Genomic DNA, 71867 nt, shown 5'->3' with positions numbered 1-71867 from the left:
CTTTACAGTATGTTTTTGTGTGATTCTGCCTTGCCATGTGACATTATCCAAGTTTTATGATCTGATCCATTTTACATCTGTTTATGCCTAACACAAATCCTGCAAAAATAATTTCACTTTTTTCTTCCAGTTGTAGTTTTAGGAACATTTATAATTATCTGTCAATAATGCTGTATTTTTCAGCAATATCAATTTAAATGTGCTGAGTTATCTTTCCATTGTAAATTCTCTACTGCTACTTCTATTACAGTAATTTCAGGGACTAGAGCCTTGTAGAGATATAATTTGGAATCTATGTAAAATTCATTACATGTTCCTATCAAGTCATAGGCTGTAGCACTGCTTGTGGTATATGCTACAATGTATACTGATAAATGTATATTTTACATTTATCATCATAGCTTTATTTCTGCTATTATTAAAATTATATAAACTTCTGTATATTCTACAAAAAATCTATTTATATAGATGGAATTCTCAATTATTTCACTAGTTATGTGCCTTTTCTTTTTTGGCTCACAAAGCTAATGCAAGTGAACCATAAGAATTTGTAGAAATTATTAAGTATTTTCTTCATGCTATTCAAGTGCTATTCAGTTGATACTCTATCCATTCTCAGACAGCACTGTAAAAATTATTATAGCAACTCTTACCAGGCTAATTTCCCAGTCATTTAGACCATTGTGACAAACACACAAACAACAAACAGAACCAAAACAAAATCCAGCTAAGCTATTACAGCAAGGTGAAATACTTTTTTGTGCCTGCACACAATATTGCCAGAATTGAAGTGTTGCTTACCCGGTTTATTTTTAACATTCAGCCAAAAGATAGAAGAACAGAACATGCTTTTATTCTCTCTCTGAATAAAGTTACTACTATGCAAAGGAACCATTCATCCCCTCAGCTTTATAGCCTTTCTAGAAAAATGTACCATTATTTTATCCAACATTGCCTAACACAGCTTTTACAATTCTGACAATTCGTTCCTTATTTTTGTGACTTACACTCATGTAATTTCTTGAAATCATAAAATAACTAAATCTTGAAATTATCAACTTAAAATTGTTGATACATGGAATACAGGTATTAGACAATTAGACACTGTTCAATTAGAAGCCCTTAGAGATCATAATTTCCAACTCCTTTTACAAAATATACCTACATTAATTCAAGACAATGCTTATCTAATCTTTTCCTAAAAGATTTCCAGTGACCATTTAATTGGGAACATAGGCCAAAAGTCACTCTTACCTTTAGTACTATTGTCAGTCTATAAATTCTATGCTACTGAAAAATTATGGACCCTGAAGATTAAGCCTCATTTTCTTTATGGTGATGATATTTATATTATGATGTTGCTTCCCAAATCTGTCAAAAAGGATAGGCCTATAAGTTAAGTTAAGCAAAAATATATATTCGATAGTTGCAGCTGAACTTCTACATTAAAAAAAATCAGGAAAATGGAACTAAGTTAATACTTAAGTATCTTCACCTGAAATAAATTATTCAATGTCCCAGTCTAAAACCCTTTTAAAGGCAATGGAAAAACTGTTGAAACTTGAAATGTTATCAAGCACTGGAGTGCAGGGAAACTTAATTTATTAGAGTTATTTTATGTTTAGATGTAAGCACCCAAAATATATGGTTGTGAAGACCAAATTACAAATAGACAATCAAAAATGTTCCAAACCAGTAAATAGCAGAATCACACAGGTAAGTGTAAACTGAGCAATCCAGGGAAAAAAGGAACAAATAAGACAAACTGCTGTGAATCAAATTCTTTTAACCTCTGCACAGCATTACATTAGAAAAACAAAAATGTATGTATGTTACACAGTAGTAAAGTATTACATTAAAAAAAATAAATAGTGTGTACAGGGTTAACCTCCAGGGATATTATGAAAAAACTATTATGTTCACTGACTTATCTAATAATTTAATTCATGTTTTACTTGATTTTTTTCTTTTCATTCAGGTAATTTTTTTTTTCTCTGGGAATAATTTTTTGTGATTTTTTTTTTTTTTGTCATGGAATGAAAATGTGAAGGAGTCATCAGGTGTAATTTCCTCCCTCAGTATGGCAAGTTTTGAGATCTGGAGGACATACACTTCTCTACTGAGTAGAATGAGTGCAAGCATTCAATTTTACAATTGTAAAGTTATATGCACTCCCACTATTGAGAAGTCATGCAAAAAATCTAAGACCTAACACTCCCAAACATATTAATAGCTTTTCTTCCACATGAATTATCCTGTTCACTTCACTAGGACTGCTTACATTTTTCAGGCTCAGCAAGATGAGGAGTGTTGACTTCACTGGTTAAAGAATCACTTGATAAGATAAAACCAAGGCAGAAATTTCTTACTATTTAAAAATACAGAAACTTGTTAAATTATCCCTAGAATACAATAAGGTGAAAACTCACTGCAAATAAAGCAGATATAAATAAGCAGGTCTCATGTAAAATCAGACATTTTAAGTGGCCGCTTTTTCAGCTTTAGCTTGACCAGATAAGTCAACATTATCCAGTGTATCTTTTGTTGTCAAAGTACGATTCTTCTTAACATCCTTCAGCCTGAGGACTTGATGTCATCTTCATGTCATCTTCATCCTTCATACCATAGAATCATTGAATCATATAATAGTTAGGAATGGAAAGGACCTTAAGATCATCTAGTTCCAACCCCCCTGCCATTACCAGGGACACTTCACACTAAACCATATCACCCAAGGCTCTGTCCAGCCTGGCCTTGAACACTACCAGGGATGGAGCATTCACTACCTCCCCAAGCAACCCATTCCAGTGCCTCACCACCCTCACAGGAAAGAATTTCTTCCTTATATCCAATCTAAACCTCCCCTGTTTAAGCTTTAACCCATTACCCCTTGTCTTGTCACTACAGTCCCAAATGAATAGTCCCTCACCAGCATCCCTGTAGGCCCCCTTCAGATACTGGAAGGCTGCTATGAGGTCTCCATGCAGCCTTCTCTTCTCCAGGCTGAACAGCCCCAGCTTTCTCAGCCTGTCTTCATATGGGAGATGCTCCAGTCCCCTGATCATCCTCGTGGTCCTCCTCTAGACTTGTTCCAACAGTTCCATATCCTTTTTATGTTGAGGACACCAGAACTGCACACAATACTCCAAGTGAGGTCTCACAAGAGCAGACTAGAGGGGCAGGATCACCTCCTTCGACCTGCTGGTCACGCTCCTTTTGATGCAGCCCAGGATACGGTTGGCTTTCTGGGCTGTGTGTGCACACTGCTGGCTCATGTTCATTTTCTCATTGACTAACACCCCCAAGTCCTTCTCCACAGGACTACCATGAATTTCCTTTTTGCCCAACCTGTAGCTGTGCCTGGGATTGCTCCGACCCAGGTGTAGTACCTTGCACTTGGCATGGTTAAACTTCATGAGGTTGGCATCAGCCCACCTCACAAGTGTGTCAAGGTCCCTCCGGCTGGCATTCCTTCCCTCCGGCGTATCAATAGAACCACACAGCTTGGTGTCATCAGCAAACTTGCTGAGGGCACACTCAATCCCACTGTCCATGTCAGTGACAAAGATGTTAATCAAGACCAGTCCCAACACCAATCCCTGAGGGACACCACTTGTTACTGATCTCCAGCTGGACACTGAGCCATTAACCACAACTCTTTGAGTGCGACCATCCAGCCAGCTCTTTATCCACCGAGTGGTCCACCTATCAAACTGATGTCTCTCCAATTTAGAGACAAGGATGTCATGCGGGACAGTGTCAAACACTTTGCACAAGTCCAGGTAGATGACATCAGCTGCTCCAACCCTGTCCATCAGTTCCGTAGCCCTGTCATAGAAGGCCACCAAATTGGTCAGGCAGGATTTTCCCCTAGTGAAGCCATGCTGGCTGTCACCAAGCACCTTGTTGTTTTTCATGTGCCCTAGCATGCCCTCCAGGAGAATCTGCTCCCACATTTTGCCAGGCACAGAGGTGAGACTGACTGGTCTGTAATTCCCCGGGTCATCCATTTTCCCCTTCTTGAAAATGGGCGTTATATTTCCCTTTTTCCAGTCATCAGGAACTTCACCTGTCTGCCATGATTTTTCAAATATGATGGCCAGTGGCTTTGCAACTTCATTCACCTGCTTCTTCAGGACCCGCGGGTGGATTTCATCAGGTCCCATGGACTTGTGTACATTCAGGTTCTTAAGATGGTCTCGAACCAGATCCTCTCATACAGTGGGCCCAAGGTCTAGGTTTTCACAGTCCCTGCGTCCGCCTTCCAAGACTTGGGTGCTGCGGTCAGAGCCTTTGCCAGTGAAGACCGTGGCAAAGAAGTCATTCAGAACCTCAGCCTTCTCCAAGTCCTGTGTAGCCAGTTCTCCCGATAGCTTCTGGAGGGGGCCTACATTCTCCTTAGTCTGTTTTTTAGCCGCTACATACCTTGCATAGCACCTCAGGTGGAGTCCACCACCCATCAGTGCCAACAGAAATTGTGCCCTTGATTTCAGTCCCAGAAATTCCTATTTGGACCCTGGTTACATGCACATAATAGGTAAATCATTCTATTCTAGACATCCATTCTTAATGTGACATGATTTCACATTTTGAAACAGATAAAGCAACAGTACATGATCCTCATACTCTATAAAGATGCTTGCTTTTACTGATAATACACAGCACCAGCAAGACATTTTTTATGACATTATTTGGGTGAATAAACTTGGAAAAAACAAATAAATCTGCAAAATTCTTGCATTTAAAAAAATATTTCTAGCACCGTTTCAATATTTTCAGTGGATTGCTATAACTCTAAAACTGCAAACTGGGAAGAAAAAAAAAGAATTAAAGAACCTCTAGAAAATTATCCGCTTCTATGATTTAACACTTTTTCAGCAATACAAGTAGTGTTTTCAGTCCCTTTGGAACATGCTTTTAGTATGTTCCAAATAGTATTTTAATTTACACTGCTGTATCATTCACTTAGCATTTTACCATTAAAGTCTTATCCAAGAAAATGACAAGTACCAGAATATCCCAGAAATACTTTCTGAATTAGCAATGAATAGAAGCTTCTAGAATTTAAAGTAAATATATTAAACCCTTAGATAAATTCCTTTTTTTTTTTCAGACACTGGGGTCTTACTGATTTATTGCAGAGAAATTTTTGGAGGTTGGAATTATTAACATACAGCAGAAGGGTTATTTGCAAGTATTAACTTGCAAATTCATACAGTATATTTATTCACCCCAGAGGATAATGATATGGAAGTAATATTTTTACCACTTTGCATTTTACTAAAAATGTATGTCTTGAGAGCAGCTACCTTTGCAATCTAGTTATTCTGGTTGCATTCCAGTATAACTGACTTTTTTTTTCAGGGTTATTCAGATGATGCAAAATTAAAAATACAGGCACTGCTAAATTTTGCTTAACTGGCACTGTAAGAGAACATTACTGATCTTTGCACACACTTTTAAAGCCTAATAGCATTCAGACTGAAGGCAGTTGCAAAACTAAGATTTCTTATGTCAGTAGTGTAGTAAACAGGTAGGGAAAAAGGTAAAACATCCCAAATAAATTATATCTTGTTTAGTCTTTGGATACTGCCCAGTTCAAGAAATTATTTAAGACTTCAAAAATGTTTCTTTGACACTGCTATGCAAAGAAGTTCAGAATGGAAGAATCTAGGCTTGGTCACTTTAAAACCATTAGAAGGCACAAGCAAGACAAGTTTTCAAGTATAAATTCTTTGAAGTGGGAAAAATATGCAGCATACAGGACATTCAGTAATATCATATTCTATAACACAAATGTAGGCACTGTCATTTGTATTAAGTAGTCTCCGGCACTTATCCGGCACTTTGTCAGAAATGTGCTATGCCTGCAAGAAAATTGATAATTGATTTAACTTTGGTAGTGAAGAAGCAAACAAGAGACTTTTTTTTTTTTCTTTAATACATGTCAGCATTTTGTACAAAAAAGCCTTGATCCTTATTTGGAGCATCTAGGAATAAATACCAAAAAAAAAAAAACCCAGCTATGGTTGATTTATAATAGCTCTGTGAGTAGCTCTGAGTCTGTGCATTCTCATGCTGTTCGGCACTGTAAATATTTAAATAGTCAATATCCATGGCCATTTTATCATGAAAAATAATTACAATGGCCATATTTTATACTTGCATGAAGAACACTGAAAATAAAGAGCTATGTGTTTACATTATTTTGTTTCAGTTTTCCTTTAATATTTCTTGAAAAGTGAATGGATTATGAGATTCTAATAACTAATACCAGAAATAATACTAAAAATAAGGTAAAAAAGTAAACATAAGCACCTTTGTTTAGCTCTGAGAAGTACTGTAATCCACTGTCAGAAATCCTAGGGACAGCTGAAAAGCTTTGCACAGAGAAGACTACTGAGCATAACTCCAAAAGCATCAAAGCAGGTAGCACAGTTGTCTAAGCCAAACTTATAGCTCCTAGCCCACAAGGGACAGCTATGATTTTTTCTCACTTTTTTTCACCCTTGTGAAAAATCATAGAATCACAGAATGGTTAGGGTTTGAAAGGACCTCAAGATCATCTAGAAATCAACTGAGATATTTACTTTTTTTTTAACAAGACTAGGAAACAAAATCAGTAATTGTGTCCACATCTTGTCCTGTCTGCAGTTCTTTTTGTTAACCATTTTAAATATGGGCAGCACCTCTGGCACTGTCAGGCTGGTAAACTTTCCAGCATAAAAGGAATATATGCTTGCATCCAATGTAGAAGCTAATTTTCAATCAGCTTTGGGTACTTGACAAAAAGCTGATCATGTGATGCAGCAAATAATTTGGCCTTTTCTGCATTTCATTTTTACACACTGCACAAAAGTGATTCAGCTTCTTGAAAAGAAGATAGTTGTTTCACTCCTGTATATTGTTGCCTTTTGACTCTTCTTCCAATCCACATCAATATTGTAAGGAGCCTTTGAGAAATGTCAAAGTAAGCAACTGAGTCAAGCTTCTGGTTTCTCTGTCCTTACAGACTGCTTTCATTGAGCACAAATATGTTGGATTCCAAAGGCAAGGTCAGGAACAAAACCAATCTTTTCCTTCTTTCCTTCCTTCCTCCCTCCCTCCCTCCCTTTTTTCTTTCCTCCTTTCCTCCCTCCCTCCCTTTCTCCCTTCCCTCCTCCATTCCTCCCTTTCTCTCTTCCTCCCTTCCCTCCATGTCCCTCAGTACAGTGAAAGTCTTTGATTCTGCCATACTGGTGAGGAAGGATGTGCCACATAGAACTGTTTTAAGCCTCAGGCATGATCATATTTCCATATTTTTTAACATGTCAGAAAAAGATACAAATACAAAATTATATATCAATGGTTATTCATTATGTAGTATTCTTTACCCTCTGAATCAGTTACAACTATTGCTGTAATGCAACACCATACATGGGTGATAGTAGGAACAATTCCTACAAATTTAGCTAAAGTTGGACTATAATTTTAGAAACCTTCTCTCAAGACTACTGGGAAGAAATCCTTCCAGCCATATCACAGGTGTATTGTAAGACAGCATAATACAGAATATGAAAATGAGAAATCCAAGAAGGCATTAGGAACAACTACAATACCAAAAAAGTGAAAAATCTCCTAGTAAATTTATGCACAATTGCCTGTACAATGTGAATAATTACCTAACTTTGTTTCCTTTTTAAAGATGAGGCAATTCAGGCATGTATTTTCAAAAGTTTTTGGGTTGTGGGTAGTTGAACAGTATCAACTGAAATCAGTGATAGTTGTAAGCTTGCAATACTACTGAAAATCATGAATAATTTATTTTAAATTAGATATCCATAGAGCAAAATGCACTAAACATGCTATTTCCAAAAAAGTGTCCATATATAACACAAGCTGTGCTCCCAAAGGTTTAACCTTAAAGCTGGAGCTAAAAACTATTTTCAACTTAATACACTACAGTCTGTAGTGATGGCATTAATAGAAATAAGTACTGGGTTCCTGCAGTTTTGTCTCACAGACACTGAATTACTATGAAACTATGGTACCATTTACATTTCTTGTGGGCTATTTTTCTATGTTTTCAATATTCTAAAACATTGTAAAAGTACACAGCAATTTCTCCATTACTTCTCAAATGATGAGAAAATCCTTATTCTTCTGTAATATGGTGCTGTGGTGGGTTAAACTTGGTTGGCTGCCAGAAGTCCACCCAGCTTCTCTCTCACTCCCCCTCCTCACCAGCCCAGGGAGAAAAAGACAGAAAAGCTCGTAAGTTGAGATAAAGACAGGTCAATAATTTATCAATTACCATCATGGCAAAAACAGACTTGAATTAGGGAAAATAGAACAGATCCTCCTGGATCTCTTTGTCAAGGCATATGGATGACAGGGAGGTGATGACAGAGAGCTAGGATGGCTTCACCAAGAGCAAATTATGCCTAATAATCTAGTGGCCTTCTATGATGGAGCAATTGCACTGGTGGATAACAGAAGAGCAACTGATGCCATCTGCCTTGACTTCTGTGAGGCCTTTGACACAGTCCTATAAAACACCTTTGTCACTAATTTGGTGACACACATTTTTGATAAATGGACTATGTAATGGATAAGGTGCCATCTTTTGCAGGGGGGAAAGCGCTAAATACTATGTGACTGTTTTCAGGCGCTTCTGTGGTTCCTAACACTTCAACAACCCTTGGCATCTTTGCAGCTGTATGAAGTTCCACTGACATGGTTAGTATAGGGGCATTGCAAATGTGCTTCTGTTTCCTCGCACACCATGGAGGAGACCAAAGCACCCCCCTCCCTCCAACGCCAGTGCGTTGCCCATAGACCTATCTCCAGTGAACCACGTTTTATTCCTTTCTCCCTTGTGGAACTCTGTACTAAGCGGAGGAGGTCCTCTATCCGAGGCTCACCTCATACATATGTGCTCACTGTTGCCATCGGTCCTGGCACAAGAACAGGTCACAGCCTGCAGCCTGGCATCCAGGTAGGCATGTGCACACGATGAAAAACAACTAGGCAAGATTATGAAAACATAGTAAAAAAACCCCAGTATTTGGTAGTGATAGGAGGATTTAAAAAAGTCTTTACTGGAAAAGGTTAATGGTGATGAGATTCTTGGCACAGTTAATACCTGTAACATGAAGGTGAAAGTCAGGCTAAGGCCAGGAGAGAATGTCTGAAAAATAAAGATTCATGAGTTAGGTGGCCTCATTTAATGACTTGCTGAAGCCAAAAGAGGAGATCCCACATGCCATCTGCAGACACAAACAGCCATCAACCAGTGTGGTTAGCCATCTGCTCTTTTCCTTTTGTCCTGGCTCTGGCATTTGTCTGAACCTGTGCTGAACCAGGTCAGCTTGCTAAGTGGGCAAAAACAAGATCCAGGAGCAGTTAGAAGAACCAATTGGTTTTCCATCTGTAGATCACAGGAAGAAAGAAGAGAACATGGAGGAAAGCATGCAGTAATTCTGTTGTAGAGAACACTAAGGTGACCTTGCCTGATGTAATCTATCCACCTACAGGCACATTAAGAAAGATGAGGGCTAATTAAGAGCCCAAAGAAGGGCAAAAGGAAATAAAATCTAGAAAATGGAAGGAACTCTGGGACCTGAGATTATTTATTTCAAAAAAGACTGATGATAAAAATACAAGTCTTTATTCAGGTAAGCACTACCTAAAGATTTGAAAAGGAAAGAAGCTGACCGTGAAGATTTTCCCTAGAGGAAGATTACATCCTGGGTCATTGGTCTGCAGAGTAGGTAAGAATGAAAGTGGAAAAAAAATATTTAACGGATTTGGAAGTTTAGCAAGACAAAATATGGGAAAACAAGAAGTGAAGAAAGACCAGAAAATAGAAGGGAATAAGAAGTAATGAAATATAGCTGACTGTTGTGAGGAAAAGGAGAGGCCTACTGAGAGATATTTTTCAACTATTTTTTTCATCTGGAAATCACTATTGGCTTTTATTTCTGGAATAAGCAATTTAATTGTTTATATTTTTATTTACTGATACAGTAGTTTATTCTGGTTACAAACTGCAGCACTCTGATATGGAATCAACTCATGTAAGTCACCACAAAACAGTATTTTGAGGAATTTCACTGAGAAATAAATTTTCAAATATAAAAGGTTTCCAGGTAAATTGTACATTTTTGTCATCTGTGATCATGTCCCCTTCCTAGCCAAAATGACTCATTTTTCAGAGGCCTGTCTCCAAGTCTTCTTTTAAAAGTGTCTTCTTTTAAAAGTAACTACAGCTGGGTTTGTAGAAGTTGACAGTTACAAACAGTTGAAGATGCCACAGCAGGAAGCAGCAGCTAGGACTGAACTCAGGCAGACTCAACTCAGAAATGAGAAAATTCATTTAACAGTGTATTGGAATCAGAATGAAATCCTCCAAAAGGAAAGGGGCTCTACCTCTCCTGACGTCTGCAAATCACAACTCAGTATCTTCCTGGAAGATGTGCATTACTAACAGAGAAGAGGTTTATGTCAGTGCCGAGTTTTTGCCAGGCTATCTAATAAACTAGAAACTAGGACTTGGACTTGGAACTAGACAGCAAGCCTTCCAGTACCTAAAGGGGTCTCCACGAAACCTGGAGAGGCACTTTTTACAAGCGCCTGTAGTGACAGGACAAGGGAGAATGGCTTTAAACTGACAGAGGGTAGATTTAGACTGGATATTGGGAAGATATTCCTCACTGTAAGGGTCATATTACACTGGCACAGGTTGCCCTGAGAAGCAATGCCTGCCCCATCCCTGGTAATGTTGAAGGCCAGACGGGACAGGGCTTGGAGCAACCCGGTCTAGTGGAAGGTGTCCCTGCCTGTGGCAAGTAATTGAAGCTGGATGACATTAAGGTCCTTTCTAACCCAACCCATTCTGTAATTCTATGAAACAGAAAATTGTAAACATAAAAATGGTTTCTTATGCCACACAGTCACAGCATACATGTAATCTAGGATGTCAGGGGACACTGATACCTGGTATTATTGCTTAACTAGGTGTTACTTCATCGGAAAATAGAGTATCTTCAGAAATGATCTGAGCACTACAAAGCTGCATTTCTCAGGAGCCAGGTGCAGTATCCTCCCCTGAACACATCACAGCGAGAGAAACATAAGGAAACTTCGCTGTTTTAATACACAGGATGCCTTGCCCGAATCGTCCCATTGCTAACCCAGAAAACAGACCGACGGGTCAACACAACCAGAAAAAGCCAACGAGAGAAGTGCGAAAGACATCAGCTGAGGCGCCAGACACCAGCGTCCCGCCGGGCGAAGCCAGGGCGCCGAGAGGCGGAGCCAGGGCGCCGAGGGGCGGAGCCAGGGCGCCAGGGACGCCCCTGTAGCGCCTCGCCGGAAGCGCCGTGCCGTGCGACAGGCGGTGCCTCAGTTGCAAGGCGGAAGTACAGCGGCCGGTGGCAGTTGGCGTTTAAAGGTTCCGAGGCGGTGAAAGGGAGACGAGTGGCGGCAGGGCTGGTGTAGCTCTCGTTGTGGTCTCGGCTCTGCCTCGCGAGCGGCCGCGCTTCCCTGCCTCCGCAGCAGCCCTCGGGCGGAACGGGGAGATGGTTTCCAGGGCCGTGGATCGGCTGCTGATTGTCGTCTCCGTGCTGGAAGGTAACCGGAGGAGTTCGCGGGCTCCCAGCTGCTTGTCGGTGCTTCCGTCCTGGACGGAAAACTGAGGGGGCGGCTCAGTGCACGAGGATGCGTTTTATGTTATGGAATGAGCGGGCTGAGGCTCGCTGCATTCAGTGAATTGCTCAATTAATAACGTGGTGGATGTGCATGTCTTGAAGTAGGATAGACCTCCCCTGGTTTGTTTCTGGGATACTTGCCCAAAACATTATTTAAAATTATATGTAAAATAATATTTAAAATAAGTGGAGTGGCTAGCAGGACTAGGACAGTGATAATCCCCCTGTACTGCACTGGTGAGCCCGCACCTCGAGTCCTCTGTTTAGCTCTGGACCCCTCACTACAACAGAGACATTGAGGTTCTGAAGGGGGTCCAAAGAAGGGCAACAGAGCTCGTGCAGGGCCTGGAGCATAAATGTGATGGGGAACGGCTGAGGGACCTGGGGGGGGTTATTCTAGAGAAGAGAGGCTTGGGGGACTTTATCGCTCTCTACAACTGCCTGAAAAGAGGTTTTAGTGAGGTGGGTGTTGGTCTCTTATCCCAAGTAACAAGTGATAGGACAAGAGCTAATGGTCTCAAGCTGCACCAGGAGAGGCTTGGACTGGGTATTAGGAAAAATTTCTTCACTGAAAGGATAATCCAATATTGGAACAGGCTGCCCAGGGTGGAGTCACTGTTCCTGGAAGTGTTCACAAACCATGTAGATGAGGCCCTTAGTAACATGGTTTAGTGGTGATCTTGGTAGTTGCTGGGGTAATGGTGGGACTTGATGATCTGAAGTGACTTTTCCAACCTAGCTGATTCTGTGATTCTATGAAAGCTTCCTCCTTTTTCTGTACTACGAAACTCACTTGGCCCATGTTGCCCTTTGATCTGGTGGATGCGGGCAGTTGCTCCCACCATTCCTTTGGGATCGAGCCCAAGTGCAGGCAAAGACACCTACACTGTACCGGCCCTCTGGCCCCAACTTCAAGCAACAGCACTACGGCCTTGGTGCTCCCTGGCTGGCCAGACGCCAATGCAGCCAAGGCAGCACACGTCAGGACAGCTTAGCATTGGGGTCAAAATGATGGAGTCCAGCCCATGTGTTGTGGTAACCCAAATCAGTTCATGTCCTCCTTTTATTTATTTCTAAGTAGTACTCTGGTGTCTCTAATCCTGTATTAGCAGTCTACTGTAAGTTTTTTTTAGTGCCTAGCTAGTCATGCTTCATCTTGTATTTCTAATTACTGAGGTGTAATTAGTGTGCTAGTCTGTGGGGTTTGGTGGGTTATTTTGGAGGGGTTTATTTTTTCCCTCTATGTTTTGGGTTGTTTGTTTTTTTAGGGGCTGAGTGCTTTCTCCTTGTCAAGTAAATCTCTGTTCATTTAGGTAGTTTGCCAAGGCAGGTTTAAAATAAGATACTGTTCTCAAACATGTACATAGGCCACACTGATATGTGTAAATTTTAAGTATTCATTTTCTCATTTAAATTATTAATCAGAATGTGAGAGGATACTAAGCACAGGACAAATCCTGCACAACTTCAGTCACTATCTTAATCTAGTAGTGATTCTTTTTCACAACAGTTGCAAAACCATCTATCACTGCTTTCATTAGGTTGTATTTTGCTGCATTAGTGTGGTGCAGAGATAAAATCTGCCATAGAGGAAAAATACTTGGTCTGTCTCTCACCTGTTCATTTGGCCTAAATCCAGTCACAATTTCTCAAAATTAAATCATACCAGTTGCCTAGTTCCTTACTCTCTTTGTTCTTTGTTAATGTCTTGTCTTGCTGTTTCTGTATGCTTTGCAAATATTCTGTTTCATATGCTAGTGTGTGGGGTTTGGTGTCTTTTTTTTGTGCCTGCATAGTAGGAAGATTTTATTTTTTTTTAATATATAGAACACAACTTTAGAATAAGTGCGGGGAAGATGATAGAAGAAATGTGTTTTTATGTAATTGGTTTTTGGCATAAATCTCAGCTCTCGCTATGTTTTTTGTGATGGCACAAGGCAGTTACTCTCTTACAGGCCGCTATTTTCCAAAACGACCCAAGCACCTGCTTATAGTTGAGGCAAAGTTTGATGGTGAACAGTTGGCTACTGATCCTGTAGAGCACACAGATCAGCCAGAATTTGCTACAGAACTGGCCTGGGAACTTGACAGAAAAGCGCTTCATCAGCACAGGTAATACTAGAAACTTCAGTCTAATTTAGAAATAAAACTTAATTTTCTTTTCTTTACCGCTACTGAAATACAGTTTTTCTGTCCCTGTCATCTGAATTCTTTTTTTTTTTAGCTGTGCACTGACCTACCATAATATTGCCACAAGAAACAAAAGTAGTATGTAGCAAAATGAGTGATATAAGGGTATTTTTTTACACTAATGAAATAAAAAAGCCAAGAGCTTATAGCAAATTAATAATTCTATAGTTCAAGCTTTGGATTCAAGCTTTCTTGTGTATATGGTGACAAAGAATTAACTTCAAGCCTGAAATGCCTATGCTAAATTCTTCTGAAAATGTGAAAAATTGAATAAGGTTTCTATAACTCTTATTTAGACTGATAGATTTTAATATTACCTTTGTATTTTCAAAGAATTTTAAAAGGCCATATGATCTTTGAGAAAAAAATGCTTAATGTACCTTGTGCTAGATACCTTATCTATGTCTCTAAGTATTGTTTGGTGCTGTCACAAAGATCTTTTGCATAAGTCCTGTTTTTAAGGTACCTTTACACATAAAATTCCACTTGCATGTGAGGTACAGTGCTTATTTTTTGTATGTGGATGATCTTGCATTTATTTGTCACTAATGATTTTAATAGCACTGAGGGCTTGGTGAGACTCCAGTATACTCATCTTACAAAATCAAGCCACTTCATTTTGTCCCTTAATGATGAATTTTAGACTTTTGGTATAAACTCAGTTTCTGACCTACATAAACTAGCTATTTAACAATTTTGTATCATTGCTATGCTTGAAACTTAAATTTGTGAACAGGTAACTTTTACATTTTGGATTTCAACTGAGTTGTTGTTTCAGGCTGCAGCGTACACCTATCAAACTCCAGTGTTGTGTGTTGGATCCTGTATCTTCATCTAAGGATAACATAGGCTATATTGTACTTGATTTAAGGGCTGTACAGGAAAAGAAACAGGTATGTTATGGGTTTTAAAGCTTTAAAAACTTATGTTTTGACACTGATACTGTTACAGATAGTAGAATTTCAAATAAGGCACAGGCAAAAATTGAGTTGTATTTTGGAGTATGACTCCTAAGTGATCATGTACTTCTCTTGGGTTTTTTTAGTTTTTTTTAATAGGCCTCAGTGGAAGATGTGTTAGGCAATCAGAAGTTCTAGTCCCTTAGCACAGCATAGTATAAACATAATGTAATTATATATATAAGTTCAATCAAAATTCTGTTGTGCTTGATCAAAACATTACTGTGATACAGGTCATAACAGTGTCTTATTTTGTCCTTCATAATGTTCCTGGTGTCCTTAAGGCTTTGTAATCCATATAAATTACTGTGCACTTTAAGCTGAGAACCTGAAGATTGATAGCATACTTTTCTTGCTAACTTGTTTACTGTACAAGTTGGTGCAAAAAGTATGTTCATTTAGTCTTCCAGGAATTGCTCTATAGAATTTTTTAGTATAATAATGTACTTAAAATAGGGCAAACTTTTGGAAATAAAAACTAAGGCGTATTTCTGTAGGTCATAGAACGGTTTGAGAGGGACCTTAAAGATGATCTAGTTCCAGCCCCCCTGCGACAGGCAGGGACGCCTTCCACTAGATCATGTCACCCAAGGCTCTATCCAGCCTGGCCTTGAACACTGCCAGGGATTCAGATACCTACAGTGTCTCTGGGTAATCTTTGCCAGGGCCTCACCACCATCACAGGGAAGAGCTTCCTAATATCTAATATAAATCTACCATCTAAGCTTTTCCCCATTGTCCTGTCACTACATGCCCTTGTGTAAAGTTCTCTCCAGATTTCTTTTTGGCCCCTCTAGGTACTGAAAGGTACTAAGGTCTCCCCTGAGCCTTCTCTCCAGCCTGTCTTCCCTCACTAGGCCTGCATTTTCCCTAGGTTTTATGGTTTAGGGTTTGGGTTTTTTGAGGGGTAGGGTTTTTTTTGTGTTTTCTTTTTTTTGTTTGTTTGTTTGCGTTTTTTGTTTATATTTTGGTTTTTCTACTTGTAGTGGGTTTTTTTTGTGGGGTTTTTTTTTGTTTGTGTTGTTGGATTTTTTTTTTTTGATTGTGGGTTTTTTTTTTGTTGTTGGGTTTTTTTTTGCTGTTTGTTTGCTTGGTTTTTTTGGTTTTTTTTTTGTTTGTTTGTTTGGGTTTGTGTTTTTTTTTTTAATCACCAACATACCCATAGAAGCTTTTCCTGTTGCCCTTAATGTCCCTGGCCAGATTTAATCCTGTCAGGACTTTAACTTTCCTAAGCTGATCCCTGACTGCTCTGACTATTTCTCTCTATTCCTTCCAGCTTCCCTGTACTCTGTAGGCTTCCTTTTTGTGTTGGAGTTCGTACAGGATTTCCTTGTTCATCCACAGAGGCCTCTTTGCTCCATCTTTGTCAGCATGCATTGCTCCTGAGCTTGGAGAGGTGATTCTAGAATATTGAATAAACTTCTCCTTGAGTTTGGAGAAGGCGATCTTTGAATATTGACCAGATTTCTTGGGCCCCTCTTCCCACCAGGCCTTTATCCCCTTGTATTTCACCAGGCAGATCCCTCAAGATACCAAAGTCAGTTCTCCTGAGTTCCAGGTTAGCAAGCTCACTGCACACCCTCCTTGCCCTAAAGATCTCAAATTCTACTGCTTTGTGATCATTGCTGCCCTTGAGCTTCATGTGCCCCACAAGCCCCTCCTAGGGGTCCATGTTCTTAAGTGGCTAAGCCCATGGCTGAGGTATCAGTCCTGTAACAATTTGTTGATTGGCCAGCTGTGACTAGCCCTTTTCAACCCCTTCCCTGTGATCAGGAGGATTGATGAAAAAACTGCCTATGCTCCAGAGTCCCTTACTGCTGCTCCCAGGGCTGTAATCTTTCTTGATACTCCTCAGACTGCTCTTAGTTGAATCACTGGTGTCCATATGAAACAGCAGTGGATAATGGTCGGTCTACTATGTGAGGCTTGGCAGTCTTGGTTACATCCCTTATATGAGCCCCTGGTAAGCAGCACATCTCTCTAAGGAGTATGTCAGGTCAGCAGGTGGGTGCCTCTGAAAATCTCAGGAGAGTTGCCTATTATTATCAGGCACTGCCTTTCCTTAGTTGTTCTGGCTGTTACACAGGGAGCAGATCGAGCTGCCATGCTCAGCTCCAGCATATCTCATGATGTGATGGGTCTTACATCTTCAGTCTGTAGAATGACAAAGTGGTTCTGTAAGGGCACCTCAAGCACTGAGAGAAGTCTTGTCCTTCTGCAGGTCCTTGCCATTGCAAGCTTCCATTCTTCTGCATTATTGTCCCCTCTCCCTTTTATGTGTGCTGATGGGCAATTTTTTGGCTGTAGGTCCACTGCAGTCTGCACATGGAATCAACTATCCAATTCCTTCTTGCTCTTCCCTGATGTTACACAGCCTCCACCTGCTGCAGGAGGTCCTCCGCCTCAGCACACTGTCTGCAGGCAGGTCTACTGGCTGTTCCTGCCCCAAAAGAAAGGACAGGGAACTTCCTGCAGCCACAGATCTACACTGCAGCCTCTCCCTATAGCAGCTCTGTCTGGGTGGAAGCATCACCCACTGCCAGCATAGATGGTGCAGACCCCTGCTGTAGCCTTTATGATGGGTGCCCACCATTATTGCCTTGAGGGGCAGGTGAGTGCCCTTGAGCTGTGTAGATGGTCACTGACTGGTGCCCAGTTGCTGAGTTATGCGGACTTGAAGTCTCTGCAGTTCACAGGTTTAATGTCCCTTCTCCGAAGGTGTGTCCTCCATACACACCTTCTTGTGCAGATTGTCACACCAAGCCCAGGCTGATGCACCGTGCTCTGTTTGCAGCAAATGAAGTAGTGATTTAGTAGAAAAGCTAGAGCAATTTTTCCTGTAAGAGTATCATATTATTTTAATGTTTTAAAAATACTTTTTGTTTTTAATCATGTAGGCACCCAAATGGTATCCTCTGCTTAGTAACAAATACACAAAATTTAAATCTGAAATACAAGTAGGTGTTGTGTTGGAGACTGATTCAAAAGCACTGGTTGGTGGTTTTAAAGCAAAAGAGGCATCTCCTAGAGAAGGGAAAGGTAAGTAACACAATAATATCACTCACTTTGAATTAAAAATGTCCTCACTTCTGGATTCCCTTGTACATGCCTCTTGGGTAATTAGTGAAATGTGTCAAAAATATATTAGAACTCAGATACTAATGATAGCAGGTGTCCTTATGTGCTGTGCTTTTTGGTCCGTTTTTTATCTGGGATCTTTTGCATGCAAGTTAATAGTTTAAAAAAACAAAACCAAACCCACAGAAAAAAATAAAAAACCCCAAACAACTAAAAGCAGATTTTTCTCCCCCTTATTCCCCACCTCAAAAACCTATCTATATAACTTCCAAAGGCTTGAGCCTCTGATGCAACTAGTGCATTTTCTACTACTTGTGTTCTTGCCTTGAGGGGAAGTTTTTCCTAGTGGTAAATTCATCATCTGCTTATTATGATCTCTGGTTTTGTAAAAGAACTCCCTTAGCTTACTTCCTCCTTTCAGGTTCACATCAAAGCACTGGGAATTTTGCATACTGTAAACATTATGCAAGAGCAAGGAACTATTTTAAATGATGTGTTAATCTACACTTCTCTTGTGATCTTTCTGCCCACAATCTCTTCTCATGACACTGGCAGAAAATACAAAATACAAGAAATCACATACGCTTTCATCCAGCACTGTCTTCTACCTCATGTTTTCTGTGGAATAATTGATTCAAAGAAGTTTGACAGCTTTTCTGTTTCTTTTGCTATCTCAAGATTATTTAATGCCATATTTAGGTATTGGAGGAAAACTGATGTGCAGATTTTTCAGAGGCTTAAAGTTAATGTTACAAGCATTGGGTGTGGCAAAGCTAGACTACCCACAGTGTACTCAGTTAAGGAGATGTTTTCCTTTGTATTTTTAATTATTTTCCTTTTTTTTTTTTTTTTTTGCTTCACTGACCTAAGTAGTCTAAAATTTCTAGTGTTTCAAATGGAGCCTTTAGGTTAACTATCAAAAGTGCTGTGGGGCTATTACTGTTTGGTGTAAACTGAGATGCCTTGAATGTATTGAATTACTAGCACTATAAGCTAGCTTAGCAGAATACAATCAGTGTTTATGCACTGAAGTTTTCAGCTGAAAAATCTTTAAATTAAACATTCTGCAAATGTGTGAATGATACATACTTTCAACAATTGAACAGGTTGCCTTATGCAGTTACTTCATTCCTTTTCATGAGTAAAAGAAACAGCATGGTAGACTGTAATGCAGTGAAATAGTCACTGTAATGTTATTCACTGGAACAGTAAAAAAAATTTGCAGGGGCATTCTGCCTTTGAAATAACATCTGTGTTTACCAAATAGAAATTTTATTTGTTTTTTCTTTTTTTTTGTAGCTATGTATACTTAGGGATTTCTTTGTGTGAAATGCCTTGGAAGCATCAACAAGACCTTCTATTTGTAATTTTTCTTTTCACACATACAATATCTAAAAATAAAATGATAGGTAAGATTCCTGCAGCAAGTTACTTAATTTGTTTCTTCTCTCTTAGCATCTGCCCTTCTTTCTGGACTAGACACTAAAAGTATTGTACCAGTCTTGAATGAAGAAGAGGGTTGTCATCAAATTGGACCAGCGGAGTATTGCAGAGATTACTTTGTCTTGTCTGTGACCATTGTGTTTGCCACACAGTTGGAACAGGTTTGTTTCATTGCTTTTAAGTTTGTTTCATAGTTTTTAAGAAGTACTATCTCATGCTGGTATTTTTGCCCTGACATGCTTTATTTCCAGTTAGAATTTTTGTATTTTAAGTTTCCTGTACTAATTAGCTTTGTCCCATATTGAATTAATATATATGAGTTTGGATTTTTAAACTTTTATGTAGTGCATGTGAAATTACAGATAAAAGATCAGAATGCCTTTGGAGCACTAAAATGGCATTTTCTTTAAATCATGAACTTCAGTGAAATGCATACATTTATATCACAATATAGTATTAAAAGTATGCTTATGGATAATATCAGTCTTCAGTGTGGTGCCCACATATGCCCAGGTTCAATGAAGACAAAGTATCTTTCAGATCCATAAGATACATGAAACAGTAGGGCTTATTTGTTGCGTAAGGAAGGATTTACTAGGTAGAATTAAGGCCATGCTGATGTGATTATTTCAGCTTTAGGCTTCAGCTGCTGTGTTCATGCTGGCAGTACCACACTGCTACACATTGTCTGATTTAAAAATAGAGGTATGCCCAAATTACTGTGAAAGTCATGACTCCAAGCCGGTGTGATTTTAATTGATCTGTAACTTAAAGTATATGAAAAACTCTCCTCACTCTTGTCATATTTTTATTTTTCCATGGCAGAATTATAGGGCCTTATGAAGTAAACTTGTTGTGATCAATCTGGGGTAGCTTGCTCCTTTCTAGGCACTGAATTCACAGGTGTAGTGGCTACAGAATGAAGTAGCTATTTTTGGCTCTTCCAGTCTTTATTCAACCATGTAAGCCACATTACATAACTCATTATCTAATCTGCATTGTTTATACTATAAAGATATTGTGGAGGCACTGCTGATTTCTGAGTGCTTGTGCAGTACTTGGCATTATTGAATATATGTCAGTTACAGCCCTTGGTGCTGGTAAATCTTCAAGGTAGTTCAAAGTGGGGCATTTTGCAAGTTACTGGTATACTTCTATAGTAAGATATTTTTCTCTTCAGTTTGATTACTAATATGAAAGTTTTCATTTTGTGTGTGTAGTGCAAACTAAGATTAGTTCAACTACTTGGTAGGTTGAGATAACTTTCAGCTCTTTAATTTCCAAGCTAATACTTAAGGATTACTGTAACTGCACTTTAATGAAGGTAGTATCTCCTTTTCTGCATCTTTTTTAGTTAGTTTCTACTACTATGAAGCTTCCAGAACGACAGCCTGAGTTTTTTTTCTACTATTCTTTACTGGGAAATGATGTCATAAATGAACCTTTCACTGATTTAATTAATCCAAACTTTGAGCCAGAAAGAGCCTCAGTTCGAATACGTAGTACCGTTGATGTCCTTCGAGTTTATTTTTGTGCACAGTCAAAATTGCAGGTAAGCTGTTTCTTCTCAAATGGGAATGAAAATAATGAAAATAGAATATGGCTCAGGCTGGAACCAGAAAACATTTCTCGTTCCAGAACTAGATTGTATTATAGTATTTCTGCTCAAATATAAGTTAATTCCCTTGCTGATATGAAGGAAACCCTAGCAGCACCTAGACGGAGTGCTGTCTCTTCAGTACAGTTGCTATACTAAGCTGGGTTATACAACATGATAAAAGGTATTGCGGAAACATGATATTCCCAAAGTGTTAATGTGGTGTTCTCCAGAGCACGTAGCTCTGGGTCTTGTTCTGCAATCAGGCCATCTGCAACCCACAATCTGGCTTTGTGCTGCCTGTGATAACCTCACCCATACCAGTTGCTTAGGTCACTTTTTTTTAAGCTCTAAAATCACTGTGTCTTCAGCACCCTTTGTGAATAACAAGGGAGGTCTAGTTTTTTTTCCCCACTCATTAACCAAATACTATTTTTACATACACGGCAGCTATATTTGGGCTGTTACAGGATATTACTTATCTTTAGTTATGCCTTTAAATGGGGGATATGGTTTAGTGGTGGAGTTGGCAATATTAGGTTTACAGTTGTACTCATTGATCTTAAGAGTATTTTACAATCTAAATTATTCTGATGCATAATATTAGATAGTATAGAGAGTGTTTATAGCAATCTGTGTCTGGCTCATACTTATTATAAAATGAGATTATTTGATTGAGGGTAGTATAGTTTCTAATAGCTGGTAAGTAAGACAGTGTTATACAAAGTCTTGGATCTGGACCCCTTTAAAGTTATTTTTCTTTAAACTTGTACAGACTATTCTAGTTTATTATCCAAGTTTAAGAATATTCCTGTTTAAATCTTGTTTCAGGTTGTTCTGGGTTTTTTTTTTACTCAACTTTAAATATTTTTCTAATTGCAGTTTTGGGAAGAAACATGGACTGACGTGTTTGGAATTTAAACTTAGTCTATGGTCTTGAAAGAAAGTATTTAATATAACATACGTATGTACACATATGGAGAACTGTGTGTTTTCATCATACTAAAGAATGACTTTTTAAACAAGTTGTCATGAGGTCAGATCCACATCTTGATTTACAGTTTTCTTTCTCCAACTTCTCACCCAGCTATTTAAAATTTAGGATATAGGAACAGACCATGGTATTCTGATCCTTAATGTTTAATATATTTTTTCCAAAACTGAAGACTTTATTTGTAAAAGGTTCTAGCTGCCAGACTTGGGGGGACAGGTGGTTATATGTGGTACATGTGTACGTGTGTATACGTACCCAGGTATGTATATTGGCAGCTGACACATTTTAGCATTAAAGTCTTCATTAAGTGCTATAAATATTAAGGATGAGATTACAGTGTTCTCATCTGCTAAAAGAGAACTGATACATGAGTTTCAAAGAGTAACTTTCACTGAGGAAAATACATTACCTTAGATTGTGGGGTTTTTTTAGATCATCTACTTATGTGTATAAATACTAAGTTGTGGAAGGAAGAAAGAGTTGACTCAAGTTTTGAAAAAGGAATAACGCTTTTTACTAGGGATTAAGAGCACAGTTATTCAAAATCCTTGCTCTTTAGGTGGTGTCTAAATATATACACAAAAAGCTGAGCTTTACAGTTATACATTTTGAATGTCAGTGTTTCAGGGACAAGAATCTGTGCTGTGTTTAGAAGCCACAGACTACTTAATTCGTTTTCAAAAAGGATGGTATGACAGGCCCTTAGAAGGGCAATGCTGTCATTGCTACTGTACTAGCACTGGGCAGTTCCTACCTTCTCAATACTGAAATTTTGTAGCTGTTCCTGCACTTCTCAGAACACTTTTTCTCAGCATACAGGGACTGGACTAGGAATACTCATTTTAATGTGTTGCACTTTTACTACCTTTAGTAGAGGGTGAGCAGACAGTTCAAGTGGAAAGGGACATGCAGTTACATTTAAACACCTTTGTATGTATGCAGATCCATCTTTGCTGCGGGGACCAGTCTCTTGGAAACACTGAAATACCTCTGTCTGGATTACTGAAGAAGGGAAATGCAGAGATGGATCAACATCCTGTGACAATAGAAGGAGCATTTGTCCTTGTTCCACCAAATAGAGCTAAACAGAAACTGCCACAGTTGCCTTTGGATATGGCTCCTACTGTTGGGGTATCCATAATTCTGCAAAGGGAGAACTTGAATGCCCAGGTATAGCTTACACATTTTTCGTTTGTTTAGACAGTGTTGTACATTTTCATGTTTAAGAAAACATAATTGATATTTAAAGTCATATTTGACAGTTAAGTATGTAAAAGAACCTGAAAGAATTAAGTTGCTTTATATGAATATTCCTTCCATTGTTTCATTTTTCTGTGTCAGGAAAATAATCTCAAACTATAAAAATGTTGTAGATGGAATTTTTCAGTGCAAGCCATGATCAATAAGAAAACTATATTACTTCATTCAGCCTGTGATTCCCTTAAATGCTCCAACTGGATCTAATCAGCCACAGGAGAAAGTACTTTCAGCTGTTAAAGGGAAAACAGGGGGCCTGCAGCAGGGATACCAGAATCCCCCATCTCAGGTTAGCCACTCTTCTTCAACACAAGATGAAGCAACAGAAAGTGAAGTGGAAAGTCTTAAGTTTGAAAAAGGCATGAAAGTAAAGAAAAAGGGTATGTAGTATATAACTTCTGTTTTTTACCCAGTTGTCAAGTGTGGTCTTGGATCATGTACTGTGCATTTGTGGTGATAAATTTCAGGCATATAAGCACCACCTGCCTTAGAAAAAAAAACAAAATAAAACAAAAAAAACCCTCCACCCCAAACAGGAGGGAAATAAATGTTTTCAAAAACTGTCATATTCAAATTACTACATTTGGCAGAGCCAGATTGGGGATTGAGTGGTATGTAGGTGATCAGTGGTGTGGATGGTTATCAGCATGGAAAATAACATAAATGCTTGAAATTCCCTGAATTTGAGAATGGAAAGGTTCAGTACAGTGCTCATGAAGTATCTGACTTGCATGAGGAGATAAAATAGTCTAATGTTCACATTTAATAAGTAGAAAGGCAGGGGGAATGTGGTATTTGTAAGATTTCTAATGAATTTACTATGTGTATAATTGTGAAAACAAACATCCATACTGCAGATTCTTGGACACAACTAAGCAACTGAAGTTTTTGTGTGGTTTTGCATTATCCTTTTGCAGGGACTTGATATCCCACATAGCCTTGTAAGACTTCCTTTGTTTTGTTTTTGATTTGAGGATTGGTCTGGGGAGATGTCAGAAAGGATCAGAAGAAAGAATGCTACCATGATAGAGTAAAGCTCATAAGAAAGAATGTTAGTTTGCTAAATGTTACTGAATGTGCATCTTAAGAGATGGTTTATGAATAAAGCCAAATTACTGTATTTCTAATAATACTTGTATTACTGTTTAGCTTTTTTGGAGATTGATCCTAAAGACACCAAGTTCTGTAGAGGAAAATCTGTGTTCCAGAGCATGCTCTCAGGATTTGTCTGCTGATTAAGCCAAATTTTCTTTTAATCATAACTTACCTAAGCAAAAATTAAGTCCTTTATGTGACTGTATCAAGGAAAAGTATTACAAACCCAACAGCTAGTCTGGATTTGCAGTTAAGAAATCCAGGATTGTGCTTTTTTATGAATAGCAATCATTTTATAACTGTCTATTTTGGTAAGGTGTGAAACATGTAATATCACATTTATCTTTCAGGGCTGGTGGCTGAGTCTTGTCAAGTGGTTAACAAATGGTGTACTGAAGAGCTTCCAGTTTTCAAATCACAGGACAGACCAAAGTCACCTCTGTTGTCAGATCTGCAAAATCCTAGTAATGCAAAATCTATTGAATTTAGTACATAGAAGGAAATTTAAATATATTAGCAACTTAAATGAATTTTTGTATGTTGTCATATGGCAGCCTCAAACTCCTGTTCAGCCATATCATTATGCCAAGCACTTCAGTGGCACTACCTCAATCACTTAAAATCATTTTATTCCTATGTTGTGCTAACTAGCTGATGTTGAAGTGTTATTGCATTTTCCTTTTTTGTATTGTTATTGCTAATGCAATTAAACATGCAGGGAAAAGATAAAGTCAATGCTAGGAATGAGGTATTTCTCTTAAAATGGCAAAAAATGAAACATTTTAAATAATTATGAAGAAAGACTCATAGAGCAACTAGCACTTAACAAAAGGCAACTGAGCTCTAACACTTTAACTTTCTTTCTCTGCTTTACAAATTGAAACATTTTTGGAGGATACCTTTGACTCTGTAAAACTTGTAGTTTGGCCTTTTACCCTTTGAAAGCAGTATCAGGTGCCACTGTAAGAACTTGAGAAGCCTGGATGCAATTGGACAGTCACTAACCATAGCTTCTACTTCCTAAATTATAAAATAGATGTCACTGAGGGTAAGTTCTTGTCAAAGGGCATAAGCAGATACACTTTACAGACCAAGCTAGAACATTTTAGTTTATTTCAGTAGTTAAACCTCAGCTTGGGAGCCTCAGTTGGTTCTGCCTTACACGAACACTGCTAATTGACCTAATTCTCTGTGGTTTTCAGTCCTAAACTAAAGAGGTTAATTAATCCAAAGCAAGCTAAGTTAAAACAAATGATTTTTTATAGGCCCACTTCTTCTGCATGCCCTCACATTGGCTAGGAGCAATTACGTAAAATGTTGAAAATCAGAATCTTGTATCATCCTGATGAATGTAATGTGTTGGATATTACTCTAAACTTCAGTGAGATAGACTTACATAGCTTTAAAAATTAAATTAAACCAAGAAAAAATACTATGGCATCTTTTTAGAAGATTTAAAATACACTGGGGCTTTGGTTTGGTTTTTTTTGTTTTTTCCTTTGGAAGCAGTAACTTACAAATAGAGTAGCTATTTTTCACAGTATTAGCTTATATTGCAAAGAATTGAAATCTGTTGGGAAAGCAACCTATCTGTACTTGCATTTAAAAAATGAGACCTAGCTGTAGTATATTTTGTTATTTTGATCAGAAGAAATAATTAAAAATACACACAAATTCTCTATGTTTTCAGCTGATAATGGTCCAGTAGCTTCATCTCAGCCTATCCCTGTGGGTGCATCCAGTTCTTCTGAGCCTTCAGCACAGAAAATTGTTATTCCTGCAGCCTCTCACCATTTTTGCTTTTCAATAGATCTGCGAAGCATACGTGGTCTGGAAGTTGGTTTTCCAATAAATTGCATTTTAAGGTATGATTTATTTTTGTTGATCTTATTCTTTTTAATAACAATATATTTGTTTTTCAATACAAATCCTTCATAATCTGAATGATTGCTGGAGTACGCTACCTGATGCCTTTCAGCTTTAGGTAGCTGATTTTAATTATCAAATTCCTTGGAATGGTCATCTGCCTCATCACTAAACTTCTGAGCATTACAGCATTAAAGATAGTATGTAACACTTCACCTACACTGTAGTTTGCATTAAATCTCACTTGAATATCTGAGCTCAGACAATACATATCATCAATCAGTCCTTTGAGGAAAAAAATAATTAGTTGTCTCTTTACTTTCTGGCTGCCTTTCCAGGTGGCTGAAGGATTAATTCAGTAGCTTTTCATAGCTTCACCAAGAACTTGTAGTAAGAGAGAGATCACCTGGTTTGTGTGTGACAGTGAATCTAAAGGAAGAACTTTCTAATCTTGAAGTGAAAAACCAGTGAAATAAATGCATTATCATTCTGAGATGTAGTTTGGGGGTTTTTGGTAGTCTTTGTGTAGAAGAAGCAAATCTTAGTAGCAAGAAGTAGCATCTTTGTTGCATTCATTTGTGGGGTTACAAAAAAGACAAACTTTTTGGATACATGAGGTTTGTGGCTGAAGCAAAAGTAGAAAACTACCAGTGCTAGTTTTGAACAGATGCTTAGAGATTAATTTGTTACTGATGTCAACATGAAATAAAAGTATGGGAGCACTTTTGGAGAATAAGCAGACATTAGCTGGGAGGTGGGTGCAAAGTTGGATGAATAACCAAAAAGATGAAGGACCAATTAAAAGTAAGGGTATTGAACCCACTATCTGTATGCAGGTGGGGTTTGGTTGGTTTATTAGCATTGCTAGAAAAGATAGAAACTTTCTTTTACCGACTCTGAGGACAACCTACATCTTAGTTTAGGTTGTTTTTAGAGTTTAAGATAAGGAGTTTGTAGATATAGGTACGGTTTTGTAGCTTAAAAAAAATCATCCTACTCGGAATATTAGTGTATTGGTGCCATCTGTGAATTCAGTGGCTCATAGCAGTTTTTACAGTTTGCCTTCCATTTGGACCCTTTTGGTGCACATGATGAAGCATATCTATGAGTGATGATTTGGTTCAACAGTGTTGAATTTCTGTCTATGCATCTCTATTTGCTTTGCGTCTATTGTTCTGACAAGAGTTTGGTTCAATACAATTTTAACTGTTTATCGGGAAATCTGTTCATATTTATGATTCTTGAAGTTTTGTTTGAATTGGGGTGAAATGGTGAGGTTGGGTTGTACTATTTTAAAACAACTTATCTTACTGGTTAAAAACATCATTAATGGTTTTATGTGTAGGCTATATTATTAAATAGTATGTGGAAAGCTACATAAAATGGATGGAATTTTGTCACATAAAATTAAAATTGTTTCAGAAGAGTGACAGCCAATAAATACTATTGTTTCATGCACTTCAGTTTTCACAGTCAGTGGTGAACATGGCAGAAAACTAAAGAGGAGAAACATCTAAATGTGTAAATGCTAAGAAAAGTTGCAGGGTAAATAGCCACATATTTTCAGGATATTGGAAGCATTATTTCATTCAGGTCTAAACTAGCTCTTTAAACAGCTCTGCACAAACAGTTGAAGTGTGGAATTTTCTAGGTGGCAGCATTTGATGCAGCATTTAGTTTTTTAGTAGCTTGGCTGACAGCTGGCATGATCAATTTGAGCAAAGTGAAGTTTGAGAGGTTCCTGGTCTCCCCTTTATCATAATAGTTTATTATAGACTAAGTAGTGCCAGTAGAATAGTTTCAGGCCATACTGTAAATAGTCATAGAATCATAGAATAGTTAGTGTTGGAAAGGACCTCGAGATCATCTAGTTCCAACCCCCCTGCCATGGGCAGGGACACCTCACACTAAACCATGCCACCCAAGGCTCTGTTTGGGATGAAGCATTCACAGCTTCCCTGGGCAGCCTATTCCAGTGCCTCACCACCCTTACAGTTCATATTTTAACCACTGTTTTGTCAGGAATCTACCAACCTTCCCTGTAACTCACAAGTAATTTTTGCTTCATACCCTATTCTGTCACTCATTAGCTATTCTTCTATAAATATTTCAATAGTATATGTAACATGCTTCTGTATAAAAGGCAACTCATAAGTTATGCTGTCTTGAAGACATGCATATTTTAAAAGTTACCAACATCAGTAAACTTTATGCACTTCTCAGTGATACTGCTCTGATTAAAAGGGAAAGAAAAAAAGAGGAGGAAGCTTCAGCGAAAAACTTTTTGCAGCTGCAAGTTAAGCTCACTGAGGCTTGAAAGTATGCCCCTGATTTGACTTTCCTCAGTGATTTAAACTGAGAATTAAAACCTTAATTCTTCAAATGTCTCTGAAATTTTCAAATGGTTCTGAAACTGTGTGTGTATACTCAGTTATCAGTTATTGCATGTTAAACCAGTCTTAGCTGTAAATACAGCTGCAGATATTTTCAGGTGTAAATTGTTCCTTAAAACAATATTCCTTTCTTATTTTTCTCTGCTCACTTTATATAATAATTGCAGAATTTTAGTAGATTATTTCACATGGTTGTGAACATACAGGTTATTAAAGCTCTTTTTTTATCAAAATAACAATGAATATAGATGAAGCTGGATCAGTGCTAAAGTAAATGAAAAAGTGAATATTTGAAAACTAAATTTTGTTACAAGTTTGTGTAAGTTTTGCTAACGTTTGTACAAGTTGAGCTTTAATAAAATGTCTAAACTGGTTTTCTTGTTGCAGAAGGTATTAAAAATTCATAAATTATTTCATTATTTTTGTTATTGTTTTCATTAGGTACTCATATCCATTTTTTGGCAGTGCAGCGCCTATTATGACAAGCCCACCTGTAGAAGTTAGAAAAAACATGGAAGTCTTTCTTCCACAATCCTACTGTGCTTTTGATTTTGCAACTATACCTCATCAGCTTCAAGATACATTCTTGAGGTGAAGACTTAGTTTCTTTTTATCTTAATCACGCTTATCCTATTTTTTTGTTGTAAGTACATTCATGTTCAAGTGTTTTACTTAGGATCATAAATTTGGGAATCTAGTGAGGAATCCAAGTGCTAATGCAGGTGAATATTTTAATGTGTTGCTCTTCCAGTTTCTCAGGTACTTCACTTAAAGTTAGGGACTAAAATTCTTGCATTTATCTCTTGAGTACTTATGCAGGGATCATTGCTTAGAGAAACAAGTGCTGTAAGTTGTTAAATGCTGATAGTGTAGTTTTAACAAAGTGTTGCTTCAAATAGAATATGTAAGGTTTTTTAATTTTTGTTTTTAATACATGATGAATATCCAATGTTCCTGAAAATACAGCAGGTACCCAGGAAGCTGAGTACAGTGTTGAGGGCTGTGGTACCATTTTCCCAGTAGTCCTACCAGCTTTTGGTAGCTGATTAAGATGTAGAATAAAGAATCATTGAACTAGTGGTATTTTGAAAGAGGAGGTGGAGGAGATGTGTTCTGAGTGGCAGTGGCTAAAATATATTTATAAATTAAGATGTTCTAGATCTGTTAAGGTTATTTAGCCAATCACTCTCACTGTATCATTGTCTCTTCTGATAACTGGAAAAAGAAATAATAAGCTGATGAAAGTAAGTGATAGAGAAGATAAAGTCAGTAATTTTTTCCTCTGAATGAGGGGCAGTAAATCCATCTTTTTTTTTTGTTTGTTTGTTTTATTATAACTGGGCTATCACTGATTTGGTAAGTTGCTTTTAGAACATGAGGTCCTTTTCCCAAGTTAATATGAATGTTTCCTCTTTTGTTTTGATGCCTGACACTAAGAATCATTTCTGTGTTTCAGACTACCTCTGTTGGTCGAGTTGTGGCACAAGGATAAAACAGCTAAAGACTTACTTCTAGGGATGGCGAGACTTCAGCTTTCGAATGTTTTGGCTTCGGAAAAAACCCGGTTCTTGGGTAGTAATGGTGAACAGTGCTGGCGTCAGACTTACAATGAGACAGTCAGTGTCACAGCAGCACAAGGGTATAACTATTTGAGAAACCCTACTTACTCTGTCACAAGTTTTGAGGAATTGTTTGCTTAGTGTTTACTTGAATATGGGCAAACCCCAGTATAGGGTGCAGGGTGGGAACAGACATCCAAGTGATTAAAAGTTAAATTGCCACAGGCATGTTGTGCTACCCCAAACCACTACTACAGTCATCATAATAGACCTTTATATAATTGTGATCTTCTGTCAGATTTACAGATTAAAAAAAAATAGTTGAAAAAATGTTATTGAGGCACCTTTCTGTGGAAATTAAATGCTTAGCAATTGCAAGATGCTGCTGATATCCCAGAAAATAGTTAAGACTAATTATCCATAGTATGCTTTTAGATGCTACTGATGCTACTGACTTCAGTGAAAGTTAGAAGAACAAGTATATTTGTAGAGTAGAAGAGGTTTTCTATTTTAGGGTTATATTCTGTGGTAGTAGCAGGGGCTTGAGCCTGTGTACATCAGAAGAAGCAGTGCTATTTGTTATGTTTTATCTGAAGATAAATGTTCATTTACCTAGAGGAGTGTTGATCCTTCTTATGTATCCGAAGAAACGTATTGATAGTTAATTCTGGCCCATATCCTTATTGGAGATGTAAAGTGTGCTAGTAATCAATGTCTAAACCTAATCTTTTTCTGTGTGATAATGGAACTTGATTATGCCTTTAGAAATAAATGTAATTGCTATAAAGACTGAGGCTGGGTTTAAACCTCCAATCCTCCAGGTGATTAAACATATTTGATGCGCAGGAAACTTCAGGTTACTGATACAGAGGCTGATATACAATTTCCCTCCCAATTGGTAAAATACTGATATCTGAGTTTGTTTTAACTTTTCAGTGTGAAAGCCATCATGGCCTGATTCTGTGAAGAGTTACTTTATGATCTCACTGTACATGAAGGCTCCCACTTTCATTACAAAGTTTGCTGAAATTAAGTCTGGTTTTGCACAAAACTTAGTAACCACTAGATGGCATTCTCAGAATGTCATCAGGTGTCTGCATTTTGGTGTGCTGATACACTGCTAGCTTTGCTCTTGGTGTATTGTTGGTTTTATACCGATATGTTAAACTGACTCTATTACTCAGATTTCAGAGGTCTACTGAGTTGAATCTTTTTTTCTTTTTTAAACAGTGACAGAAAGTTGTAAGAATCTGATGCAGTAATTTTTGTTAAATTACATGAAATACAAATATTGCTGGTGGATTTTTTTCACTTGCAAATAGCTGTGTAGAGGACTGCATTTTTATAAAATATTTTAGTATTGTTTTTCTGTATTTGCTGGAAGAGAATATATGTGAAAAATATAGCCATGGTTAATTCCTGCAGCCTTGTTGTAAATTGCTTGATAAGTAATGCTGCAGCTTCCACGATTTAGGTGGCTGTGTAATTGCCTTTGCATAATTCGTAGTTATAACTGAAATGATAGCTTTGTTTCTGACCAAGTACAGGTCTGCACTGCAGTGTACTTTCGTGTTAGACCAGTGATAACCTTTGGTTACATGATTTGTGCGTATTTCTTCTCTTAATATAACTGTGCAGAAAAATACCTTTGTTTACTACATTTTGTTAGTGATTAGAGATGAGGCAGCCAGAGACAAACTGTTCTACTTAAGCAAAAACTGTGACTAATTTGAAATTAGTTTATTAAAAATACCTGTTATCTAGACATTTTTTCACTGTACAGGAGCAGGTAGTACTTAACCTATAAGTGTATTCCAAGTTGTCAGTTCTGTGTGCTGAAGCTTTCAGAAATGAGCTTTTAGTAAGACTGAGGATGGCGTACCACACCTGGTATGCTAAATGACTTATACTGTGGATAGTAGAAAGTAACTGATAACATTTTAAGAATTCATTGAGTGTCTTGAACAAAGTCAGCTCAATACCTGTATTCAGCAGGTATATTTGTTAGATTTAGGACTACAGGTACAATTTAGGATCATTCGCCTGTTACAGGGGTGTAATCAACATAATCGACATCAACATAATCCGCAATTATAGTAAGCTGTTAGTGAAATAGTTTTCCAATGAGAAGTTATCTATTGAAGTCAGAAAGCTGACTGAAGATGTATAAATCCGTCCCTGAGTTAAAACAATAGGCATGGGAGAGCATGTTTATGCTGTCACATAGGCAGACATTTAGAGTCTCTCAGCTTACATGGAATCTTTTAGCACTTCAGCTTTTTGTGTTTGTGTGTTGTCTTGTAATTCATTTTCTGTATTTTTAAGACAGTTTTTATTAACACTCTAATGCTGTTTATAGGTCAGACAGCCGAATAGCAGACCTTTCATATGCTATCACTTTGGAAGACCATGGGCTTGTGAAAATGCAAGAAGTTCTGGTGTCAGATTCTTCTCAAGTAAATTTTACATAATCCTTTTTTCCCCCTTGAATGCTTCTTTGAGAAGTTGGATTTCCAGTTAAAAATCCAATGCTACTGTATCAGTGTGTAGGTGCTGGTCAGCAATGGCATGTCCCTCACATTCAGCCTCGTTGTGCCCAAGAAAATCCTCCAGAACCTCGAGAAACACTTGAATACAAAGCTGCACTAGAGTTGGAAATGTGGAAGGAAATGCAAGAGGACATTTTTGAAAATCAGGTTTTTATTCTTCATTTCCTAAACTGCATGACTGCCAGAGAAGCTTTAACAGAATTGATGAGAGGAATATTTCTTAAACTTTGCCACTCTTTCAAATAAGAACTAACTTTTGTTCATGCAGAATGTTAAAACTTCAGATTTACACAAATACATTTCATACTTTTAATGCAAAGATTGTTTATCTTCTGTATAAGTGATTGAAGTAGGTACTAGACAGTAAAATGCAGAACACACTTCACAATTTCCCCTAAGTCCTTATGAATTACAGTAGATACTCCAGATTCAAATTACTGGTGTTAAATATTAATGCTGCATTTCTTTATTCTCAGTCTAAATCCATTGCTGCATTTCTACTCCTGAAATCACTCTAGGTGTTTTTAGAGGTGCATGCTTCCTTTTAAAAGATATTGAGAATCTAGTGTCTATTTTTTAGGGTATTTTTTTTGAACTTGGGCTTTTTACTTAAAGGTAAGATACCTTTAACTAAAAGGTAAGATATATCTTTCACTATCAAAATCGTACCTTGTTACATACGTAAGTGTACAAAACTTTGTTTTTAATTGTTTTGCTGCAAGGCTTAGTTCTGCTAGTACTCTTTCCTTTGAAGTTGTACATCCAACAGTTCTGATTTGGTTTTCTGGTTTTGGGGTTTTGTTCTCCCTCTTTTTTTTTTTTTTTTTTTTTTTTTAGCTTAAAAAGAAGGAAATGGCCCATATGCAAGTACTTGCAGAAGAATGGAAGAAAAGAGAGAGAGAGAGAGAAGCGTTAGTGAAGAAAAAGGTAAGGAAACTCATACTTGCTGAATGTGTCATTGTAAATATCTCATTGCTATAAAATTTAACAAGATGCTCCGTAATTATAGCATAGAACAAAGGGTCTGTGATTCCTCTTCACACCTGCTGGTATGCTTGCATCTAGTCAACAACAGTGCAAAAAATAGCAAGTAGCCTTTAATTGTATTTGTTCTTTTAGGCCTTTAAGTTAGCTTGCTTTCACTGGGGGCTTTTTAAATTTGTCTTTCACTTGTGTGGTCAAAAAGCACTTCTAAACCCAGCTTTGCATGGAAACTGGTTAGCCTTTATTGTATAAAAGCTCTCCATTGTTGATTTCTTCATTAAAAGCAATGTAAATCTGTAAACAAATTGTCAGTATTTTATACTGTAGCAAGAGTAAATATTTGCCTGCCTAAACCATTCTTTGTATCACAAGGAAAAAAACACTCTCTTTTGTGTGTAGGGTTTTTTTGGTTTTTGTTTTGTTTTGGTTGGTTGGGGTTTTTTTGCTTTCCTTTAGGTAGCAGAATATGCTGATTTGGAAGAACAACTTCAGAAAACCTTGAGAGATCTAGATAAGCGAGAACGGCAGCTTTTTAGTGCTGAATCAGAGGTAAAAAGTGTTTTGTCATTTTAAAAAATGCATATTTGCATGAGCTATTTCTGACAGTTTTGTTGAATTTTCACATTGACGGTTGTGACCTGTGTATAAGAACTGAAATAGACACATTCATACCAATACACATAGGAGCACTAATAATTTAAGCTAAGTTTTATTACAGCTGTACTTTTTTACTCAAATGGAAATTCAGTGAATTTAAATGGGTTGCTAGAATTACAGAACTGTAAATTTTCTCCTCTTAACAGATCTAGAGTGTCAGTGGAGACACTTACATAATGTTACCATATCTCAATTTTAAATTTACTACTGTCACGGGAACATTGTACACATGTACAAGAGTTCTTCAAACAGTTTTTGCTAGGTTAACCATTGAAATAGAAGGTGACAAGGAGATCTGGGAGAAAATGACATTGTCCAGGTTTTATTACCCAGCACTTTGATAGAGTTCCTATTTTATACTACTTTTTTTGTAGTGAAGGGACAAAGAAGATATGGGAGAATCCAATAACTACCATTGTTTCTAGATCTCACTGAATTTCCCCAAAATGTGGAAATGGGGTGCAAGTACCGAGGGAAAGTAGTTGTATGAAAAGAGAAAATAAAACTGTCCAGTTTTGTACTTCATAACAAACTCACAGTTCTATTAGTAAACTGCTGTGATTTACCAGGCCAACACACCCTCTCCTCGTTTAGCCCAGCTTAATCTTTTGATCATAGCTATCCCTCCTGTGCTTGTGAGCAAAGTTAAGAAAGCTCCCAACACATGAACTGGCTTGTTGAGCCTTTGTCGTGTTCAGTACTCAGGTTTCTTGTACCCCTCTAGATGCAGTTTTGCTGCAAAATACTGTCTTAATTTCCTTTAACATCTTTGCAAAAAATCTGTTGATTAGGTTTGGCTGAATGCAATTCAGTCTGAGTAAAAGTATTTATTTTGAGTCTCATAAGTGTTTCTCTCAAAACTTGCTTTGAATTTAGCAAAATTCTGGCCTGAGGGTTTAGAGATAATAAAAATCAGTGGATTCCAAAAATACCTAGACAACATGATGTAGGGTTCATTCAGCAATTACACAGTTTGAAAAATGGGTCTTTAGGAGAGGTTTCTAATCAGCTAGCAGTTATCTGGGACAGTAAAGTTATTCTAGAAAGTTCAAACATGTCAAGGACTGTTTTCCTGTTTAGCTCAGTGAGGAATTCTCTCAATACACTCAGTTTGAATAGTGCAGTCTTACTGACCTAAAATCATCTTGGTTGTAGTTGTGACTTTATCACTTCTGCAATGAAGGTGTGTATTTAGCTTGTTAGTATGTGTCGTGGTTTAAACCAAGTCCCCCAACTCCCTGAGAGTTAGGAAGGAAAATCCAAAGAATGTAGCCCTCACGGATTGAGATAAGAACGGTTTAATAGCTAAGGCATAACACAATAATAATGATACAGCCAATAACAAGCGAAAAGAATACAACACCCCACCAGCCACCGACCCATAACTCACTCCACCCTGCCCGGCTGAGCACTGCGTGCTCCCTCCTCCATTTTCCTCTAGAGCTCCACCCCTCTCTTTCCTAGTATGCATCCTGGGCATCACGTGCTATGGTATGGAATACCTCATTGGCTAGCCTGGGTCAGGTGTCCTGTCTCTCCTTCTTCCCGGCCTCCCCTCCTCCACCTGGCTGGAAAAAGCCTTGAACAAAAACACCCTCAAAACATGCTCAAACCATGACATTATCCACCCCTTATTCCATACCATTCACGTCATGCCCAGATTCCACATTTTCAATACACCATCAATCTTAAGTCCACCCCTCGATCATGAGACATCTCTATGTTGCATCTGTGGAATGATGGCCTGAAGTATCTGGGCCCACCAGGCTCAAAATCATTCACTGTCCCCTTCAGCAGTTCTACAGCTTGCTGCCGGGGACTCTATACAGCTGCCTTCCACTTCCAATGCTTCCAAAGCACTGGAGGGGCCCAGTGGATCAGATACTTGGCCATATTGTCCCACATGCCCTGCTACTCATGACTGTCCAGCCTTGGGGACAGTCTCCTGGTGCTCCTATGTACTTGTCTAACCTTAGACAAGTCCCAAACCTGACTCTGCTTAACTTTTGCGACTGGGGCTGATGTAGCTGCCTTGCTTGCCAGTTCTCCCACCACCAGCTTCTCTTCTCCTGAGTCCGGATCTTCCTTCTCTGCCTTCCTGGGAAATGCTGCGTGGTCTCCTGTATCCTGCTGGGGCTCGGTGGATGACTTCCGGGGAATATTCTCAGACGCTGCGGGGTTCGGAACGGCGGCAGGACTCGGTTCCTCCACTGCCTTGCTGGGAAGTGCTGCGTGGTCTCCTGTATCCTGCTGGGGGTCGGCGGGCGACTTCCGGGGGACACTCTCGGCCGTCAGGGAGTTGGGAATGGCCGTGGGACTCACCTCCCCCGCTGCCTGATCCCGCTGCTCAGCTACTGCCCTGCTCCGCTCCTCCCTCACCTGCTCCCGCTGCTCTGCCACAGCCGTTTGGCTCCCCGTGCCACTCTCCCTGGCAGCCTCAGCTGCCGGCAGCTCCCGGGGCCGCTCCTTCCCGGCTTCACGCAGCCTCACACAGACGAAGACGAGGACAAGGACAAGGATGGCGAAGAGCAACGGGACGGCCTGGTACAAGTCCGAGTCCACGACCACGTCCATCCCCCCCTGCTTCCGGAGCCCCACCATATTACAAGCCTCCGTCACAAAGTACAGTGAAACAAAAACCCTAGCCCAAGCCCCATGATCGACAAACACAAACACATCCAATCCATACACAAAGTACCCAGCAAAATCCCGAAACCGTGAGATCCAGAGAAAAACCTCTAAGAGCCAATAAATCAGCATTGTGACAAGAGACAATAAATCCGCTCAGATCTGTTCTTACCTCAAATCCTCGGGCCCCACGTTGGGCGCCAAAAATGTCATGGTTTAAACCAAGTCCCCCAACTCCCTGAGAGTTAGGAAGGAAAATCCAAAGAATGTAGCCCTCACGGATTGAGATAAGAACGGTTTAATAGCGAAGGCATAACACAATGATAATGATACAGCCAATAACAAGCGAAAAGAATACAACACCCCACCAGCCACCGACCCATAACTCACTCCACCCTGCCCGGCCGAGCACCGCGTGCTCCCTCCTCCATTTTCCTCTAGAGCTCCACCCCTCCAGCCCTCTCTTTCCCAGTATGCATCCTGGGCATCACGTGCTATGGTATGGAATACCTCATTGCCTAGCCTGGGTCAGGTGTCCTGTCTCTCCTTCCTCCCGGCCTCCCCTCCTCCACCTGGCTGGAAAAAACCTTGAACAAAAACACCCTCAAAACATGCTCAAACCATGACAGTTTGTAGTAGAAAAGTGAATATATAACTTGGGTTTAGCAATCCTGTGTAGAAAGTACAGTAGAGATATAGAAAGCTCCATTTTACAATAGGTGAGAATATATTGTAATTTGCAGGTCATTAGTTAAACCAAAAGCTAATAAAAGAATACATAGCAAACAATAGATATAGATAAATAACTGGAATTTCTGTTGTTTAATTTCTGAAAAAGGACAGCAGATTTTGTCATTAATATAGTGACAATTGTAAGAAAAGCTCTTAAAATAAAGCTCATGCAGGTATGGGTTAATAAAAATATATTTAACTTTTAAGCTTCAAACAATAAAGAAAGACTTGCAAGCAGAGCATGAACGAAAGCTACAGGAGCTACAGGATTCTGTGCGGCGAGCCAGAGAAGAATGTGCACACCAGGTTGAGCTAGAAAGGTCGAAAATCAAACAGCTGGAAGAAGACAAGCTTCGCTTACAGCAGCAGGTAAGTACACTTGAATTTCTGCCTCAACATTACTTATTTAAATACACCTTTTTTAAAATAAGGTACCAAGTTGAGCAATGTGTTTGGGGCAAGTGTTTTCTGGCAACTTTGTTATAAATACTTCGTCTGTTTAGTGAGCTGTGTACTGGGATCCATATCTGCCAGTCTTACTCAGTTTGCAATGCAGTGGTTATAACTTTATAACACTGAAAATCAAACAGCAATTACAAGCATACATTATATGTACACTGCTGTGCAGGTTCTACATTTCAGTAACTTAGTAAATTGTTAGCAATCAGCATATAGCAAAACATCTAGGTAGCATGACTTGGAGTTTGATTTATTGTTCCATTGCAAAGGAATATTTCTGTTATCCTTACTGGGGTTGGGTGTGTATGGGAATTAGGTTGTTATGATCTTGTTCTGAAAGTAGTAGTTCAATGAAACCGGGGATCTTTAGACTACATTTTGTCCTGTAGACTCGCTTTTACACTAACTACAAAGCTAGTCTAGCTGTTTTTCTTGCCTGTTAAAGCATACTGTAAAATTTTAGAAGTCAGTACAGGCTTTTCTGAGCAGTTTTAATATTGGACATTAAATATGTTGTTAAGTAAACTAGGTTTTAGTAATGCTCAAATGTTTTTCAGAGTATTTAGTTTATGTAAATTAATAACTTGCTTTAGTGATTTTTTCATTTCTGATACATGAGAGTGATAATCCCACAAACAGCTTTCAATAATTGAAGAATTGTATCAGTCAAAAGCATATTTTTGTATTAGGAAGAGTTGTGCTGGGGGTTTGTGGGGATTTTCGTTGGATTTGGTTTTTTTTTTTTTGGTTTTGGTTTGGTTTTTCTTTGGTTTCTTTTTTTGGGGGGACAGGGGTGTTTTTTTGTTTTGGATGGTTGGTTTTTTTTTACTAAACACAAATACTAACTTACTACTCTTCATGTCAGCATATGTTACCCACAGTACAGTAAAATATTTAAATACAGCTAATGCAAAAATGCTGCTGATATATAAGCTGCTAGTCTTGGCTATGCTATTGAACAATCATTGAACTGAGATGAGCAGTTTCAAACTGCAAAATGCAGTCCTCTTCAAAGTAATAAGTGGATCATTTCTGCATCATAGATCATAGAATCATAGAATAGTTACGATTGGAAAGGACCTTAAGATTATCTAGTTCCAACCCCCCTGCCATCACCAGGGACACCTCACACTAAACCATATCACCCAAGGCTTCATCCAACCTGGTCTTGAACACTGCCAGGGATGGAGCATTCACTACCTCCCCAAGCAACCATTCCAGTACCTCACCACCCTCACAGGAAAGAATTTCTTCCTTATATCCAGTCTAAATATCTGCTGTTTAAGTTTCAAACATTACCCCTTGTCCTGTCACTACAGTCCCTAATGAATAGTCCCTCAACCGCATCCCTGTAGGCCCCCTTCAGATACTGGAAAGCTGCTATGAGGTCCCCACGCAGCCTTCTCTTCTCCAGGCTGAACAGCCCCAACTTTCTCAGCCTGTCTTCATATGGGAGATGCTCCAGTCCCCTGATCATCCTCGTGGCCCTCCTCTGGACATGTTCTAATGATACCATGTCCTTTTTATGTTGAGGACACCAGAACTGCACACAATACTCCAAGTGGGGTCTCAGGAGAGCAGAGTACAGGGGCAGGATCACCTCTTTTGACCTGCTGGTCACGATCCTTTTGATGCAGCCCAGGATACGGTTGGCTTTCTGGGCTGTGAGTGCACACTGAAGCTGGCTCATGTTCATTTTCTCATTGACTAACACCCCCAAGTCCTTCTCCGCAGGGCTACCATGAATTTTCTTTTCGCCCAACCTGTAGCTGTGCCTGGGATTGCTCCCACCCAGGTGTAGGACCTTGCACTTGTCATAGTTAAACTTCATGAGGTTGGCATCAGCCCACCTCACAAGTGTGTCAAGGTCCCTCTGAATGGCATTCCTTCCCTCCAGCGTATCAACCGAACCACACAGTTTGGTGTCATCGGCAAACTTGCTGAGGGCACACTCAATTCCATTGTCCATGTCAGCGACAAAGATATTAAACAAGACTGGTCCCAACACCGATCCCTGAGGGACACCACTTGTTACTGATCTCCAGGCGGACATTGAACCGTTGACCACAACTCTTTGAGTACGACCATCCAGCCAGTTCTTTATCCAGTGAGTGGTCCACCTATCAAACTGATGTTTCTCCAATTTAGAGACAAGGATGTCATGTGGGACAGTGTCTAACACATTGCACAAGTCCAGGCAGATGATGTCAACTACTCCACCCCGTCCATCACTTTTGTAGCCCCATCATAGAAGGCCACCAAATTGGTCAGGCAGGATTTTCCCCTAGTAAAGCCATGCTGGCTGTCACCAAGCACCTTGTTGTTTTTCATGTGCCCTAGTATGCCCTCCAGGAGAATCTGCTCCCACATTTTGCCAGGCACAGAAGTGAGACTGACTGGTCTGTAGTTCCCCGGGTCATCCATTTTCCCCTTCTTGAAAATGGGGGTTATATTTCCCTTTTTCCAGTCATCAGGAACTTCACCTGTCTGCCATGATTTTTCAAATACGATGGCCAGTGGCTTTGCAACTTCATTCCCCAGCTTCTTCAGGACCCGCGGGTGGATTTCATCAGGTCCCATGGACTTGTGTACATTCAGGTTCTTAAGATGGTCATGAACCAGATCCTCATGTACAGTGTTCCCAAGGTCTAGGTTTTCACAGTCCCTGTGTCCGCCTTCAGAGACTCGGGTGCTGTGGTCAGAGCCTTTGCCAGTGAAGACCGTGGCAAAGAAGTTATTCAGAACCTCAGCCTTTTCCAAGTCCTGTGTAGCCAGTTCTCCCGATAGCTTCCGGAGGAGGCCTACATTGTCCGTAGTCTGTTTTTTTAGCCGCTACATACCTATAAAATCCCTTCCTATTATCTTTAACATCCCTTGCCAAGTTTAGCTCCACTTGGGCCTTAGCTTTCCTAACTTGGTCCCTAACTACCCTGACAACATCCCTGTATTCCTCCCAGGCCACCTGTCCTTGATTCCACCTTTTATAAGCCTCTTTTTTCCTGTGAATTTTTCTCAGCAGCTCCTTATCCATCCAGGGAGGTCTCCTGGCCCTCCTGCTGCACTTCCTTCTAGTTGGGATGCAACACTGCTGAGCTTGTAGCAGGTGATCCTTGAATGTTAACCAAGAGTCTTGGGCCCCCTTGCCCTCTAGGGCTATATCCCATGGAACCTTGCTAAGCAGGTTCCTGAAGAGCCCAAAGTCTGCCCTCTTGAAGTCCAGGGCAGTGAGCTTACTGCATGCTCTTCTCACTGTCTTGAGGACCTCAAATTCGACCATCTCGTGATCACTGCATCCAAGACTTCCCTGGAGAGTCACATTTCCAACGAGCCCTTCCCTGTTGGTGAGCACGAGGTCAAGCAGGGCACCTCTCCTCTTTAGCTCCTTTATTGCTTGCAGAAGGAAGTTGTCTTCCACACAATCGAGAAACCTCCTGGATTGCTTGTGCCGGGCCGTACCGTCGCCCCAACAGATGTCAGGATGGTTGAAGTCCCCCATGAGAACAAGGGCCTGTGAGGGTGAGGCTTTTCCTATTGGTCTGTAGAGTTCTTCATCCACAGGTTCCTCTTGATCAGGCAGTCTGTAACATATCCCCACAGTAATGTGTCCCATCACCGATTTCCCCTTAACCCTGACCCACAAACTTTCTGTTAACTGATCACCTGTCCCCAGACAGAGTTCCATACTCTCCAGCCTATCCCTAACATAAAGGGCAACTCCCCCTCCCCTCCTACTGGGCCTGTCTTTTCTAAAAAGCCTGTAACCTTCCGTTCCAACACTCCAGTCAAAGGAGCCATCCCACCATGTTTCGGTGATGCCTATTATATCACAGCCCCGTAGATGTGCCCACATCTCTATTTCCTCTTGTTTATTCCCCATGCTACGGGCATTTGTATAGAGGCATCTGATGCGAGCTCCAAATGAAGCCGGCTCAGTGGCTGGAGTGGCTAGAATATTACTACATTGCTCAGAGTATTTATTATAGGTGCTGTCAACTGACTGGGTGTGTTGGGATGGAATGATGCTCCCCTCCCCCAACACAACTAGTTTAAAGCATCCTTGACAAGTTGTTGGCAGCTATCAATGCTGTATCAGTCCAGGCAAGATATATCGCCAATATTTCTTAAGGCTGAAGCTGCCAAATGCCACCACCTGTGAGTCGTCTTCCAAATGCATTCTTTTGACTCCTTTTTTTTTTAGCTAGGTTGCAATACAGTCACAATCACTTTTTATTTTCCTATTCAAAACAGGCATACTGTATCAGACCAAAGATGCAGTTGGTGAAACACGCTGTTGCAGCAATGATGACATTTAGAGGGCAAGAAAATAAGAAATTAGACAATGAGAAAATAGAGTTTTGGTATATTAGCAATATCATCAAGAGTTACATATGCCTTCAGCCAGTGGCAGCATTTCATATTTATTAGCCATCAGTGAAAGCATTCTTCATGAACTCATGCAATCCTTTTTAAAAAGTATTTCTATTTTTAGTATTGCAACATCCTGTGGCAGAGAGTTCTAAATTTTTATTATGTGTTGTATATTTAAAAGCTTATTTTTGTTAATTTTAAGCTCATTGCTTAAGAATCATTTAGGGCTTGTGCTACATACTGTTCCCAATTGCTTAGGTGCCTGTCATGTTGTCTCTCTTCCAAACAAAGATTCCACTGTTTTTTGCTTTTGTATGAAGATCATTCCTTCCAGCTGATCATCATGTTTGTATTCTTCTGTGCTGTTCCTGTTATTTTGAATCTCTTTCATGCTTCAGTATAAGGAGATGTGTCAGTACAGTTTTCACACTCGAAATGTAGAGCTCCCTAAGTGTCTAACTTATTTGGAAGTGATACACATAGTACTCTACTATACAGGAGGACATCCTTGAGGCATCCACCTTGAACATCGCTCTTACTTCCTGCATGAGGAAGTTGTTTTCTGTGATTTGTGCAGTTCCCTAATGGAGAGGGACCTGAGGTCTCATAGGAAATACTATTTTTGAGTGTTTTCAGAACCAAACAAGAAGTTAAACATTAGGGTAGAAGCTCTAGGGAAAGACAGCATTTTTCATAGCTAAAAAAATTACTGTCTTTGTGATTGGCATCATGTCTGTGTGTATGCTTTAAAAAGCAATAGGTAAAAATGGAAAAATGGCAAAGAACAATATACTTTTGAAGCTGGCTATTGTGGTTATATGTGTAAAGTAACTATTGTGCCATACATTTTTATATTTCTCTTTCCGAGGCATCTTTCTTACATCAATTCTGTAAGAATAAAAAATGCAAAAGGTGAAAATTTGGAAGAAAAAAAGAAGTGCCCCAATAAGTATATCCAAAGTATCAAAATATTTATGTGCTAATGGAAGTAGGCTTTGAAACAGAAATGAATTCTCTGAAACATTTTTGCTCAGTATGAAAATACTTGAATTAACTTAGATGAACATAAATAGAAAGGCAGCATATGGGACCATATCCTGTGATGCAATGCACCACTTCCATCAGCTGTTTTAATGTATTCATAGCTGAAGAAGATTTAACAGAAGAAGAATGTAAGCCACTCTTAGAAAACATCTTAGAAAACTTTTATACCATGTTTTAATATGGTATAATGAAAAAAGCTGTTAAACATTAGATTTGCTTTATCTCTTTTTAGCAAATTATTATGTTTTGGCATAATTTATCAAGTTAACCATTTTAAGATGAAAAGCAAACCACTCTCTTTATAAAATCTTCATTAAACTGTGGAAGTACACAGTGAGGGCAGAGGTACATAACATTAAGTAATTAGTCACTGAAGTCTTTCTACTTCATCCTTTCTTCTAAATCATTTGGCTGTACAAAGTATTAGTTATTTCCTCTTCCAGACATTCCTAAAAAAGTTATGCTGCTGAAACTGAATGAGTAATAAAACTTCATATAGTGGATAACTTAACTGCTAGCTTTCTTTAAGAGATGTGTCTAAATCTGAATAGTTAGGCTTTCTGTATTTCTTCTGCAAGATGTTATAGAAATGTGAACAGTCACAGTTATAAATCTTGATCTTCTGCATATGAGGACAGACTTGTTTTTTCTTTCCGGTACTGAGCAAAGATCCTCTTTTAAATTTCTTCCTATTGCTGCATGCCTTTGTCAAGAAAGCATTAATTGTGAATGTGTAACTTTCCCTGTCTGTTTTATATCAGATAATTGACAACAATATGTTTGTTTGAGGGACTAATGAGTAACTAAGTTCTGTAACCTAATACTTTGTGTGTCGGTTTTTCTGCTAACTTGCTTTATATCTTGATATCTTTAATGTAGCTCAATGAAGCAGAAAATAAGCATAAAATTCTGGAGAAGGAGTTCCAACAATACAAAGAACAGCAAAGTACCAAACCAGAAATTAAGCTACAATCGGAAATAAATCTTCTCACTTTAGAAAAGGTATTTTTGATTTTTCCAGTCTTTAAAACTGTCACAATGGGCCATGTAAAAAAATCTTGCATGATACACTGGTTAATTTGTCAATTTTGGTTTATTTTTTCAAACGATTTCTTCAGACTTTAAATATTCAGATACAAATAAGGCCAACAGGGACCTTATTTCTATACAGGAAGCAGTAGAGAGAGATGTTAAGGCAGTAAAAAAACTAACCTAAATATTTAAATTGCTGCTATCATGATTTATGCTGGGGACTCCTGAGTATTCTGTTTGTAAAACTAAATAAAAATTAAGATTTTCTTGTGAGGCTTAATTTAGACTGGTATTCCATTATGTGTGGTGATGGTGTTTTTTTTTTTTTTAGTATTTCTGAAAAGGCTGTTAGCTGCCAGTGGAATGGAATCACTGTCATAAACCTTCAGTAGATGATATTTGTTCAATTAGAGCCACAGGGTTTTTATGCTCAGAATTATTGTGAAGTTTGAGTAAAACTGTTGACTAAGTTGGAAAACTTGCACCAGACTTCTTTGCACAAAATGCACTTTGTTATATGGACAGTCCGTGTGTTACTTTACGCTTGAATAACTTCTAATAATGCAGGCAAATGATTCAGAATGTGTTTGTCTCTGTAGACCTTTTAAAGTCTTAGCTTAAATATTTTTAGATTCTCTACTTTTGTTAGCTTTAAGAAAATAGTTAAGTTTTAATTTTTTCACAAATTTAACAGTGAATAATTTTTGTCTGATTAAAAGAAAATATCACTGACTCAAAGTTAATTAAAAATGGTGTATTCTTCAGGTTACTATTTTGTGTGCTTCATAACTGGTTTTCTTTGCTTTAATATGAGGGGTTTTTGTTGTTTTTTTTCACAGAATGCATTCATTTTTTTTTTAGTGTTTAACATTTTTTAAAGATTTATTTAGATAGTAAGATCAAAGATTCACACCAGATGTGCAGATTTTAAAGAACAATTTACACAGATATCTGTTTCAAAGGAAAGAATGTAGCAAATATCTTCCATCAGCTGCAGGAAAGAAAGAAACAACTACACACCTTTCAAAGGCAAGATTTATTGATCAATGTTTCTGCTAAATTACTGTTCATAATCTTACCTTAAAAAAAAAAGAGGCTTGCTAAATTGAGAGACTTAAAATTTACATCAGCAGATTTAGTGCTAAAAACTAATTTTTTCTTTTTGTATAGACAGCTATCCAATAAAAATAAGGCTATATTTTAAACAAGAAAATGTTCGTGTGCCATAATATTTATGTTATATTGTATAACAGCTTTAGAAGATGTTGTATGTTGCACTACATAAACACTTTTCTTAAACCAGACCCTTTGTATATATACATCTTTCAGTGATTGTTACTGCTGTTATTGCTTCAGCTGATATGATTTTAATTGCTTTTAGGTTGAACTTGAAAGAAAGTTAGAGTCAGCTACGAAGTCAAAGCTCCACTACAAACAACAATGGACAAGGGCTTTGAAAGAACTTGCAAGGTTAAAACAGGTATGCAGGTTTTCTTTTGCCATACAAGACAACCAAGTTCATTACCAGGGTTGTAATGTGAGACAACCACAACATGTGGTATTTGAAGCAACTTATAATTACTGTTAACTCCTGGCAGTTCTCATTTTATTAGTATTTGTCTTTACAAAATCGAAGCTCTGAGATACACTTTTCTACAAAAATGAGAACAGAAAATTTGATTCTAGTTTGACGCTGAACTCAGGGAAGATCAAGCCTCGAACCTGCAAAGAAGGTTGTCATAGCTAAAAAGCAAGCATGTCCCAGCCATCTTGGTCAGTTAGAGTCCTAACTATTCTGTGTTTTAATTGTAAAATGAATAAAGAGTAAAGATGAGAAACAAAGCTTTTAGAAACAATGGTTCAAGGCTTACTAAAGACTGAAATGAAACTGGAAGTGAAACTTCCTCCTGCTTTTGGAAATTCATATCTCATACTAATGTGGCATGCTTTTTGCTTCTGTGTATTAACGGAGCTTGGGTATGTGTATACATATGACTTGAAATACTCAGTTCAAACCAGGAATAGCAACTTCATCCTCACTGAATCCACGTGCCTCTAGGTTTTTTTGTCATTGCCTGTGTTTCATGAATTGTAGTAAACATTAGCTAAACAGTGTGTGTAAGAATGGCAAGCATTTTCCTTTGGCCTTGACAAACAAATTAGTAAATCATTAATAACAGTTGATGAATAAACCTTGACACAGACATAAAGCTTCAGAAATCAAGTTTTAGGAAAAGGTTTTTGTAACCTGTATTCACTTCTACTTTAGGAAATGTTAGTTATTTTGGTTTGGGGCTTTGGGTTTTGGGGGTTTTGTCAGGGTGTTTTTGTTTGGTTGGTTTTTTGTTGTTGATTTTTGTGTGGGGGGTTCGTTTTCTTTTGGGGGGGGGCTTGATTTTATTGTTGGTTTTGTTTGTTTGTTTGTTTGTTTTTTAAGGATTATAGTTTCTACCTTATTCCCACTGCTGTTCAGTTTTTGAATAGTAAGACTCTAAGCTCATACTCTCCTATTTGATAATTACTCTTTATAATCTATATTTCTCCTTGAAGAGAGTGAATGTGTAGTATAATCAGTAATTAAAACCTCATCTTTATTCGGTGTCTTCAAGTTGGTCCTTTTTTGCCTAGTCATAAAAGCAGTCATGAATTCTCATCTCCAGTTTCTGAGACATCCATGCTTGACAAGATGATAGAAGGAAAAATATAAATCTTATGTCCTGATAAAGATTTTATTTTCTGCATCCATGAAATGCCCAGACTATGTTTTTTACTGCCATATTCAAAAATTCCTACAGAATAAAAGAAAAAAATGTTGCTTGCCAGAATAACACTAGTGTATAGTCATATCAGGTTTTTATTTATTGTAAATTTCATCACCACAGACCTGACAGTCTGAATTTAGTAATATATTAGAATGTTTCAGGTGACCCTTTAGCTGAAAGTCCGAACCATAAAATAAGTTGGCATGTACACTGAATTACACTACTTAAAACTTTTCTACTACAGAACAAACCCTTTCAAAGTAGTTTCTTGTGGTTTTTATACTCCCATGCTTGATCTTATACTTAGTCTATTGATAAAGGATTTAAGTGACTTTAAAGAGCCAAATAAATTTGAAGCAGAGCTGATCAAAAACCATTTACTGTGTTTTAAATATAAATTTGGAAACTGTTGCTTCATGAATTCTAGATTTGCTTTACTTCAGATGATTTGTGCAATTGTTTGACCAATTTCTTGTTTAAATTGGATTAGTACCATGTTAATTTTGCATTGCCTCTGGTGAATAGCCACAGGGCTGTAAGCTGTGCCAGTAATTTGTCACACCAAAGCTCTCTAGAGAACTATACAAAACATTTGTGTAGTGAGGATTAGACGTTGAAAGCCGTATCTTAGATTGTTAATAAATGTTAATGACAAAACCCAGCTGGTAAGTCTTGGAAATGAGATCTAATGCTTTGTGCCCATTGCCAAAAAAATGTTTAAACAGAGATTTCCATTACTCAAAGGTGACCTAGTACAGTCAATTTGTGAATTAAAGAAGCATAATCTACAGGCTAAGCATTCAGTGAAATGCTCTTCTGATTTGCAACCATAAAAGTCAATGGTTCCTTAATTAAAAAGTTTCCTTTTACTTTGGAACTAGTTCTTAGCACACATCTGTGATAGTTTTATATTTTGCAGAATATGAGATATGCAGTACATAACTTAGTAAAGTCATGGGACCATTAATAGAATATGCTCTAAACTTCTCCACATCAGGATTTTGAATGCTAAACACAGGGCCAGTGGTAATCAGAAAAAGATCTAAAATACATGAGAACACACATACATCAAGCTTACCTGTGCTTAACAAAATACAGAAGCTAGTTGAATTTAAACAGAGTTTGTATAGCTGAGTGAAAATAGACTTCACCCAGCTTATTTTTCTTCCCTCCCCGTTATTCATTGCAAGTCTGTATTATTATACTCTGTTCAGGTTTAGGAAGAGGAAAATATCAAAAAGTCAGCTGTGTAATCACCCAGGTAGACTTAACCATTTCCAGACTCTTTGAGAGTTTGCTGACTGGGAGATCTCAATGCTACACGAATGAGACTTTCATAATTTTTATGTATGTGAGCGTGACTTCTGGGAGAAATGAAACCATTTACACAAAATTGCGTAATATCTCCTTACAGAGATCTTAGTTGTTAAATTCAGTACCTATCTAAGTGCAAGAAACAGCATAACAAAAGAAAAATAAAAGCTGGGAGAAATGTCATTTTCGGCAGTTGACATCTCTGCTATAATGTAGAAAACCAAAATCTCAAAATATACATGCATACATTATGCACTGTTAGAGGAGAGACACTGTTTTTAAGCCTTTTAATGTTTGTGCCCTAGACATCTGAAAAACTAGCACTGATGCATAGACCATGTTGGCTGGCTGGCATTCACTCTGTCTTGTCCAGTGTCTTGCTTATCCATTTAGTAATTAGTTTGATTAATTTATAAGTAATTTAGCCAAGGAAAGGATGTAAATCTTTGTTTAAAAAAAAAAGTGGTGGGGGGAGGGTGCAAAAAGTCATGGAGGTCCAAGTCTTGGTTAAAAACTGTGTCTTGAAACCATCCAGGCCCTCCTACTGACTTGTCAGCTCTGGGTTATTTTCAGAAAACTTTACTTGAGTCCCTTAGCTTCAGTCGTAAGTTTTTCCCACAGACTTGCATGGTATGTGTGAGTGGGAGAGTGAATAGTGGCTGCTATTTAGCCATTGTTTAGTCTAGTGTATGTATGTTTACATCTCCCTTTTGGATTTATAGGCAGCTATGGCAAAATAACGATTGTGCTTCCTTGATTGAAGAGCCTCTTAACTAGAGCACCTGGCAGCATACAGGGATTCTTTTATGATCCAATTATAATTGAATTTTTTTTTTTTTTTCATTACTGGTTAATTTTTGTTTAATGCTAGTATTCCTGTAGTACCATGGACTTCAAAAGTTCCCACTGTGCAAGCTCCTAAAATATTACTCTATATCTGAAGCACTACATCAGAGATGCAAACTAATTAAGAAAATTAGTAAAAACATTGAAGTAAATGAAAACTAGTATATGGCTTTATTTGGACTGGATTATTTTGTTTATGGGTATGTAAGAAAGAGGGTGGCAAATATCAAATTAATAAAGGAAAGGAATGTTGATAATAAGTTTTACTGAGGGGAGAAAATGAGCAAAAGGAATAGTGTATTTAGAAGTGCTTTGAAAGCAGGGGAGGAGAAGGTATCTTGGTCAACTAAGAGCATATTGCAGAAATAATTGTCAGTAATTTGCATGTGTTACCTTTGGTTGATCTATGGCTGCCTCAGTGTGGGATAGTTGCTCATGATAATTAGGTGGTAGTGCAAGAGTAAAGTTTCTAGTGGGTCTTATCCCTACAAAGCTGCATTTACTTCAACAGCTAATGATTCTAAGTGTTCCCTTACCTGAAATTTACAAATAGAAAATTCTAAAAGTTTCAAATTATTATAGTTCTCACTGAGGCTTAAATCAACCTGACTGGCTACAATAAGCAGCTGAAAATAATCTTAAATGTTCCTCATTTAGGAAATAATATAGGATCCTATTCTGTCTGGAAATGTAGAGTGTGTTAGTTAGTCTTGACTGAGAATTTTAAGCGTGAGTATGTATGTATTAACATTTGTGCACTGAGGTACACTTAAATACTTTAATTATTACTTAGCTTTTAAGTATACACAGAATAATATGAAGATGTTACAGGTAGGTGTAAAAATGTTGGACTGTATTACTACTTCAAATGTGCAGAAGTTTTATTAATATTGTTTTTTCATTTTGGAAGATGGCATAGTAAATTCTGCTGTATTTCAAGTACTACTGTGCAGCAGAGTTCAGTTCCTTCTTTGGTTTAAAAAAAACCCAAAACCAACCAAACAAAAAACCGCCCAGAAAGTGCTTGTGGCCAAGTGAATACTTTAACTGTGATTAGAAAAAAATGGATTTAATATCTGTGTGTACTCTGTTAAGGTGGCACCATTTTCAGCACTATGATGAATAAGAAATCCTCTCTCATTGTAACAAAACTCATTCTTTTTAATGTCCCTCAATTGTATCGTAACAAAACTGTACACAAATTAATTCATAATTGGCATTCATCACTTCTGATCAAACAGCTCTTGTAAACTCTTGCCATCTTCTTGTATTGATGGATTATTAGGAAATGGGGTTTTGTTGTTCTGCTATGAATGATATACATGGAGCAAGTTTGCTGTTATGCACCCTGCAAATTGTTATGATAGACCTTTAAAGAAGTCAGACTAATGCTGGGAAAGATACTTGAGAATAAGAGTACAAAGTGTGCAACTGAAATTACATGCAGGATCCATCATAAACGAATCTACAAAATCCCTTCTCACTTTCTTCCATGTCTTCCACCCCACCCCCAAGTGGGACTATCTTAAACTGAATGCTAGGGAAATCTTACCTCAGAAAAACATTGATTTCTATTAGTGAATTTAATATTATTGGCCTCAGATGTCGCTGTTCAGGGTCATGGCATGGCATGCTATAGAAATTCTTGACCTGCACTATTACAGGACTGAAATTAATCTTGTCTTTTCCCTCACCCCTCCCAAATAAGGAAATGCCTGATATTTGTCCTGTTTACATCACAGTTGTATTAGTAAATCCAGTTAAATTTCTAATTATGTTTATCTGAAAGGAAGTCCTACCCAGAGTTAAGTTGGAAACAAAATTTACTGAAAGAGTTTTTCTCTATAGAGAAAAGGAAAATTTAACACTTCACATTCAAACTTACTTCCTTGAAAATCTACGGGTATTATCCTGAGCAGTGAGCATGCTTACTAGTGACACTGATACATTTTTGTTTGTTTGGGTTTTCATTTGGTTTATTTTTAACAGACCTTTTCCTCACAGAAAAACATCAAAAGGATCAGGAAATGAATGAAAGGTTTTTGAGGAAAGCTTTGGTTTTCCTACATCTCTCCTTGGCTTTTGCATCATCCTCTTTTGTCCTTTTCTTGGTTTTACTGAACATCACTAAAGATGTTTCTCTGTCAGATATCTTTATGGTTCTGAAACTAACTAGTTTAGTGAGGGCATGAAAAACCAACATACTAAATGAGAACCCTTTTCATAAATAGGAAGTTTTAGGAATATTGTGTCTTCTTCCTGGTGTGTTTGAGCTTAGGACTTTATTCTGTTAACCTTCAGTATATGTACTTCTAATGTATACTCTTTCTTTGAGTTTAAAATGCTCTTTTTATGATCGAATTGCCATTGTTAGCATGTGGCTAAACAGCAGAAACCTCTGGATCACTGAGTGATCTGAATCAAATAGTAACCTATCAACTTGCCATGAAACTTGTAGTCTGCCATGCTTCTTATGCTGAGCACACAGTTATGTCTTTCCTCTGAAGCTGCAATTGTAGGAATGCTCAAAGTCTTTCCTTATAGATCTGAGTAATGCACTACACAAACTGAAGGACTGGATTGGAAGACTTCTAATCAGTGATCAGCTATTTGATCTGTGTGTATTATGTGTCTCATTATAATGCTCTACCAGTAGGCAGGGATGTCCTTTTCTGCGGGCATGTTAAAAGTCTTGCTGTGCAGGAAGTGCCACTTTGTTTTGTGTTAGTTTTCCTGTATTCAGTTTTCAGGTAATGTTTGCCCAATGTACCTTCAAAAAAAATTCTTATAGAATTAATACAGAAATTTGACAGACTTACATTAATACCCCTGCTGCTCATGACAGTAGTTCTAGTTTAAAATAACCTGAACTGCAGAGCAAGATTTTCTTTTCTGAAATTAATCCTTTCCTTACCATCTGCAGCAGTGCACTGACTGAAGCTAATCAAATCTACAAATCAGCATAAGTAGAAGGGCTAGAAATAAGAGATAATTGAAGCTAAATGTGCAAAAGATTTAGATGATTTTTTTTTTTACATAAGAGGAAGATGTTGGCTTTATTCTTATAGATGTTTGGGGTTTTTTTTTCCTACATGTGAGGCAGTTTGCTTCTAGATTGTGGATAAATTGAGATAATCAGATGTGCTGTCCATGTATTTATTTGTACTATAGCTTAATTTTTACTGCTTTTATACCAACCTAGTTAAAATTAGATCATGCTCAGCATTTTATCTTACTATCCACAGCCAGCAAAGCAAACAATGCAGTACAACTATTAAAACAGTTCAGATAATTCCATTAATCTTCATAGCCCATTGCATAGTTGAAATTTGGCTTTACTGTCTGCATAGTGTTGCTTATCCAGGTGCTTGGAAGCCAGAGAATAATGTTATGATATTTGCTGTGATTTTAAAAAAACCTACAAACTTTGTCTCTGTTAAAGTAATGTTTGATCTGTGGCATTTTTAAAAATGTAGTATCTGTCTTTATTCAAAACATTTTGGGATTATGAGACTGTAACATGTTTGCTGTATTGCTTAAGTGATTAATTTCCACTGGTTTAATAACTTGATGTCATGGTTTGAGCATGTTTTGAGGGTGTTTTTGTTCAAGGTTTTTTCCAGCCAGGTGGAGGAGGGGAGTCCGGGAGGAAGGAGAGACAGGACACCTGACCCAGGCTAGGCAATGAGGTATTCCATACCATAGCACGTGATGCCCAGGATGCATACTGGGAAAGAGAAAGCTGGAGGGTACGCTCTAGAGAAAAATGGAGGAGGGAGCATGCGGTGCTCGGCCAGGCAGGGTGGAGTGAGTTATGGGTCGGTGGCTGGTGGGGTGTTTTATTCTCTTCACTTGTTGTTTGCTGTATCATTATTATTTGTAGTAATAAATGGCAGTAGGGGTTTTTGTGTTATGCCTTAGCAATTAAACCGTTCTTATCTCAATCTGTGGGGGCTACATTCTTTGGATTCTCCTTCCTAACTCTCCAGGAGTTGGGGGACTTGGTTTAAACCACGACACTTGAATCATGTGCCTAGTGGGAACTTACCTAGTTTTGGCTTTCAGCTGGTGCTTTTTGTTGGGTGGGAAAAAAACAACCTAGCCAATGCGGTATGAAATATCAATCTAGCCTATACAGAGGCCAGCAGTAGATGCACAAGACCTAGAAATCCAGTTTGGATATCTTTGAATATCCTCCAGCTCTCCTTCCTTTTTTATAAAGAACAGCATGAGCAAGCGGTTGCATTCAGGCTGTCATGTTAAACAGATGTCAGTGAATATATTCACAATTTATTTTTATTTTTCAAGCTAATTCATATGTCCCCATCGTGTCCCACTCTCACATCCACTTTACCCCACTGAATAATTTTTGCTTTGGCAGCCAACTATTTATTCCAGAATGACTTCCTCATTTATGAATATATCAAAGAGTACATTCTTGTGAAGTCTACTTCTGCTTTCTTGCTGTTGTGGAAATGATTAAGTGCTATCTGGTTTTCTAAACCCTGTGAGTAATCTGAGAGGATTTTCCCTGTGACACCTTAGTTTTGTGTTTGGTTGTAGGTAGTGTCTTTGGTGTGGTGTTTTGGGGGATTTATTTTTGTGTTTTTTTTCAGATGGAAGTGACTTTTCAACAAAAGCTGAATTCATTCTTCCTGGTGTACCCATACATCCTGTTAGTTTTGGTTTAGTGCTGGTTTCAACTTGGCCACTGTGGAAGTAAATCGTGCTGGTAGTTTCTGGGTATTCCTAAGAACTCTGTTAAAAAAAAAGAATAAAATAAAAAGTGGGAAAATAATTATTTCTGTTGTGTAAACACCAAGCGTAGTGATAGATTACACCCTTAGTTAGTCTTGTAACTTTGTGTTTGAATGTCATTATAATTACAGAAAAATCTTGGATAAATATTAGCCAGCTGTAGTGACTTTTTAATATTTGCTGTATGTATTTGTAGATTCCTGCTCTAATACCTGTTCTGCTTCAATCTGAGACTGTTCTTCAAACCTCTCCTATGTAAAAAAGGGTGCCTCACAACTATGGAATGTTCTTATGCAGTGAACTCTTGATGAGGAAGGAAGGATTATGGCTTTATCTTCCCCATGTGATTATTTTATGATTCTATCATCTATCAGCTGTAGACTCTTTTGGCATGATTTCTTCTAGTTATATTATTAGTATGTATCCCTTTAACAAGTTATTCTGGCTTTCTGGCTTGTCTCACTGCAGTTCTACCAGTTTGCCTGGTTGGTGTGTTGGATTTAGTATAATATATATATTATAATATATTTAGTATTAGTAATTTGGAGTTATGTACCTGCTATGATTTCTTGTCAAGTACTTCTGGTTTATTTCCTGCTGACATTAACAATTAAGAGTCTTTGTTGATACAAATTCCCTGTAAAATTCAGTTTTTCTTAGCACTTATTGATCATCAGCAGAGAGTGCTTAAGATGCTGGGGGACTAAGATACAGGGAACTGCCTGACTAGACTCTTCCAAATATTATTAGATTGACTGCATAATGAATGTATTCACACGTCAAATTAAATTATAATTTTTTTAGCCCTACAATAAATATGAAACTGATTGTATTAACTGTCAAATATTTCAGATGAAAGCAGTGTCAAAATTACAAAGGTAACCTTGTACTTCACAACATGTCTAGATCCAGGATGTTTGTATAACCTCCTGCCTTATTTTTTAGCTACAGGAAGAAATGTCATTTTGCCTTAGGTCTTCTGTCTCATTCAGAGTAAGAGTGTCATGAGGTCATAAGGAAAATGACCAGAAGGAAAACAAGTGGAGAGGGGGCCATACTTCTTAATAAGACACTTTAATGTCATGAAGTGGTAGTGGACTCAAACCCTAGTTTTGTTACACTGTTTGCATAGAGCTTGAAAATATAGATCCAAGTAAACTTTTAGAATTAATAGATTGATTGGATTTAATCTGCAGAATAAGTTACCTGAAACTTCACACAGAGCTAGACAAACATAAAAGGAATCCTCTCCAGAGCCTTGTTTTCAAGGCTTATATTTTTAACCACAAATTGCAATTTCAAAAAGTAGTGCTTGAAGGTTTGACACTAGGCACTGGTGGAGCTGATGATGGAAGTTTTCTGCATTGATTTAGCATTTTTCTGTTCATTTCTGAATTTAAAATTACAATTTTAGGAATTAATCTAAGGATTAATAAAGGAATAAATCTAAGCACCTTGAGCAGTTCCACGGGTGTAAACTTTGTTTACTGATTTAAACCAGAGTGTGTAAAAGTGTTTGTAACATTTTTGCTGGTTTCTTAATGGGAAGGTATCTGTGACTGGACTTAGCTGATCCAGACTGGACATGTATACTGCAATTGTGGTAGTCACTTGTGTTAGCTCTTTATGCCTATAATGCAGTAAGAGATTCTGTTTAACTCCCGCATTTTTAATACTGTTGAAGTATTGCTTGTGTTGCTGTAATTAGCACTTCTATATGTAATCACATAGTCAACTGAGTTATGTCTTCACCCTGTTTGTTAGCGTGAACAAGAAAATGCAATGGCTCACCTTAAAAAACAGCAACAGGAGTTGGAGCACATGAGGTTGCGCTACTTGGCAGCAGAAGAAAAAGAGCTGGGGAAACCAGACCGTCAAGAGTTGGAGGATATCAGAAATGAACTCAACAGGTATAAAAGCATTTGTAAAGTTTGTGTTTTGTTGGGGTTTGTTTTGGTTTGGTCTTTTTGACCCCTCCCCTCTCTTTTCTTGCCATGTGCCTTGAAATGGGAGATGGCTCAGAAGCTAGGGATCAGGTCAGGAAAGCTAAGGCCCAGTTAGAGCTGAGTCTGGCAAGGGATGTCAAAGATAACAGGAAGAGGTTCTATAGATACGTTGCAAGCAACAGACAGACTAGGGACAGTGTGGACTCTATGGAAGCTAACAGGAGAACTGGCTACCTTGGATTTGGAGAAGGCTGAGGTTCTCAATGACTTCTTTGCCTCACTCATCACCGACAAATGCTCTGACTATGCCGACCAAGTCTTGGAAGGCAGACGCAGGGACTGTGAGAATGAAGACCTTAGACCTGATGTAAGAGAAGATCAGGTTCAAGATCGTCTTAAGAACCTGAATGTGCAAAAGTCCATGGGACCCAATGAAATCCATCTGCAGGTCCTGGAGGAAATGATGAATCAGGTTGCTAAGACATTGTCCATCATATTTGAAAAATGTCATTTCTGGATGACTGGAAAAAGGGGAAAATAATCCCATTTTCAAGAAGGGGAAAATGGATGACCCAGGGAACTACAGACCAGTCAGTCTCACCTCTGTGCCTGGCAAAATCTTGGAGCAGATTCTCCTGGAAAGCTTTCTAAGGCATGTGAAAAACAATGAGGTGGTTGGTGACAGCCAGTGTGGCTTCACTAAGGTGAAATCATGCCTGACAAGTTTGGCCTTCTGTGATGGGGCTACAGAAATGATGGACGGGTCAGACAAGATGACATCATCTACCTGGACTTATGCAAAGCATTTGACACTGCCCTGCACAACATCTTTGTCTCTAAACTGGAGAGACATCAATTTGATGGATGGACCACTCAGTGGATAAGGAATTGGCTGAATGTCTGCATGCAGAGAGTTGCAGTCAGCGACTCAATATCCAATTAGAGAGCAGTAACAAGTGGTGTTCCTCAGGGGTCAGCATTGGGACCGATCTTAAACATCTTTGTTGGTGACATGGACAGTGGGATTGATGCACCTTCAGCAAGTTTGCTGATGACACGAAGCTGTGTGATTCAGCTGGCACACTGGAAGGAAGGGATGGGATCCAGAGGGACCTTGACATGCTTGAGAGGTTGGCCAATGCCAGCCTCATGAAGTTCAACAAAGCCAAGTGCTAGGTCCTACACCTGGATCGGAACAATCCCAGGCACAGCTACAGGCCAGGCAGAGAAGAGATTCAGAGCAACCCTGTGGAGAAGGACATGGGGTGTTAGTTGATGAAAAACTGAATATGAGCCAGCTTCAGTGTGTGCTTGTAGCCCAGAAACCAGCTCTGTACTGAGCTGCATCAAAAGGAGTGTGATTAGCAGATTGAAGGAGGCGATTCTGCCCCCTACTCTGCTTTCATGAGACCCCACTTACAGTACTATGTACAGTTCTGCTGTCCTTAACATAGGAAGGATGTGGAGCTGTTGGAGCAAGTCCAGAGGAAGACCACAAAGATGATAAGGGGGCTGGAGCACCTTCTTTGTGTAGACAAGCTAAGAAATCTGGGGCAGATCAGCCTGGAGAGGAGAAGGCTGCGTGGAAACCTTGTGGCAGTCTTCCAGTATCTGAAGGGAGCTACAAGAGCGCTGGAGACAGACTCTTCCTTAGGGACTGTAGTGACAGGACAAGAGGTAGTGGGTTCAAACAGGGGAAGTTCAGGATAGATATTTCTTTACTGTGAGAGTGGTGAGGCACTGGAACAGGTTGCCCAAAGAACCATCCCTGGCAGTGTTCAAGGCCAGGTTGGATGGAGTTTTGGGTGACATAGTCTCTAGTGTGTATTGTTCCTGCCCATGGCAGCGGTGCTGGAACTAGATGAACTTCAGGTCATTTCCAGCCCTAACCATACTATGATTCTGTGAAATCAAGATGATAATTGGCTGTCAGTCCAGTAATAGAATGGAGTTTAGTGCCCCTTAGGTAAAGATTTCACGTTTATAAAATGTAACAGTACTGCAGTATAGAAAATCTATGCTTAAGGACACTACCTGTTTTTTATGTTAGTCATAGTTGTACAGCATCAGGCTTTTTTCTGTTTTAAATATACTTCAGTTCTATGGATAATTGCTGCATTAAGAAAACAAAGTGTTCATATTTCAAACACATCAAAATTGTAAATCTACCTAATGTTGTCCTCTGAAAACTTGTCTGCAGTAGTTCTTGTACATTGAACCCTGCTTGAATTATCAGAATGGGAGCCTTGATAGCAAGTATTTATTACATATGCATACAGAAAAGGTATTGTTAGAATTTAAGTATTAAGATTTCTTTTGCTAATGGTTGTTTTTCCCAAGTGAGAGGGAATGGTGTTGCCTTTTATAGATTTCTTTATTTTGCTAAGTAGATAACCTACAGACTTGATACAAACATAATCAGAGAGGTTTTTAATACAGCTCATCCTTTGATTCTTTCCCTTTTATCAATATCAGGCTAAAGCAACAAGAAGAAGAAAGAAAGCAGTTGCAAGATGTTAGAGCTAATTCTGCTGGTGGAGTTTCTAATTCTAGAAAATTAAATGAGAACATGGATGATTATCTTTCTCGTCTAATAGAAGAGAGGGATACCCTGTTGAGAACAGGAGTATATAATCATGAAGACCACATTGTGAGTGAACTTGATCGTCAAATCAGAGAAGCTATTGCAAAAAGGAGCATCACTAAATAAAAACAAACAAAAGTTGATAAAAAGAATCAAAATTCGAGCAGAGTGATTTTTTTATAAACCTGTATTACCTTACAAATACATAAGGTAATGCTTAATTTTGCACATTATTGTTAGATCTTTCTGAAGTTAATGTAAATATTTGCAAAATGTGAAGTTAAGCACAGTTTTAAGTTTTATGGTGGTGACAGCTGTTTTTTAATGTTTTTATACTCATGTATACATATATAAATATATTTATGTTTTGTGGTTTCTTCTGAAATGTTTTCTACCTCTTTTTGCATCACCATGGCTATGTTTATTTGTAATATTTTTAGTATGCATTCTAAGATTGTTGGTACATATTGTCATAATTTCATTCAGTTTTTCAAAAGATTTCTTCAGCTGTACTGGGGAAAAATGACATCAGCTGTTTTCTGTGACAGAACTCTTAATTCTGAAGCTACATGCAGCACCAGCCAAATGTCACTTTTTTACTAAATCACAAAATAATCCTTTTTTGCTTCTCTAACTGTAACAAACTAACATGGCTAAGTTTTGTAATAACTAAGGCAGGACTGGGAGCATGTCTCTGAAATTATGAAACTGAAACTGAATCAATTACTAAGTAACAGTACAGGGTAAAAATCCTAGCAGTTTTGCACTTGGACCTATATGGGTGAACCCAGGGGTTCAAAAATATGCATGCATTCTTACATCCATCCCTAATGAGGAAAGATACTTGAGGCACTGCTTCAGTGAATTTATACACTTTAAATTCTGAACACATACACAAACAAGAGCTTTTCTAAGTAAAGATGTTTTCCTGAATCAAGGTCTAACCGCTTTGCACTTACTTAACATGTATTTCAAAGCATATTATCTCATTACCACTTAAATTGTATGTAAGGTTTTGTTTGATTATGGAAGTATGAAGAGAGAGCAGTCTCAAGGTGTTCAGTTCTGCAAAAAAGGTTAGTTTGTTAGCATAATCACAGTTGAAAACATTTTGGTTTCCAGCTTTTGTTCTATTTCAGTAATTTTAAAATTACTTGTATGGATCTAGCTAATATCATTACCTTACAACATTATGCTTTCAAAAGGCATTTTTGTCTGTTCTGTATGCACAAATGTTTATTAGAATGCCAAGTACTGAAAACATCTTAGGATTTGTTACTTTGAGAATGAACCAAGACACCAATGGAAAAAAATCTCTATTTTTTTACAAAAAAAATGAGTGAACTTCCATAGATGTGGCTCTATTCATGTGACCTTTCTGTTTTGTATGGTATTAATTATAAATTATTTTTTAATATTGTATCTGGTTTTGCCTCTAGGTATATTGGGTTTCCTCCTCCTTACTATGGGCATATCTCCAGTTAAATAAACTGTTTGTTCCTTTAGAGAAGTTTTAAACAAGCCATATTCTGTGAAGAATTATTACTTTTCGATACCAGATTTCGTAAGAAATGCTTTTCTAATACTTTGCATGCTCCTATATTTTTCAAATTAGTGTGTTTGAAGAGATCCCTCTCCACTAGCAAATAACACATTCATAAATCGAATACAAATCCTTAAAAAATAATTTTACAACTTTTCTAACATCATGGCTCTGTCATATCGCTGAGGCATGTTCATATGCAATTACTGCAGATTAATTGGGGAGCTTCTATTTTGACAGGAGACTTACTCATGCGGATTTTCTTCAAATGCTCCCTTGCTGGAAGTGTAGTTTCTTCTCCAAACGCTGGAGGGTGCCTTAGACTTGAAGATCACACGTTGTGTTGACTGATTTTTTTGTAATTGGTGATTTTATGAAATGGTATCCTAGAACTTTTCAGGTGTGTTACTTATTAAATAAAATCGTAAATTTTAATAAATATTAAGGATTTTGTGTCTGGTTTGTGACTAAGTATTTGAACAGAAAGTTTTGTTTCCTGTTTCTGGTAATTTGACAGTCTTTAGTGCTTGAATTAATGATATTTCCAAGTTTACTTTCAATGTTAATTTCACTTTTTAGTTCCTAATTGAGTCTCTTCCATGGCTTGCAAATAAAACAGCAGTCATGTTGCTGTGGGGTTTAAAAAGAGACTACTTGGTTGAATTTTCTTTGTAGTAAATCAAAGTATTGAGCGAAATAAAAGGTAGAACACTTTATAAACCGGATCTATAAGCCTAATTAAAGCTATTTGGGTCCATTTTGTCATTTGGAAGATCACTACTTAGAAGGTAAGAAACATGAATTTTGTGATTATTAAGAAAATTTATTTAGCAATTCTGATTTGTAATATAGTTATTACTCTTTGTGATCTTGTTTATATTAGAATAAGAAAAAATGATAGTTTAAGGTATTTTAATTTATTTTTTTCCAGCACTATTTTTCTGTGTTTCTTGAAGTACTCAAGAAACATATTGCAAATCTATATTTGTAATAGATATCTATAGCACAGATAAGCTTGATATTTTTTAAAAAGATATTTTTTATGTTGGGTTCATTTGCCTTTTTATTGCTTCAAAACAGTATTAAAGGTTATAGCTATTCAGTGAAAGAAACAAATACAAATTTTTAAATAAAAAATCTCTTAGAATTTTTATCTTAATCTCTCTTACTTGGCAAAAAGGAATGCCATTTGAAACAGATGCATGGAACCACGACTGAACTCTTAATTCACCCAGTATAAAAAGACTGCTGGAGATGAAGCCCATGTTTATGGATTCGGTTCTGGTCCCATGCGCTCAGAAAAGTGGGCAGGAAAAGGAGCAACATCTCAGCCCTCGTGGCATTCTGGGAAACTTCTACTGTTGATTATAGTGCACCCAGATTTCACTAAGGAAGTTAATGCAATTATTTTAAAACAAGTACTCTTACCAACATGTTTCTGTGAACACAAATGCCTACAAAATTAGTATATGGAGGTGTGGGGTGGGGTGAAGGGTGTTACATGCGAAATCAGTTCCAGCTTTCATCTGCTTTAAAGTTCAGGACCAGAGCTTGCAGTTGGGTTTGGCTAAGGAAACTTCAGTTATATCCTGTATTTGTCCAATCTAGTCTTTTAAAGGAGAAGCATTAGCCCCTGTAAAAGTGAGAGCAGTTAGAAACACTGATCTTTCTTATGATAATTTTCAGGCAGAATATCCCCTCCTGTCTCAATATGTGCTAATGGTGCCTACACTGGGAGGGGATTTGTTATTACCAATCTTTACTATCAAAGAGTTGCATCAAATTATTTAGTACAGGTTGAGAATTGAGGTAGAGAATCTGAAAGCATTATGTTTATACACCTTGATATGGAGCATTAGCTAAGATTTTAAGAACTGTTACAAATAAATAGACCATTTTTTTTCCTGTTAATTGTTACAGTGTTTATCAGAAAAATTCTCTAAAGTCTTAGGCAGTGGAGTGTGTTACGGAAAAAATATTTTAGCAAGCAGTTCACACTGTTTGGCTTTGAAACTGGTTTATTTAAGTACGTTACTGATCTTTCCAGTATATTGGCTTTTGGGGTAAAAGGTATAATCACTGTTTCTACAATACTTTAGCAGGTATTTAATACTTTCAACACTAATACACTTTCAAAACCACTGTTGTGGAAAAGTAAGCAGTCTTATGTCTGGCACTGAGCTTTCGAATATTCAATCCGTATTTCTCCTTCATGCAGCTTGAATGCTCCTTCCTTCCAGCCACCAAGATAAACCTTAATGCACAACTAAAGATGGAAGTCCTTTATCGTATCTTCTAAGTGCTACTGAAGTGTTTATACCAGTTATTACATATTTACACTATTATTTATTTTGCTACTACTGTGCCTAAATGATCATGACCTGTGTCAAGGCTTGGATGCGAAGCACTAGCCCTGCTATTGTTAAAGACAGAACTGAAGAAAGGCGGCTGCATACTTAGATCTCATTTCATTTGTTTCTCCAGGGGGTTGTATTAGTAGTGTTTTCATTAGAAATGTTTTTACAGATGTCGGCTATTCAGATATGAAGTCTCTGTGGTAGAGAAGCAGTCAGGAGTTTGGCATTCAGAACAGAAAGAAAAAAAAATCAACTTTGAGAGACTAATTTATAGAAAAATAATTTACTGACTTTCTGATGTATAAATGTACAGTAACCCCATGGTGGCTTTAATGCAGAGTAGTTGAATTCTTGGAAGTACAATTCTATTCTTAACTTGAAGAAATGATACAACCTATCATTCCCCATCACTGAAGACTAAAGTAGTCCTCATTAATAATGCTTCTGGGAACGTGACACCCACTTATTTGTAGTCTAGTATTTTTTTTTCCAAGTGAAATACCTGTAGTAGTTTGACAGCATTTTAAACAATTTATGTATTACTACAAAAAGTTCTGTTGTAACAATATACATAGACAGTAGATGATTATAAAAGTGTAGTGTTACTGAATGTTTGACCAGAGGGTTTTGATGCAGTTACCAAGACATAACTGCATTGACAAAATAATATGGCATCAAGATTTAGAGTGAGTTAACTGGGGGAGATGGAGTTCCACAGTTACTGTATGTGCACTGAGCTTCAACTGTGTTATGAAAAGACCAGTAAAAACTATCAAGAGGACAATGGGCAGGGACACCACACAGTCTAGACCATGTCACCCAAGACTCTGTCTATACTAGCCTTGAACACTGCCAGGGATGGAGCATTTACTGCTTCCTTGAGCAGCCTCTTCCAGTGCCTCATCACCCTCACAGTAAAGAACTTTTTATATCTAACCTAAACTTCCCCTGTTTAAGTTTGAACCCATTACCCCTTGTCCTGTCACTGCAGTCCCTGATGAAGAGTCCCTCTCCAGTACCTTTGTAGGCCCCCTTCACAAACTGGAAGGCTGCCATGAGACCATCACAGGCCTTCTCCAGGCTGAATGCTTTGTAGAGTTTAGGTTTTGGAGGTATTTGCTTAATAGCTTAACATAAGTGAGATTTTTTTTGTTTTGTTTTGTTTTGTTTTTCACCTCTGGGGATACGGAAAATAATTTTATTGATCACATTTTGAGATGTTGGTTGTACTGGACACTGGACCATTGATAATGTTCACCTAAAAAGCCAATCTTTGGCAGCAAGACTAATATGGTGGTACAATAGCTCATCCAGATCAGGGCTAAAAGGCACCATAGGCTTTATAATTAGATACACCCTGCGAAGGTTGAGTGCTATTCATACCAAGCATGAAGTTGACATGATGCATCTTGTCGAAATAAATAAGACAGCTCAATAGTTTGTTCTTTGAACCAGCTCTTTAAGCCAATGCTGCGGTTGTGCTTTCACAAACATCAGTATATGTTTGGTGTAAACCCCAGAGCCTACTTTCTCCAGGAACTGTGGTGTAGAGGATGTGCTGTTTGAGTCATGTAATGTTTTTGATACTTGCAGAGCAATTACTTTTTTATTACAGTTTTTCTGAATGTGGAGTCACATGATGTTTTAAATACTCTTGCTTTTTGTTTTATCCTGACTTTTCTAATAATAACCTAATTATTGCACTGAAGAAGTTGTGCTAATAACCCAAAATAAATTAAAACATAAGCCAGGATGTCAAAAAGCAAAAACACACCACTTCCACGCGGAGCTGGTAGATATGTATGTCTATAGGTATATCTCCATAAGAGGGCACTGCTATTTGTGCAAAAACTGCATACCTCAGCAACATGCTTGTGAGCCTCTAGAGGGAGCTCTACCTGTCCCATCCTACCACAGCTCGCAGAACCAATGGTGGGCTGGGGGTCTTTTTTTTTTAACTCCATGACTGTATCTTTTTACTGCCTATATACAGCAAATCGTTAAAATGGTCTAGAGTTTTGCCTGAGAATTAAGATTTTTCTGCTGTTGATTCCTATTTCATTTACATATATCATCATGATAAATACAGGTGGCTTCTAGTAGCCTAAGCAGAAATAGGCAGGCTTAGCAAGAGGACATCTTCAAAGACATTATCTCTCTTCAACTGTAAGAGAAAAGCAATGCTTTGCCATCCTGATCAAAATCTTGTGTTGCAGTACTTGATGCAACACAGCAAAATCTTTCCTGAATTGCTCATTAACAAGCTCTCACTGGTAGGCAGAGGGTTGGGCACAAAGTCTGTGGTTTCTCTGCCCATCTTGGTTATAGGGGTGTTGAGTGATCTCAAACAGGGATCTTGGCCTCCACTTCCTATCAGCATAATGGGAATAATGTGGGAAAAGCTTTTCTGTCTGAGTGGTTCACAAATGGCTTTAAACTCAGACTATCTGTATTGGATACAGTCATCTTAATGCCCTAAAAGGGGTATTAAGTAGCTTCTACTCTTCAGCAAATGAGTACAACCTATTTATTTTGCTCTTTTTTAGTAGATAAATCAGTGTCTTCTTTCTTTCTTCTGGCTAATTATCAATTCCTGTGAATGCTGTAAGAAAAAATTGAAAATATTTCAATCCTTATGTATAACTTTAATTTACAGGGGAATTAAGGGAGTCTAAGCATGCCATTTTCCAGTAAGGGCTAGGTTAATCTTGTAGATATTCATTAAGTAACAGAAAAAAGCAGAAAAAAAAGGCAAAATATATCATATGGGGCAGTACTGTTTACTTCTGTTTCTCTGGTAGTAAAATAAAAGTGACTCCTCATTATGTGGATATTTTGATGAATAGCTAGCTGTTGTGGTTTAGGCCTGTATCCTGAACCCAGGACACTAGCTAATGCTTGTTTGTTAGAGTTTGGAAAATAAAAAGTAAAGCGTTGTTTGCCGTATCTTGTCTATTGAGCAAATAAGTAATTGCAAGGGTTTTAGTGAAAACTTTTTATAGGAAAATCATTTCATAACTTATTAGTATTGAAATACAAATAAAAGCAAATCCTTATTATCCTAACAAACATGACAGACACTGTTGGAAATGAGTCTTGAAAGTGGGAGGACAACTCTGAAATGTTATAAAACCAACTGGCCACTGCTGAGCAGATTACCGATGCCCCCATCCCAGATGTGATTGTTCCCATGAGGTGATCACAAGTTCTCCATCCAGGTCTGGAGCTCAGTAGAAAACCCAGGGGTTGCTGGGCCACAGGGGACAGCGGGAGGAGAAGGAAGAGGAAGCAGTGGTTTTGCTCCACTGCACTTGACCTCACAGGGAAGAAACACACTTGCTGCTGCTTACAAAAGCTAAACCTCCCCCTGTACACCATCAAATTCACAGGTTTTTGCCAGAGTGAACTCTTACCTCCTTTCCCCCCTTTTTTGACTTTTCCTGTTATCACATGTACACCTAGTGAAGAGAACAGCAGATTTTCAAATAAACAAATTGGGTGATTTCTTTACAATTAAGAATAATAAAAATAGACAATTAAATATGCATAGAAATTACATGTTAGTTTATATACTTCATAATGAAACCAATCTTGATCAGCATCTACAGAAAATTAGTTTTGTGCTTTTTTTTGAAATGATAGCTTTTATGCATACTCAAGGAGTCATTCACAAAGAGCTGAGGGTTTTTTCTTTCTTGCCCTTCCTTTTATGCTCCCTGAATAAGTAATGCACAACATCTGCCCATTACTCCTGGAAATATCCCACCTCTATAAAAGGAAAGTATCTGAGCTAAAATAAATGTTTGTGGAATAAATAAATAAATAAATAAATCAATGAAAGACTGCCCATGTCTTTATTTTCCTTGCTGTTTATTTTACCACTCAAGTTTCAGATAAAAATGCATTTCATGCTTTTTGGAATGCAATCTATTACAGAGCATGGAGAACATACCAGCGTATGTACCACAAAATAACAAGCTTGTAGAGTACAAGTGGGGCTGCTGTTTACACTGCCAGATTCAAACTTTTAGTTAGATAATTTTTGGCAGAAAAAGTGCCTAGGCTGTTACTTATATGCCAGTTAATCCTTACTTAGAAAAAAAATAAAAGTCCATTTAGGGCTTCTAAAATCTAAGCTTAATTTTTATACTGTGGTAAGAGATGATTTAGGGCATGTCACATTAAGAACTATAAATCTTTAAATCTTTCTTCTGTGTCAGACATTAGGTCTTTAAATGCTAACACTGTTTTTACACAAAAATTTAAGAATGAATACTGAGTTGGAATAAAAAAAACTTTAAGTGGGCTTTGCTCAAAATTTGTAATATTTGAGATCACAGAAAAAAAACAGACATTCAGTGTTATCTGCTTTTATAATAGAAGAACAAGGGCCACAATGAAGAATAGCAGTATGAAGTAAAGAGCCTACCCCTATGTGGTTTAAACATATATATACGTATGTATTTAAATACACTGATGAAAGAAAGATCGTGGTAAACAGAATCCACCCAGGTTTTCTTAAGGCTGAGAGACTTGCATTATCTTACAGATCTTTCTTAATCTGTAGCACAGAGCAGTATTTTGGTGGTACAGCATCCAGATTACATAATGGCATTTTAGTAAGAAGAAACAATGCTGTCTTTGGAGACATGAGAGTCAATGTGTAACCTAGTTCACAGTATATTCCATTTCTGATTCTTTTACCCTTATGAAATAAAAACCAACCAAAATCCCAATGTCATTAGGAGGTTTCCTTATGGAGATTTCTGAAATCTTAATTTATTCATCTAAGTCTTGTAAATACATATTTTTAAAACTTCACAACCCCAACTCCCTTTTCTAGCTCCATTTTTGTTATCACAGTATCTATTTTAATGGCTATTAAGCTGCAATGTCCGTACCTTATCTTTGTCAGTTAATGCATCTAATTCCACCATCCCAGAGGGAATAAACCTGAAGCTAAAGCCTGCAATATATTAAAGAATCAAGAACGCTTATGCAGAACAAACAGAGGATTTAGCTTGGATAAACAGCAGAGAGCTCAGTGTCTTTTATGTCCAGAGCTCAGGACTGGAAGAAGAAAATGACTATAAATCATCCCTGTGAAACAACATAACATAAATGTTGTATGTTTATTTAAAACTTTATGCAATCATGTATCTAGGCTATAGCTCAGTTTCAAAAAGTGCTCTGGTGTAATGAGGTACTGAGACTAGCAGTGATCAAGAGTAAAATGATGTATAGTATTCAACCAGAATTTGCTTATGGGAAGAATGGAAAGCACTTAAGCCGACATCAAGTATCTATAGCTAGTTAAGATCAAGCGGAAGGCTAATGCAATAATAACAAAAACCTTGATAAATTTTTTCCTGTTTCTCTTCAAAATATCACATTTTTTGTAGTGTGACTTTGTTTTGAGAGCTAAGCAGCCAGCAATTTATGTCTTAATTTTCACACTTGAATAAAGGCTGATTTGTTCTGTCTGAGATATGACATGTTACTCCACCAGACTTAAATTAAAAAACAGGCTAAATCTTTGTCTGGGCTTGCATTCTTGGGAGGAGAGCTCTTTAAAATATGCTGCTAGGTTTTTTCTTATAGCAAGCACTCCTGTGAATTCATAGCTAGTGATTGCTCATTTTTTTACTTAGGGAAATTGAAGAGCCACTGATGATGTATTTACTACCTAAGGAGACAGGCAAAAAAATAAAATGCAGCTTTTGCTGCAAAAGAAGAATTTTCCCCCGAGGTACTTTGCACCCTGTACCAGAGGGGAGTCTGAAGTCATGCAGAAGGTAGTCAGCATTTGGCCCCAGCAGCACCCAAGCACCCATCAGGTGCTGTGGCGAAGTTAACCCGTGATCTCCGGGTTGCAAAGGTGCTCAGCCAGGACTGATTTCACTGTGCGTGGACACTGTCTTGCTCACAGCAGTTCCCACCACAGTGTTTTTTACCTGGCATTTCAATGTTTCTGAGGCTGATCATCCTCTGGGAAAATGCATGCTGTAGAACAAGAGATCCCACCCAAGCTGGGAAAGTCTCTTCAGCAGTGGCAGCTTCTGCTGTGTCTGCAGGCACTTCCGCAGCTGCTGCATGCAAAGATTTTCAACAGTGCTTGACAAGTCGGCTATTATTTTGGCCACGTATTTAGGTTTCATGACATCTAGAGCTGATCTGGTGGTAACTTAAAGCCTGAGATGCCCTGCCTTACCAAAAGTAGTACTATTTCAGTTTGCAGGAACTCAGATTTGATGGTGGCGCAAGAACTAATAGATAAAAAGATAGGAAATCCAGCCACACCACTTACATGTTTTATTTTATTTTATTATTTTATTTTTTTTCCCATGAAGACAGAGTCTTGTAGAGATGGGGCTGACTGAAGCACTATATCTGTTAACAAGAACATCAGAGGTGAAACCTTCTTCTCTCTCTCTCTGTTTCCCCTCCACAGTTGACAGCACCGTGTAAAACAGTGCTATAAAGAGCCCAGGCTCGTAAATACTTCCATGCCTATGCAGCTCTGGATGTTTTCAAGCAAATATATTTATTATGTCAATAATAATAAAAAATATTACTTATTCAATAATTCATAATGGTTTCAGAGCTGCTAGAGGCTACTACAGCTCACTTTACTTTAGATAACTTATAAATGTAGATAATTTCAATGACAGACTGAAATTATTTTCTAGTGAATACTTATTTTAGCTTTAATTTTATTATTAACCCAGTATGTTCTAGAAAAGAAAATGATGCATGCTACTGTCTTCCTCATGCTGCTCTCCAGGATGCAAGTTACACAGTCTGTGAGAAGCATTTCGTAGAAGCAAAGTCTTAAATGTTTCTCCATGCCTTGGACACTAGAGCAAACTCTAGGCATTTTTCTTGGTAGCTGAAACCATTTTGTCAGTTCAGCCTCTGGGTGTAAACAAACAAATCTACAAGGAATAGGGAGGGCTGGGGTTTTGCTGTCCCCATAGGAGCTGCCGCTCAAATCCCACACTGGCCTCCGCAAAATATACTCCAGTTGCCCAGATAGGCCCAGCACAGCTGGAGCTTCCCTGTCAGGTGAGGCACCTGAGGGAGGGGTGGGAGGGAAGGGGCTGCCCCTGGGGCTGGTAGGGAGGCAGGATGATGTGCCAATGACCTGGGAGTGCAGCAGAGCCCCATCCCTGCTCCCTAGGCACTGCCACCATCAGACTCCGCCAGCCCTCTCCTAGGGGTGGTTTGTGTGTGTGGGGCAATGGTCTGGTTCTGGTCTGCCCTTTGCCTATACATGGCACATTCTGAAGCAGAAACGACATCAGAAGCAGAAACAACACCAGGAATCTTGAAAATAGTTTAAATTGCCTCTGGAGTTCCCCCTCAGAATATGGAGGGACTGAAACATCTTCTGGAGAGCTAAAGCCAGACAGCGAAAGCCTGGGGGAAGGGGCAGGAGGCAGCAGGAGGATGAAGGGACCCCTAGATCAAAAAACTGGGCCCATATTCCTAAGGCAGGCTTCATACCTTCTCTTTTTCCCTAGCTGAAACACCAAATTCAAGAGATACTCTGAAGCATGTATCTATATGTCAACAATACCAACATTTTAAGTGAGCACTGTTGTAATGATTCTTGAACACTGAAGAAAGTCTTTAATATACATGCAGGAAAACTTAACAGGGAGCAAGTTCTATAAGAATAGCTTTCCTAGCCTGTTGTTCAAAGTCAGTTTTTACAAGCTAATAGGCTTTGAGTTTATTAACAATGTGTTTATACTGAATAAGGAGCATATATTCTATAATTCTTGAATATGAAATCACTTTATTAGTTAAATTTTGCACATGCCACCATGGGAATCCATAAATACAGGGCTGGTTAAAAATAAACCTTGCTATAACACCAATAAAACATAGCAACAAATATTTGAAAGCTTGAACTCTGTTCTAATATGCACAAGAGCCAGGTGGACCCTACTTGGAGCCAGCTCCTCAGCAGAGATGGGTGACAGCAGAGCATGCCCCAGGCCACCCAACCCTGGATGGAGCCAGGGCTATCCCAGAGTGAGCAGCTGAGCTACAGGTCCTGGGGCTTTGCAGCAATGGGCATCCTCCCTTTCCACATCCTTCTGCTGGCCCCGACACCCTGGCTCCCAACGCAGGCACAGAGAGCACCCTCTCGCTTTAATCACTTAAGAAGTTACTTATGATATGCAACTAAATATTTAGTTGTGCAGAGGACAGCTTGTCACAGACAGCTTTGTTGCTAATGTATACAAATGCTGGTATGGCGCTGGCTTCCTCCCTGCGTACACAGAGCTACACACACACTGACCACAGCCTAAATAAGCTGATTTATTTGTTTCAGTTATTTGATAAGTGCATCATACCTCAAACCCTAGGAAACCACTTTAGGAGGATTATAAGTTTTATGATGTGAAAAGATTACCCTGAGTGTGCTGAACAAAGTTTATACTGGGAGACTGTGCAGGAGGTGAGGCATTCACAGATGCTGGGGAAAGAGGGCTTGATAGGAAAGGGATTTTCTTTGTTGCTGCACCTCTTGTTGGATTTCTCTCTCTCTCTCTTTCCTTCCATCACAAGAGTGGCCCCAGCGAGGCTGAGAGTTTTTAACCTTGTGACTCTCCTCTGCCTTCCACTCAATTATGGGAATTTCAGGATCTGTACTTTTTAAAATAAAGGAGCAATCAGTTCACTGGCAAATGAAGGGGAAGGGAGGGGAGAGGCTTGGGGCCATCTGCAAAAGGAGCTCCTCCAGAAGTTGGGGTCTGGGGAAAGCAGCTCAGCCTAGCTTCACCCTGGGGCTCTGTGAGCACATCACCCGAAAGACGCCTCCCCAGGGAGGCTGGTGCAAGCAGGGCACCTGCAGAGTGGCTGGATGCTAGCCCAGTCTTTGGGGGGTTGCTCCATCACCCTGCCCCAGGCACGGACCAGCCTCTACCAGCCCTGGTGCGGCTGAGGGTCCAGAGGGCTTAGCAGAGAATTGCAGAGCTGGAGCTGTGGCTTTGCTCATGGCCTTGAACAGCACTGCTGTTCTCATGGGCATGTGGCTTTGCTGGGCTTGATGCTTGTGTTATGACATGGCAGAGAAAATAAAGGAATTCAGCCTTTTTACCCTTATTGTTTAATGTTTGTCACGCACTCAGGGAATAATTGTAAATAAGGAGGGAGGTTAATTGAACAAAA

General features: G+C 38.3%; 1 protein-coding gene across 2 annotated transcripts; it reads left to right on the top strand.

Annotated features, from left to right (window-relative positions):
- Positions 1 to 11411: 11411 nt before the first annotated feature.
- On the top strand, positions 11412 to 60766 carry CEP120 (centrosomal protein 120). Of its 2 annotated transcripts, none has more exons than XM_031043122.2 (21): positions 11412 to 11613; positions 13646 to 13802; positions 14659 to 14773; positions 17737 to 17878; positions 19373 to 19521; positions 20715 to 20912; positions 22894 to 23121; positions 23381 to 23588; positions 24654 to 24767; positions 26114 to 26168; positions 29004 to 29153; positions 30019 to 30201; positions 32481 to 32577; positions 32665 to 32817; positions 33508 to 33597; positions 34111 to 34203; positions 37879 to 38040; positions 44422 to 44544; positions 45956 to 46054; positions 56019 to 56164; positions 58676 to 60766. In XM_031043122.2, exons 1-21 carry the CDS (start codon positions 11562 to 11564, stop codon positions 58908 to 58910), a joined length of 2949 nt encoding a protein of 982 aa, XP_030898982.1. In that variant the 5' UTR covers positions 11412 to 11561; the 3' UTR covers positions 58911 to 60766. The 2 variants fall into 2 exon arrangements, with proteins under 2 accessions (XP_030898982.1, XP_030898981.1); XM_031043121.2 differs by having other exon boundaries at positions 25994 to 26168.
- The last annotated feature ends 11101 nt before the right edge of the window (positions 60767 to 71867 follow it).

Source organism: Melopsittacus undulatus, chromosome Z, assembly GCF_012275295.1.
Source record: "Melopsittacus undulatus isolate bMelUnd1 chromosome Z, bMelUnd1.mat.Z, whole genome shotgun sequence".
Lineage (NCBI taxonomy): Eukaryota > Metazoa > Chordata > Aves > Psittaciformes > Psittaculidae > Melopsittacus > Melopsittacus undulatus.
The sequence above is the reverse complement of the archived record's forward strand: the minus strand, read 5'-3'. Positions and strand labels throughout refer to the sequence as shown.

What these genes read in the sequence shown, in the direction of transcription:
- CEP120 (XM_031043121.2), top strand. Translation starts at nt 11,562, where the DNA reads ATGGTTTCCAGGGCCGTGGATCGGCTGCTGATTGTCGTCTCCGTGCTG. An exon ending in GTGCACAGTCAAAATTGCAG is followed by an intron (nt 20,913 to 22,893) that starts GTAAGCTGTTTC and finishes GTATGTATGCAG; the next exon opens with ATCCATCTTTGCTGCGGGGA. An exon ending in AACTTGCAAGGTTAAAACAG is followed by an intron (nt 46,055 to 56,018) that starts GTATGCAGGTTT and finishes CCTGTTTGTTAG; the next exon opens with CGTGAACAAGAAAATGCAAT.